Raw genomic sequence first — 72,089 nt, 5'->3', positions numbered from 1 at the left:
TTTCTTATTGCACATAGCAGTATGACACTCTGCTCTCTTCTTAATTAACCAATATGCCCTAATGTTCTGTGGTAGTTAATTAACATACCTGTTTGCCCAACAGCTGACTAGGGTCTTTATAATTTGAAAATCAATGGGATTTAGGTTTCTAAGGGTTAGATTCACAAAGGCATGTAGACACCTAACGCCAGTTGGCTAAGTCCAAGGCTTAGGTGCCTCCGGCATTCACATAACCCCCGTGCAGCTGCCACCAAACCCTGTAGGTGGCTAAACTCACTTGTCACCTAAGTTTTTGCAGTAAAAGCTTACTGTGGCCTCACTCCAGGCTTCTGGATGCCTAAGCCCCAATGCAATGCAGGACCTGGAAGAACGTGGATGTTCTTCTACTTAACTCATATCATAGAATCATAGAATCATAGAATATCAGGGTTGGAAGGGACCTCAGGAGGTCATCTAGTCCAACCCCCTGGTTGGGGGTTGAATATGAGAATATGAGAGGTCCAAACTGGTAGGCATATGCTGAGCGTACCTAAGCCACATAAAGCAGCTAGTAACAGCAACCCTGGCTTGTAGCCCAGTGGTTAGGGAACTCAGGCACAATGTGGGGGACTTACAGTTCCAGTCTTCCCTCTGTCTGAGGCAGAGAGGGATTTATCAATTTTCAGGTGAGTGTCCTAACCTGTAGCCTATGGAATATTCTGATGGGGGGCTTTTGCAATCTCTCCAGTTGAAGCCGTTACACTTTGGATTAAATGCTTAAAGCATCACTGGGCCAGAGAGGATATGTCTACACTACATTTTAAATCCAGGTCTGCGCAACCTGTGCCTGTGAACTCAGTGTTTCCAAGGCCATGCTCAAGCACCTAGAGTGCTTTGCAAATGTGAGTTTACAATTATTGGACTGGGGTCTCAAAGCAGTGCTAATGCATCCATACTGCCCTACACAGACCTTCTGACATGGATCTGTGTCTTGAGCTGCATCTGCATAGCAAAGTGACAGGGCCTGAACCTGAGTCACAGTAGAGATGTTCAAGCTTCAGAATCCAAGCTCCAACTTCAGGCCCAATGTCCATACAGCTATTTTTTAGCATAGTAGCACAAGCCCAACCCTATATACCCCAGCTGGGAGACTCTCAGCCACAGGCTCTGTCAGTATTCCCAGTGGGACTCAATCTTGTACCCACCCACCCCTGCAGATCCTAGGAACAGGGTCCTGAGTGCTTGCTGAATCAAGTCAGAAAAAAATGTGTGTGGATGAGGTTGGGCTCAAAGCTGAGTGTGAGTCCAGGCTTACAATGTGGGGGTGGGGGGGAGGAGAAGGATCACACATACGTGTAAGAATGATTCTGTAGCTTAGTCATTAGCACAGTCACCCCAACTGTAGCATAGATTCATAGATTCATAGATACTAAGGTCAGAAGGGACCATTATGATCATCTAGTCCGTCCTCCTGCACAACGCAGGCCACAGAATCTCACCCACCCACTCCTGTGAAAAACCTCATCTATGTCTGAGCTATTGAAGTCCTCAAATCGTGGTTTAAAGACTTCAAGGAGCAGAGAATCCTCCAGCAAGTGACCCGTGCCCCATGCTACAGAGGAAGGCGAAAAACCTCCAGGGCCTCTTCCAATCTGCCCTGGAGGAAAATTCCTTCCCGGCCCCAAATATGGCGATCAGCTAAACCCTGAGCATATGGGCAAGATTCACCAGCCAGATACTACAGAAAATTCTTTCCTGGGTAACTCAGATCCCACCCCATCTAACATCCCATCACAGGCCATTAGGCCTATTTACCATGAATATTTAAAGATCAATTAATTACCAAAATCATGTTATCCCATCATACCATCTCCTCCATAAACTTATCGAGTTTAATCTTAAAGCCAAATAGATCTTTTGCCCCCACTGCTTCTCTTTGAAGGCGATTCTAAAACTTCACTCTTCTGATGGTTAGAAACCTTCGTCTAATTTCAAGTCTAAACTTCCTGGTGGCCAGTTTATATCTATTTGTTCTTGTGTCCACATTGGTACTGAGCTTAAATAATTCCTCTCGCTCTCCAGTATTTATCCCTCTGATATATTTAGAAAGAGCAATCATATCTCCCCTCAACCTTCTTTTAGTTAGGCTAAACAAGCAGACCCAAGAGCTAGGCCCGTCCTACTCCAGTGACTCCTCAATTATCCAAAGTTGAACAGCTTCAACAGGAGAGACGGAGGGACCCCTGAATCAGAATATCCCATAGCCATGTGGTTAGAGCATTCACCTGAGAAGTGGCGGATCCCTGTTTAAATCACTTCTCCTCAAGTGGAGAGGAAGTTAAAGGGGGGTGGGAGGTGTCTCTCACATCCCAGCTGAGTAACCTGATCATCGGACTAAAAGTTATGAGAGAAGTCCTCCCCTCTCACCCTTGCAAGAAAGACCTTAGGCACCTTCCCAGAGACAGCTTGCAGCTGAGGATCCCAAGCAGAGAGAGGTACCCCCCCGCAACATATATGTAGGCAACAAATTCCCTGAGAGGGACGAGGCTTAGCACACACCCTTCTCCTCAGCATCTCCCATTGGCTAGCTTAGGCGGGGAGCAAGCAGCTTTTGTGAATCCTATTGTTAGGCACCTGTCTCCCTCCATTCATTGTATAGGAAGGCTGAGTGCCTCACTCAGGCTTTGGAAATCCCAGTGATTTTCTCAGAGCCTAGAAGTTAGGCATGGTGACTCTCAGCAACGGAATAACTAAGTCCCTGTGTAAATCTAGCCCCTAAAAGGTTAATCACTTTTAAAAATGGGATTTAGGCTCCCAGTCACTTTTGAAAAATTTACTCTTAGTTTAAATATATCAGATGGGGAGTATAATATATTATGCGACACAAAGGGTATGTCTTCACTGCACAGTTAACCAAGGCTCTTATCTGGGTTTTAGCCCAGCCATTTAATCCACACAGAAAAAAATCTGACTCAATTTTGAGGTGCTTGAAATCAAGGATATTTTTACATGACTTCAGATATAGATTAGATTTTAGGTGTTGCTTTCAGTGGGGCTAAAACCTGCACATTTTCTAGCGAGGATGCAGGCAAAAATCACCCAAGGGTTTATGGTGTGCCAATGACTTATCACAATGTTTCCATAAGAACAGACTATGTCTTTATCATATGGCTTAGGACTGGGAAAGAATCCTAGAGCATCTCATCATAAAGAATTATGGACTAGGATAATCTGGGTGTTTAGATCTAGAACCGAGCAGCATTTTTAAGGGAACTGTTTCATCACTAAAAAATGTGGTTTCAATCAACCCATTAGTATCCAATTTGCCTAATAGCTTCAACCAAACCCACCAAAAATCGAAATGTATTGGAAATGGTGAATTGAAAAAGTTTTGAAACATTTCTGAAACATTTTGATTTTATGAGCAGAGTTACAAAATGGTGGCAGCGGGTGCTGGTAGAGCTGTCCCTATAATTTTTGCCCAGTGGTTAGAGTGCTCTCCTGACATATGGGAGACATGGGTTTAATTTCCCCCTCTGTCTGATGTGGACTAGGAATTTGAACTTGAGCATCTCACACTATAAGAGAGTGCCCTAGCCACGGGGCTATGGGATAGTCTGCTGTGGGATTATCTCATTCCTTCCTTTTAAAACTGTTCCATTTTGTATAAATAAACAGTTACTGGAGCAAAGACATGAATGTGGGTCTCCTATGCCCTAGGCCAGGGGTGGGCAAATACAGCCCACGGGCCGGATCCAGCCTCTCAGGGCTTTGGATCTGGCCTGCGGGATTGCCCACCATGGTGCCACAGGCCCCACGCCTGCACCACGTCCCTGCCGGGGACAGGGAGAGTTCTATGTGTTGCCCTTGCCTCCAGGCACCACCCCCCGCAGCTCCCATTGGCCGGAAATGGGGAACCACGGCCAATGAGAGCTTCGAGAGAGGTACCTGGAGGGGTGACCGGGGCAGCGCGCAGAGCCCTGTGCCCTCCCCTCCCACAAGGGCCGCACAGGGACATGGTTCCAGCCACTTCCTGGAGCGGAGCAGCATGGGGCTGGGGCAGGCATGCAGGGAACCTGCCCTGGCCCCGGTGCGCACCACTGCCACCCCAGAGCTACTTTATGTAAGTGGCGACAGACTGAAGCCCGAACCCCTCCTGCACCCCTCCCCCCAACTCCCTGCCCTAAGTTCCCTGCCTGCACCTCACACCCCTCCTGCACCCCAGCTCCCTGCCCTGAGCTCCCTCCCACAGTCTGTTCCCCTCCTGTACCCCAACCCCCTTCCCTGAGCCCCCTCATGCACCCCGCAGCCTTCCTCTGCCCCAGTACCTTGCCCTGAGCCCATTCCTGCACACCGCACCCCCTCCCACACCCCACACTCCCTCCCACACCCCAACCCCCTGCTCCAGCCCTGTATACAATTTCCCCAACCAGATGTGGCCCTGGGCTCAAAAAGTTTGCCCACCTCTGCCCTAACTGCCAAACTATAGAGTCATTCTCACTTTCTTTCTCTGGCCCAGCAACTATTCATCGTCATTCATCACAGCAATACATGCAGGAAGTCCACTTTAACTTAAATCTGTTTACATCCTCCAGTTAGTTGCTTTTTTGCTCGATCTTATTCATCTGGCCCATCAACATGTACATCATACCAAAGCAGCTCCCATTGGCTGGGAACAGCGAACCGGGGCCAATGGGAGCTGCAGGGGGCCGTGCCTGCAGACAGTCAATGTAAACAAAATGTCTCGCGGCCGGCCAGTGGATTACCCTGATGGGATGCGTGCCGAAGGTTGCCGACCCCTGTCTTATACTATGGTCTGGTGAACATCAGCTGCCTTGTGCTGACCTAGCTGTGCATGTGTCTACACTTAAATTTGTCTCTCAACGAAGTAAGTGCATCTTACAGCTATGCAGTTACACAGTACAAGCACCCACAGTCCCCGAACAGTGTTGAGCAATGGTCATATTGAGGTTAAGGCAGCACAAGTGTAGACACTGCATTACATATGTCCATCCTAACAGTCCTCCAGCTGCTGTTCCACAATGCCCAACACTGACCGCTCCAGTCACAACTGTGAATTCCACTGCCCAGGGGCCACGGAAACTGGAAGCCACCACCATCACTCCTTTAAAGCCCTGCAAATTTTTGAAATGTCTTTTTCTAATTGTCTCCATGGTTGTGTGCAGCTGCCCAGATGACCATGCCTGCTGCATGCTCCAACTTGGAGCAGAGAGGAGATATTGGATCTCCTGGGCTTGTGCAGAGAAAAGGCTGTGCAAACACAGCTAAGGGCCAGACATAGGAACATGGACATCTATGAACAGATTGCCCAGGGGATGTAGGAGGAATATGACAGGGTCTAGCACAGGGGTTCTCAAACTGGGGATTGGGACCCCTCGGGGGTCGCGAGGTTATTACGTGGGGGGTCACGAGATGTCAGCCTCCACCCCAAACCCCGCTTTGCCTCCAACATTTATAATGGTGTTAAATATATAAAAAACTGTTTTTAATTTATAAGGCGGGGGGTCGCACTCAGAGGCCTACTATGTGAAAGGGGTCACCGGTACAAAAGTTTGAGAACCGCTGGTCTAGCAGCAGTGCTGAGTGAAAGTGAAGGAGCTGCATCAGGCATTTAAAAAGACCATGGAGGCCAACAGATCACAGACCAGCCACTTTTACAAAGAACTCCATGCCATACTTGTTCAGTACTCCGCCCCAACCCACCCCTCATGCCACTGTGGATACCTCTGAGGAGCCTGAGTCACAGTGAGTGACTGGGGGCTCCAGCTGTGCCATGAGCCAGGACCTGCTTGGGACTCCACCACACTCCAGTCAGTCCCAGTAGTTGAACACGAGTGAGGCAGATGCAGAGGAAGGAACCTTGGATAAGTGTGTAATTATATTTCCCATTACAATAATGAATTGGTGGTGCCCCCAATTTAATAGGACACAGCTATTAATTCATTAATTTCCTTGTACTAGAAGAGGGAGCGGTACAACAAAAAGAAGTAGCATTGTTATCTGCTTTTCATTGCCCTGTAGAGTTAGGCAAGGGAAAGGGGCATGCAGAGCAGTTTGTCTATGTATGCAGGGCTCTCCCTTGACTCCTCCTGAGAGATCTCAATGAAACTTTAATGGAGGTACTCTGCAATTCTCTCCCAAAGGTTTCTAGGGATGGCAGCTGTTTTTCTTTCTCTGCAGTCGGACACTTTCCAACATCAATGATAACTTTGGCAGGCACCATCACAGCACACAGACGAGCAGCATACGGCCCCAGGTGGCTTCAGGATGCCAGCAGCAGCTGTGCTCTCTCTGCCTTTGTTACCCTCAGGAGTGAGGTATCAACTTAAATCACCACTGCCCGTGGAAATTGGTGCCACTATTCAGTGCTATTGCCCTATACTCTTAGTTCCATGCAACTGAGCAATTCTCTCCTCATTTCCCTTACCCCTGGCAAGCCATACTCACCATGGCTGGGCTGTGAGTGCCACCATGCACAGCACTCCCAAGAAGAAGTGTCAACAGTCATGTCTTGTTTAAAACTTTAGGGAAGCAAGGGAAGAGAGTTCTGAATCTTAACTTTCATTGTCAGTTGTCACTATATTGACAATGGTTCCCCTGTGTGTTTTATCTGCTTCCTTTGAGGCCTTGAGGGGTTCCCCTTCCACAGCTATGGAACGCCTGAGCCAGATAAAGAGGAGAAAGAAAAGGATCCGGGATGACATGTTCAGTGAAATCCTGCAAACCAGAGCTGCATCAGACCATAACCAAAGGGCCGGGAGGATGAACACTGCAGACAGCCTGGAGAAGGAAAGAGTGGAGAGGAGAAAGACCCAGGTCGCATAGGTGACATGTAGGGGGAGCATGTGGGGTCAAGTGCACCCCCCACCATATTTCTGCTTGGACTGCTGGGGTGGGTGGAGGGAGAGGGGTTCCCTTCTCCCACTGCGCCTTCCCTCCGGCATACTCGGTCCCTGTATCTGGCAGCCGGGCCTGGGTGGGGAGCAGAAGGTCTGGGACCAGCCATTTCTCACGCCGGCCACTCCGATAGTTATTCTGTGCAGTGCGGCAGTTGCCTATGAGAGAGCCTGGCTGGGGCGGCGGTCCACCCAACCCCCACTGCTCCCTGTCTGGGCCCAACTGCTGGGGACAGTGTCCAAGCAAGCCGAAAACATGCCAGTGGAAAGGGGGCTCCAGCTCGCTTGGCCCCTATGCCCGGCATCAGGAGACACGAGTCATCTATGCTCAGGAGTCCCAGCAGGAAAAGGAGGGATCAAGACATATGCATCAAGACATAAAAGGGCTTCTCCAGCAGCAAACACAGATAAAGCAGACTCTTGTGGACCTACATGTTCAGCAATCATGGGCTCATCTCCTTTTATATTCCATGGAGAACTCCATTACAGCACCTCCCTAGACCCCTCTCAATATTCCATGTGGTATCAGGGGCTGCATTCCTACTCCTAATACTACACTCTGGGGCACATTAAGGACAACCACAGCTTCATGTACACTGACCCGCGAAAGCCACGGTTGCTGTATGTGTAGGTAAAATACACATGAATGTTCTTTGCCGGAAATGATCATGCCCTCTGCTGATTCGTTTCTTCTTGCAGCTCTGCCAGTACCGGAGGATTGTGCATCTTGTGCTTGCAATGATAATGACAATTGTGCACAGCTGTTCGGGCACCATGCTTCTGTCAGAGACGGTAGGCTGTGCTAGTTCATGGGATATTTAAAAAAGACACAACATTATGGGATAGAGATGACATTTGGGGATGGAGACAGTTGCGTGCTGGAAAATTGACCACTTGCTCACAATCAAACCAATGTGACTCATTTCTGCCCTACCATGCAGTTCTAAAACTTCCTAAAAGACAGTGCACTGGATGGGGGAGGGTTGCACACTAGGATACTTACCCATGGTACACTGTATTGTGTACAGACACAAGCACTTCTGGTGAATACACACAGTATCAATGCAAAGAGCCAGGTATGCACAACAAATACACTAACTGTGGCAGATTTATGCTGACATAACTTGAGTCATCCAAAGTTTGTGGTTTACAGGTAGCCTTAGATTGTAAGCTCCTTGGGGCAGTGACTGGCTTTTTGTTCTGTTTTCACAGCGCTTAGTAGAATGGGGTCCTGGCCCAAAACTAGGGCTCGTAGGTGCTATGATAATAATAATTAATAATAATTAATACATAGTTAAAGTATGTGCAACTCAGGGGATAAATGTTGTCATTTCTTCCAGGTTTCTACTGCTTTTGATTAATACTTCTATAATCAACCCAATGTACAACCAAGTTTCAGAGATGTCCCCTATACTTTAAATGGGAATGTGACAGTCTGACTATGGTTATCAGTCAATTAATATTCCATAGCTGAGGGATGTGAGTTTTTGATTTAGTTCCATCTGGCTGGGGGAGTTTTGCTGCTTTCCCTCCAAAACAATGACTCTGCAGAAACCAATCAACTTGATAGGTTAGGAAGAAGAGACTTGCAGAATGACTTGTGAAATGCTAAAATGCTTGGAAATTGAAAAACTCCCACTGAGGTGAATATAGCTCAGGCATCAAGGATTTTGGTAAGAGAGGTGACCTTGCCAAATAGGATAATGATCTCTAATACTGGGGACTTTGAAAGACTGTTGCCTGTGTAAGCAGGAGAGAATTTATCTGGACATAGCATGAGGTTGGGACTCTCCCAGGAGAGGTCAGAGCCACTAGGACTTGCTCTTTGAACATGTAGATTTTGTTTTCATTTCTCTAACCATACTGAGAGCGCCTTATCTAGTTTAGCCTCTGGGAAGCATCAGTCTAGATCTGTTAAGCAAATTGTTTCTTTTATTTTAAATTCATTTTATCTCTGTTATTATGTCTCGTCTTGATGTCTTGTGTTAAGTAATTGTACTTGTGGGTGCATGTTTCACGGAGTAAAGAACAATGCAATCTCAAAGGAGAGATGCTAAAGGGTAAAGAGTTTATGGGACCTAAACCACCTGCTCAGTCTCAGTCAAAGGGCATAAAGAGAGTTGTCTGCTCCCAGTGAGCTGTGTTGCCAAGGCTATGTCAGGTAACACATTAGGGGTGATGCCAACACAAACAAGGAGAAGATGTTAGTCAAAGCCTGGCTGAGTTACAGAGAAACACAATTAGAATCAGTAATATTTCTAGAAAGTGAATTTTTGTTTAACGCGTCCATTGTAAATGGTTTCACATCAGAATGGTTATATAATTATTAGACAACAGAAGGAGAAATCCTACAGATGCACTAAAATCAGTAAAATGGTTGAGAATGGGAAATTACTTGACACATATACATGATATTATTTTACCGAAAATTCCTGTAGAGTTTGTAAACCAACATACAGAATTCTATAGCAAGGATAGAATTTTCTAATAAGCTCTACTATAGAAAAAATGGATAGCAAACTGATCATTCTCATTTAAATTGTGCAGCTCTTTAGCATGATTTTGATTGAACTATATCGATTTCATTCCTATTACCTTTGATAGAACTCTTCAAAAGGGCAGCAACCAAACCTACTGAGGCTCGCATTTTTGGGACTGTCATTCCATTCTCCCCTAGGAGAGAATAACTCTCTACCCAGTGTTAATAGAGAGTAGAAGTAATATGAGCAATTTTGCATCCACAGTGAATTGGCTTTTCAACTTGACATTTTCACATGGGTTTGCTCCAGGCTAAAAAACACTCTATGCAAGAGAAAATTGCTTTTCAAGAAAATGTCCGTGTCTTGGCACTTCTACTAAGATGTTTCAAAATAAAAATTGAAAAGCAAGCAGGCGCTGAATGCTCCTAGTTACTAATTTGCCTCTCCTCCTTTCATTCCTACAGTAGTATTTCCAGTTCCTAATAGTTTACTGGTGGCTTCACAAATAGCGCAGCTGGTGTTCTTCTCTATCAGGGTCCCTAATTCTCCAGGGACATGTATAACACAGTAGAGATCTTAGATGCCTATAGAGATACTTGAGCTTTGATGGAAGTAGCCGACAGTGTTGCAAGGTAACATTTTTGGTTGATATTTTATGTTTTAGTTTGAACTACATCACTTACTGAAAAAACTGTTTCCTATCAATTCAATGGTTAAATATTTAACTCATTAATTCAGGGGAAAATTTCAAATGGACAGATACATACATATATACAAACAATCCCTGACTTGCACATGTGTGTCAAGGTATATAGATATGTATTTTCAGTCCTTTAGGGCTTGAAATATCCTATTTAAGTCTTATTTTTACTATAAAACCTTCCAGATGCCAAGTTCAATAACATTTTTAAATAAAGGTTAGAACTCTGAGATGCATGGCTCCCAAGGTGGATATCAAGGCCACAGATATGTGTGTTTACTGCTTCACAAACATTTGGCACAATCTACATAATAACTATAACAACAATAACCATAATAGTACTGAGTGGAGAAAACATTGTTCCATGTTTGCTGGAAGCCTATTGTTTGCAGTCTAAATGGAGAAGCAGGAGACAATAGTATTGATGACCTAACCAATAACTGTTCTCATGATCAGAAATCCTATAATCAAAATCCTATAATCAGTGGTTTGAGCATTAGCCTGCTAAACCCAGGGTTGTGAGTTCAATCCTTGAGGGGGCCATTTAGGAATCTGGGACAAAAATTGGGGATTTGTCCTGCTTTGAGCAGGGGGTTGGACTAGATGACCTTCTAAGGTCCCTTCTAACACTGATATTCTATGATTCTATGAAAACACTGCAGCATTAGGCCCTGATCTTGCAAACATTTCTCAAATACCTGCAGGTGAACAGTGCATGACGAATCCATAGAGAAAAAGTATTCAAAAATATTTATCCAAATAAATTCAAATGAAAAATAAGTTTGAGAAACAATGTTTTGTATACATATCCTATGAGTGAAAAAAGAAGCTAACTTTAAAGGATAATTTATTAATTGTCAATGATTCTCTCAAATGTAACCTACAGGAAATTATGTGTAACACAGATTTCCAAAGAAACCTTCCAGTGTCCTCATGAGGGGATATTACTTGTCAGTGGTTTCCACCATAACAAGAGTAAATACATTTTTAATGGCAACACTGTCTCTCCTGCCATAGCTGATCATCTATGGTTTTGCATTTTTTGTATGACATCTAGCTCTTTCCTAAAGAGTGACCTTTCATAACCGATACCTCATCTAAAGACATTTATCACCACCATTAAAATTTAATTCCTTGAAGAGGCTGACATGCAACATTCTGAAGTCAACCAGGCAGAGCCCATTATTTCACCCATTGGTCTCTACCTCCCTATCAGTATTATTATTCAATGTTTATATAGCCTTTACACCTCACTTTAAACAAAGAAACTAACCAATCCTCACAACAGCTCTGTGACATAGCTAAGCGAGCAATATTATTCCATATTAGATGTGGAAACTGTCAGAGATTTTTCCCCCCTCTAAAGACATATAACAAATCAGGGCAGAGTGTGGATTAACACTCAAGAGTTCCTAATCCCCACGCCACCAGCAGCTAGCTGACAGATAAGGGAGAACCCACCTCTGCTCTGGACATCTAGCTACACTGAACATGCACAATCAGGTCCTAAAACCTCACTTTGAAGAGACAGATTGCAGACCATCCACCACTACTGGTGAAGAGAGATTTTCTTTTGGCATTGAGATTACCCTGTAATAAATCAAGAGATTTGCATGCAGACAGTCCATGGCCAACAGTCACAGATGCTAATTTCTGGTCCCAATAACACCAAGAGGGCATTGAGGGCATTCAGCATCTTGCAGTTAATGGCTAACAATTTGTGGGATTGAGCCATTAATCTGTAGCTATTGTCACAGGAGGCTATTTAAATATAATTATTTTGGCCCAGATCTGCAAAGATACTTAAGTGCCTAAACGCCAAACTAAGGCATGGTCTAAACATAAACTTAGGTAGACCAAACTACATCGCTCAGGGCTGTGAAAAAGTTTTCTCCCTGGGCACTCTAGATAGATTGACCTAAAAATCCAGTATACATGCAACTTAGATGCCACCTCTCAGAGAGGTGGATCACCTACATCAGTGGAAATCCCCCTTCTATTTAAATATCCTTTTTTGCGGAGTGAGTCCTACCTCAATCCTGCAGAAATACCTTAGGTGCCTAAGTCACTTGACTCCAGGCAGCTGGTTCCCATTTCTGGATCGCTAAGCAGAAATAGGCATGTCCCAGACTTAAGTGCCTATCTGTAAGAGCACAAGATCATCAGGATCTCCCATTGTCTACCTGAGGCAGCACTGTGCCTAGTGTGCTGGCTTTTGTGGATTGCAGTCTGAGGTGCCTCTCTCTCCCCATTCATTGTACAGGGAGACTAAGTGCCTAACTCAGCTTTGTGGATAGTAGTGTTGTTCCTGTGATTTTCTAGGCACCTAAAAGTGAGGTCCTGTGACACTCAGTGTGGCAACTCCTACGTCCTTTTGTGGAGCCCACCCTCAGTTACTATAGATGTCATATTTGTTTTATTAACCTGTCTGAAAATAATCTTTACTTATAATGCATCTGTGTATCAGACTGGCCAAATTATATGGTATGAGAGGTAGTGAATGGATCACAAATCAATCAGTTGACAGTTTTCTGTAGGGTAGTTTTCTTATCCTCGTTATTTCAGAAGTGTTTAAAAGATTAAATAGTTGGGATTTCTTTTCCTCAGGAAACAGCCAAGATTTTTTACTTCAGGCTTTCTGAACAGATGAATCTAACCAACAAGTTGCTGGAACTTCCTCTGGTTTTTTTAATATTTGGATAAATCAGTCACTTGTATTTTTTCTCAAATAAAAGCATTCATCTGTGAAAGGCAATGACCTCGGCCAGCACTGTGCATTCACCTCTTGATCTGAGCTATCATGATAATGCCCATGCGAACATTCTGTTTTACCAATCTTTTTTCAAGCCAGTCTCCTTTGTATCCTCGGGCACTGGAGGAGTCTGTGGCTGTTCTTCCCTATCCATCTCGGAGGGAGGCCACCCCTCTCCCCCCCACTACCACTTATCTATAAAGGCAAGGCTCAATGGGGAATTAGCAGTCTCAGAGCTCTAGCACTCAGGGTGGGGCAGAGCAATAGGCTGTTTAGGGGGCTCTGGGCCTCCGGCAGGTGGATCAATAAGCAGTCTATAGGGCTATGGGCTTCTTGGCAGGACAGAACAATAAGCAGTCTATAGAGCTTTAGCCTTCTGGGTGGGAAAGAGCAATACACAATCTTTTGCCTGGCCTCCTGGCTCAGGCAGACAGTGGATAAAAGCAGGCCTCCTTGCCTAAGGTAGGTAGGTGGCCACCCCTGCGGTGGGTCGGCTGCAGGGGAAAGGAGCACTCAGACCCACTCTATTCTACCAGGTCCCTAACAATGGCAGATAGTTCTGCCACTGGGTTAGTGGGTATCCCACCGAAACAGGCTGACCTGAATTCTGGCAATACAACTGAACTATTGTCTGGTGTCCCTGGACTACTGCCTACTACCCCTTTGGAGTGTACCTCTGTCTCCTGAAATTCCTCTGTCTCCCAGGGATACATGGCCAGCAGTAGTCCAGTAGCAACTCAGGGTACTGGTCTTTCAGCAGTCCTGGCACCTCCTCAGGGTCCTCAGCATGGCAGAGCTGTGTCTCAGGTGTAGGGTTCAGCAGCGGGCAAGAGATGTCTGCTTCCTTCTCTGACTCTCACACAGCTGAGCTGCATGTCCCACCTTTCAAACTTCCTGTCCCACCCCTATGCTTATGGTGGGGTGGGCATTACATGCCAACTAGTTGTGGGGAGCAATACCTTCCTGTCAGTCTCAGAGGGAGGCCATGACCCCTGGCTACAGGCATATTTGATTGACTCAAATTAATTATGAAATCCGATATATATATATATATATATATATATATAAAAACCTCTGCTTTGCCTGTCAGGAAAGACTTTGTTTATCATGCAAGAGTTGAAAACACACATGTGACTTAATCCAATAAATGTGACTATAGATTTACACTTGACACTGAGGTACAGGTACAAGCACATTGAAAGATGGCATCTTCAGTAGTTCCGGTCTGTTTTAATTTGGTTTTCATTTGAATATAAGAAAGCTTCTTCCTTGTGTTAATCCTATCAAATAGGACTCACTCTATGAGTCCTTCCCCTTCAAAGTGCTCTGTTCAGTGACCTATCCTGTATCATACCACATGCCAGCATGTCTTCCGCTATGTTATCCCACCACTTCTTCTTGGGTTGGTCTTTCGGTCTTTTTCCTTCAATCTTGATCTGCTGGACTCTCTTACTCACATAGTTGTGTCAGTCTGTGCGTCACATGACCAAACCATCAGATCCTGTGCTCCCTCTTTTTTTTTTTTTTTTTAACTTTGAGTATGTCTCTAACGTACCCATTTCTCACATGGTCTTTCTTGTTTACACCACTCATCCACCTCAACATTCCCATTTCTGTGGAACAGATCATTTGCTCATGTTTCTTCTTTGTTCCCCAACGCTCAGTGCAGTATATTAATACTGGGTGGGCAACTGTCTTGTAGACCTTCCCTTTTAATTTTACTGGTATCTTCCTGTCACATACTACATCACTTATCTCTCTCCATTTGAGCCAGGCATTTTATTATCTTAGCTCTAATGTCATCCTCCATTTCCCCAAATTCTGGAACCCAGGTACCTGAACCATGAATTCAAGAAATCTGTTACCAAAATTTGAAGAAGCTTGTTCTTCTGAACCATTGCATATTTATGCTGAGGTCTGTTAAACACTGTTAAATCACATTTCCAGCAGTGACTGCCTCTTATTAGTGGGTGAAACAAACAATTTTTATGTTTTACATAGTGAAGCTGATCCCAGTGTGTAGATACAGATTCAGAGTTTGTGAAGTGTTTTGGGACAATTTGGAAGAAGTTAGACAGTAGACTAGACAGTAGAAGTTAGGCAGTAGACTAGATCCTCAGCTAGTGTAAAGGGGCACATCCCATTTTGCATGGTGGAACCTTTTGTCAGACAGAAAACACTAGGGAGCAAGGATAAAACTGAAGCCGGGGGACTGCTCAGTATTGGAAAAAGAGACAGTTGGATTCTGTTGTTTCTTTACACCATCTGATAATTCGCCTCTGAAATCCCTATACAATTTGGGTGTCACTTCCCAAGAAATCTCCGATGTGTACTTAAACCTTCTGGCTTCACTGACTGGCCAGGGTGAACTGGACATTAAAACTCCACCCTGCCCCTTTCTCCCCCAACATACCTCTGTTCCCTGGTATGTATTAGTAAATAGTAACTATACCCCCCTGTGACACTTCAGGGAGAACTTCTAACAGAATTAGGCTAAGAACTAGCTTCCTTCCCAAAATAATGCACCTGGCTGAGTGGAGCCAGGGTAGGAATTGAACAAAATAGTGGGAAAATCACTCATTTTTGCCAAGATGAAGGGGGTTTACAAGAAAAGGGCAAGACTAATGTGCTCTTATGTTTCTATTCAGGGGAATAAGGAGCCCAAAGTGACCTTCATTCCCCTGCACATGCTACTGACTGCCATTCTGTGCATGGGACAGGGTAGGGGAGAGCATGCTCTGCAGGACCATGTTTTTTTTCTGCCCCCTGTGCAGGTGGGTGGGATGGGGAGGAATGGAGCCTGGGCTTCACACCCCAAATGTACTGTCCATTGCATATGAGCTAGCTCAAGTAGAAAGGTAATCTGTGCCTGGTAAAGGGATGGTGCAGATTACTTCACCCACCCCCAAAAAAGGAGAATCCAAGAATCGATTTGTGAATCCGTGGGACGCTCTGGGGTATTGCAGCTATGTGCCACCTAACCCTCACACAGGGCAAGATATAAACTCTCAATCTAGTCCAAAGTGAGGCAGGAGTCCAGTTCCATTTTCAGACTCAGGTTTGCCATGACAGTCAGTCACTACCACCAGGAATTTAAAATGGAAGCCAGCAGATAATTTGATTGGCAGGAAGTGATAAACTATACTTCCTATATGGTGTGCTTGGTTGTCCCAGAAACTGGACAACAGGATTCTTAGTATGGATTTTATCTATAGATAAATATAGATAAAGAATTTAGAAATTGGCCCTGCAGTGCAGAATTTGTGGGCAGGGGAGATTGACAAAGGTTCAAAATAGATTAGTTTATGAAAAGGCCAAACGTGGCATTATCTGGACAAATATCAATGGAAAAATATTTTGAAAAAGCCTCTTTTCTCTCATCATCAGGATCTGAGCTTAATGACTATCACACTGAACACTTCCCACTTTCAACGTAATGTAAACACATGAATTAATTCTTACATCTGTGAGCTATACACGTAAGTATTACCTGTGTTTTAAAGGCAGAAAACTCAGATGTCAAGAGTTTAAACTCCTATTTGCAAGGTTCCCAATGCCTGCTACGAATGACTTGCCAAAGGGTCCACACCAAGTCAGAGTCAAGACCAAAATTCATTCATCCCAGGTTTCTAGTCTCAGTTAATTCTGTTCTACCACCATTTCGCAGGAAATAAATATACTAAGGTCATGATCTTTCTCTTCTCTAGATGGTTGCAATGTTTTTGGAATGTTAACATGATGCTCTCTTTTTTTCATTCCTTTCCTCACTCAACCCCCTCTCCACCTCTTTCCATTTCCTTGAGTGCAATTCTGCAGCTTGCAATGATGAGTGTCACAAGAATTAAAGTATTGCCAACCCCAAACTTTAAGAAATCACCAACCGACCCCCAAGACCTCAAGAGATTGGCTTAAAAAGCAAGACATACTTAAAAAAATGTGAGTGCTTTTTATTTGCCTTGTTAGCTGAACCGTTAGGTTATATTTGGGTCATGTTTTCAACCAGGACAGCTTCTAAATTACTTTAAAAAAATGAAAGCAGAGGTTTTCACAGGAATGAGGGTTTTAAGAAAAATACCTATTATTGCAAGATTTGCAACAAAATCACAAGAGTTGGCAAAACTGGAGTAGTTTAATAATAGCTTCTAAATACTGTAATATTGAAGCGTTTTCCAAAAATTTTCAGACTGCTTCTTACTAAACAGTATTTTATTTTTGTTGATATGTATCAATTATATTGTAGCATCAGGGGTATCCGCTTGAATGAGGCACGACCACATTGTCCAAAAAAAGCCAAACTTTTAATGAAGCCAGAACTCACAACTACTGTTCTCTCTAAGCTGTGCGCATGTGCATGCGCACACAGATCCTAAACCCCACACACACGGCAAAACAACAAGTGCACAAAAATTTGCACAGAAGCACAGCAATTTGCACAGAAGAAATTTTTTGCTCACACGGCCTGTCAAAAATTAGAGGGAACATTGCTCACAACATCTCCTAGGGCTGGAGCCCAATGGCACCACCTACCAAAAGAACACTGTGTTTCAATGCCATGCTTTCAAACCACACCCACCTGCAACCTAGCTAATGGGGTAGAGGAAGCCATTAAACTATTACAGCTATCATCAATCCTTGCAATGCAGTGGCACTAAATAATACAAAATGATAACTTTCTTCTCACTGTCACTTAAATATTTATTTGTGTCCTAAAATAGTTGGGGTATTGCTCTTAAATTATTTTTATTTCTTTATCATTTAGAGCACATATGGATGACAATAAGGAGACATTAATCTGGTGAGGTCATGGTCAGCTAATACAGGGGCAAAAGTAATTACCAAGATTTTCAGAAGTGACTACTGATTTTATATGCCTCCATTTTTGGGTGCCCAACTTGAGACATTTCAAAAGTTGGGTGCTTAATTTGAGACACACTGATTTTTCAGAAAGTGTTGGACATTGTACCTCTGAACAGGCAGTCCCTTTGAGGCCTCGACACCCAAAAATGGAGGCACCCAAAATCAGCAATCCGACTTGAAAATCTTGGCCATTAATTTTCATGAGAGTTCTCCTGAAAGACGTTTGCAAATAAAGTTTTTTAAAAATATTGTATATATGGCATTTACATGGATCTGAATTGGCATCCTGGAATCCAAGCCAAGCAACGGGCAGCCTGCATTTGTAATGCCATGAAAACAGAGCAGGAATCAAGTTGTGACTCCTGCTTCCCCTTTGCTCCATGAGGGAAATAAGCTGCACCATCCAGTTTCCTAGCACAGATTACTTCTCCCTCTGCACTGTCTCAAGTGTGCTGGCTCAGTCCACACCTGCCAGCATGGAAGGGGAAGTTGTGGTCTTATGGCAGCTGATTTTCACATCTTCTACTGCCAAGACTGTTCCTTATTTTACTGTGGAGGAATGTAGCCAGGGGCATGATCTGGCCCTCAGGAAATACAATAAATTGTACTCTAGGACATAATTTAAAATGTGGTTGATTTGTATTCCAAGACTTCATTGTGTATAAGGTACATATTTCTTACTGTAGGCTGTTCACTCTCAATAATTTACAGATATGGACCAATAAACATAAAATATTATTATGAGGCAGTGGAAATAAGATCTACACTCTCTAGCCAATAATGTATTTTAGAATGAAAAACTATGAAATAAAGCCAGATGGTGAACCCCTTGCTCATGCAGGTAAGCATTTACTTGTTCATGGAATGAGTAACTACCCATCAATGTGAACAGGGTGTTGCCAATCTGGCCCTAAGTGTTTTATGCATTTTTATACAATTAATCGAAGATTAGCATCTAATGATTCAATAGATGTCTTTCCCACAGCAGTTGACACTCACTTGCCCAAAAGGGCTTGATTAATTTGTGTTGTAAAATAATACATTGTGATCCCACCTGAGGCAAATTACTTTTCACACAGCAGCGACAGCGTGTCTTTCTTCCACCTGAGTAATTTACGTTAAATGTTACAGTCACTGGTAACAAACAGTGCTTGTAAATTAAAGCTGTAGAATAACAGACACGTGAAAAGAAGCAGGTTTCAAATTGAGAATTATTTCTCATGGATCAAAATTAAATTCATAGATCAAATTCACTGTGCAAGCACAAGGCTTCTAAAGAGAGCAAAATATGAAGAAAACCCTGGTGTAAGATCCTTGTTGCCTTTTGTTTTTCTTTTGCCAGATTTTTCTGATTTGAGCCCTGATATGAACACTGATAGTCTGCGGCTTGACTGAGAGCTTGATGGCTGGAAGGGCTGGCTGGCTCCCTTTCGCACTGGGCAAGACCTCCTCCCACTCCTTGACTCCTCCATTTCTTTCTCACCTCACATCTACCAGATCCTGTCATTCTACCTTCTGCAATGTCACTGATAATTTTAAAACCAACATTTTTTTAAAGATATGTTGTAGTTCAAATAGGAATTATTTAATGGAAGCCCTGTGCCCTGTGTTATGTAGGAGACCAGAACAGATGTTCACAATGGTCCCTTCTCGCTTTATAAATCTATGGGCTTGTCCACACCTAAAATGACACAGCAGCGCAGCTGTAGTGCTCAGTGAAGACACTACCTATGCTGGTCAGATTATTCCGGTGGCGTAGGTACTCCATCTCCATGAGAGGAGGTAGATAGGTCAACAGGACTTCTTCTGTTGACCTAGTGCTGTTTATGCTGAGGCTTAAGTAGATTTAAATGCGTTCCTCAGGGTGGTGGATTTTTCACACCCCAAGTGACCTAGTTATGCCAACCTAATTTGCTAGTGTAGACCAGACCTATGAATCTCCAAAATATACCCCTTGATATGCCCATAACATCATGACCTGTCACCTTTCATGGTGTAAATTCTGTCCTCTCTGACCTCCCATCTCTCCTCTCTCCAGTAAATACAGCAACTCAAATAATCTTCCTTGCCTGCCACTCTGATTGTGTTACCCTCTGCTTTAATCTCTACACTGGTTTCCAGAATCCTTCTGCAGCTAGTTCACACTTCTTGCCCTGAACTTCAAGGCTCTACACCATGCCCCACCCTTGTTTTCACTACACCCCTGCTCATGCAGCATGCACTTCCTTCTTTTTTCATCAAAAAAGGGGCCCCTGAGAAGATAAGTTGCTCAGGCTTTTGCTTCAGCCCTGGGTGGCAGGGCTCACAGCCCCAGCCTTCAGCCCCATGCGGCGGGACTTTGGCTTTCTGCCCTAGGCCTCCAGCAAGTCTAACTCTGGCCCTGCTTAGAGGACCCCCTGAAACCTGCTCGTGGCTGGACCCCTGGTTGAGAACCACTGGTGTTGACCTGCCCTATGACGGCAGCAGCCTTTTTGATGCAGTGTGCTTGGCCAGCGCCTCCTATTTCAAGAGCCTTCTGACTATTTACATCTTGTAGTTAGCCTTCTACTGCTAATGAGCCTCTTCAACTCTTTCTTCCATTCTTTTCTTAATATAGTGGGATGGTAACAACTATTGTAGTTAAGGCTGAAAACAGTTTCTGTAATAAAACCCTATTCAGCAGTATCAGCTAGTTCTAACCTTGTGAAATATGCAGCAATTGGGGCTGAAATTTTCTATGCTTGGTCAAAAGTATTTTTTGCTGGAAGTTTACGCAAACGTGGTTCAGAAAAGAGTGTAAACAAACAAGCAAACCAAACCCACCAAAACTTTTATCCTGATAATTGCAGGTATGCAACTTTGATCTGAACAGCTCTACAACCAAATCTGTGGAAGTCTAGCAACTGAAATTTGTCATAGACATAAACCTCACTGATCAATAGTGCTCAGCCCTGTTTGAGGAAAAATTAGTTTTCTTTTATTAAAGGCCTGAGACCTTGACAATTGTGTACTACACATGCACATTACAATATATTTTTTTCTTATTCAGGGTGAATTTAACCCACAGGGATATATCTAGCCACAGATGCACTTAGAAAGGTAGAGGGTAAAATCCCAGGCCCAGTGAAGTCAATGGTGGTTTTGCATTTGTTAGATGTGCACTTTTGAACAATTATTATTGAGTGCCATTTATGTGGAATTAGGTGAGAGAGTTTATGTACAGACAGGTAGTGGTGAGTAGTATTTGGATTTTAAAATGTCCAGATATTGTTTATTGATATCTTATTAGTTGCACAAAGTGGAGGTGGAGGCTTTGTTAAAACTAAAAGAGTGGTGAATGACTCTGCTAGGTTATTTTATATTTACAGTATGTGTGACCTTTATTTCTACAGTGCTATGGTGTGCAATCCTAGAGCTATAAGACACATGCCAAAGCTCAACACATCTGAATTAAGAACATAGGACTGGAAGGGACCTCCTGGGTCATCAAGTCCAGTCCCCTGATGTCTCAGGCAACCACATTATATAATCACATTCATAATCTGTCAAGCTCCATCTTAATGTTTATAATGTTTTTCCTCACCCATTCCTTTGTGCATTCATTGTTTAATTCAGGAACTGCTACTGCTTAAATCAATGGCAAAATGTTTGGCACAGCCCAGCATTGGGGGTGGCATGATAAGTACCAAACAGAGCACAGGAGACATTCTGCCTTGCAGTGCAGCTTTCCCTGACCTATTTCTATTTCCTCTGGGGGAGTTGTGCTCTTTTTAGCCTGTATCTCAGCAGCAGCCTTTGTGTTTCCCTGAGCCAAAGGCTGCAAATGGGGTCAATCCTTTATGTGCCTGAGCAAGAGTCATAGAATCATAGAATATTCGGGTTGGAAGAGACCTCAAGAGGTCATCTAGTCCAACCACCTGCTCAAAGCAGAACCAACCCCAACTAAATTATCCCAGCCAGGGCTTTGTCAAGCCAGGCCTTAAAAACCTCTGAGGATGGAGATTCCACCACCTCCCTAGGTAACCCATTCCAGTGCTTCACCACCCTTTTAGTGAAATAGTGTTTCCTAAAACCCAACTTAGACCTCCCCCACTGCAACTTGAGACCATTGCTTCTTGTTCTGTCATCTGCGACCACTGAGAACAGCCTAGCTCCATCCTCTTTGGAACCCCCCTTCAGGTAGTTGAAGGCTGCTATCAAATCTCCCCTCACTCTTCTCTTCTGTAGACTAAATAACCCTATTTCCCTCGGCCCCTCCTCGTAAATCTCCTATTAATACAGCCCAATACGCCATTAGCCTTCTTGGCAACAAGGGCACACTGCTGACTCATATCCAACTTCTCATCCACTGTAATCCCCAGGTCCTTTTCTGCAAAACTGCTGCTTAGCCAGTCGGTCCCCAGCCTGTAGTGGTGCATGGGATTTTTCCTTCCTAAGTGTAGGACTCTGCACTTGTCCTTGTTGAACCACTGAGTAAGGAAGGAGTCTCTTTATCTGCTCCCATGGTCTAACAAGAATCTGTTCTAAATGGGAGCAGGATAGGCCAAAAGGGCCTGATTCTGACACCAATTTATTTTGAATTGTACACTACTCTGTGAGTAATCCCTTTAAAATTAAGGGTAAGGTACTGCTCAATGTGAGTAAGGGTGGTAGAATCAGGCCATTAGACCATTTGTATTTTGGGGCAAGGATCTTTTCTTCTTGCATTTGTTTATTAAATGCTACACCTACTTTCTGTATGTTAGGAATAAACAAATACAACAACAGCGATAATTATATTAATCTCATTTTCAATACTCCTTGCCAACCAGTCCACATCATGCAACTGTGACAGGATGGCCTGCCCTTAAGGGAAGTAGTGCCTAGTGGTCAACCCATCCCACCACCTACCATGGCTGTTTAAGGATTTTGAAAGGCTCAGTAAAGATATGCCAGGACCCATGGAGGGATAGGTCTAGAGAAGAAGTGGTACCAGGAGTAAGCAGTGGTTGAGAGAAAGATAGGCACTGTTTCCTTAAAGTCCTGGGACCAGAAGTCTGGCAGATTGGGTGGGGCAAGGCTCCTTTCTTCCCCACCCAGTTGGGGGATGAACTGGAAGAAAGAGGACAGCATAAAGGCTGCCTCCTCCCTCCCAGGGAGGGCAAACAGTGACACTGTTAGGTAGAGGCTGTCTACTGATTCCTCCAGATTGGAAGTCAAATTAGGGTGTTCAGCAGAAAGGAGCTGGCAAAAGCTTTGCAGATGGCTATTCCAAGGCAAAAGGCCTGAGACACAAACACCAGCACTAGTAGGAGGGATGAGGGGGAACTTCTGTAAGGAGGAGGGAGATATTGACTGTTCTAAAGGAGAGACAAAGGGACTGCTGGCCATACAGCCTCGTTGCTACAGAGAAGGGCTGGGAGCGGTCTTTGAGAAAGCACCATCATAGCTGGCTAAGGAGAAGCTATGAGGAACCACAGATCCAGGCAGGAATAGCCATGTTTAGAGACCTGGTAAAAGTAGGAGCAACTCAGGGAAATTGCAGAGGGATTGAAAAAACAGTCCTTATTTGCCTTATTTCCTTCGGCTGGATCTCAAAGGAGAGGGTGGGCCTGGGTTCCCCTGCTTCTCTCCCCCAGACCAAGAGTGGATGCATGGTGTTAAAAAGAGTTCCAGATAGATGATAGAAGGCAGACTTGGAGTTCATCAGATTTTGAGGCTCCTATTTTTGGACTTCTTTTGTTCCCCCTTTTGTTCTGGAATGGATTGAGTAGTGAACTGGCTGGAGGGCTAGACCACAGAAAATGACAGATTGCTGTGGAAACAGAATGGTTAAAGGGGATGCTAAATTAAGAAAACCCGCAACACCACACCGACACATAAGGGGGTGCCCAGGAGGTGAGACGCTCATCTACACCTACCTGTCATTGAGTTACAAACTACATTAATTAATATTACCCACAGTGGCTTTACAACCTTAAAACATGTCTCTCATGTTCAGTGGGGTGATGTAAACAGAATCTATTTACAAAGGAGCTACATTCTGGTCTGACAGTTTTGTCCTTGATATACCAGGCAGATCGAGGAACAATCTATAAAGAATTTTCACAGCATCACTGTACAATTACTTTGTCATCTCAGATAACAGTAATAACCAAAGAAAGATACAGAAACTCTCCACATTCATTACAACTCTTTCTCTCTAAGGTACCCTACCTTGTCATAAAATTGCAGGAAAGTGTGTTTCTACGCAACAATGACACTTTAGAAAAAATATGAGGGTGAGGGTGAATAAGTGCCAATCTGTCTGGTTTTTAATGTTTTATTTAATTTTTCTGTATTAATTAATTTTCAAAAAAATAGCATGAATGCCCTAAGCAGCTTTGTCTTTAATTGAAAACACGGCAATACAAGAACTATTCCATTACCAAAACCAGTAGCACATCTGCTGTTCCCTCCCATCACACACACCAGCCATTGGTCAGCAAACGTATCACTAATCACAATCTCCTACTCACTCACATTCCACAGTGACTGTTAGGGGCTTATTCCTTCACCCACTCATGTCCCTGGTCCTTCTCGCATGAACAGAGAGCAACAATACCTGAAGTCCGAAGGTGCAAACAATTCGATGTTTATTGGGGTGAACTTCCAGCAAGCAATGATTCCAGTTTCCTTCCTTAGTGTCCCCCTTCCCAGCTCTGACACCACAGAGCCTTGCCTGTGTCCCTGTTCCCATTCCCCATCCCTTAGCAAAACATGATTCTAATTCCCCCACCCCCCATTCCCTGTTCCCATTCCCCGCCTTGCTTCCTGATTGACTGCACACTATATAGTAAAACTTGAGTTCTGCTTAGCTACACCTTAACCAATTAATTTACTGAAATTTAACTAACCAATCCTACAATATTGTAACATGACTATCTAACCAATTATATCCCACCACCTTAATTGGTTTACACCTAAGGTGACCAGATGTCCCGATTTTATAGGGACAGTCCTGATTTTGGGGTCTTTTTCTTATATAGGCTCCTATTACCCCCCACCCCCGTCCCCATTTTTCACACTTGCTGCCTGGTCACCCTATTTACACCCAACAACATTAATTATACAGCAGACAGAAACACTAACAGATCCAGACAGAGATTATACAGACAAACAATAGGGAAATGGGGACTACAGTGATAGAACAACAAAGAAATGAGGATTTCACATCCCATCTATTGATAAGTGAGTTATTTCCAGACAGGATGCTATCAAACTAAGTTTCCTTTTACATCTTCTAGGCACTTCCCTTTCTCTGGAGGTGACAGGCATTATCAGGACAGGATTGTATTCCTAACAACCCAATAGCACCTTCTTTCAATGTGCCTAGTTTGGAATGTGAGGGTGTGACTGGTCGCTTCCCAGCTTATGGCTGCCTCTGTTGCGTAGCCAAAGACCTTAGCCTAAGAACAGGGCCTCTGACAGCTTGAGGGAGTGTGCACCACACTTAACCCCAACAGAAAATAAAAACAAGGCTCACTCAAAGGGTACGTGTACACTACACACCACTGGCAGCTCAGCTTTTCCCTGTTGCCTCCCTGCTGCCAGAGCCTTTCTCCACTGCTGCAATCTTTCCCTGCAGTGGGGAAGGGCTCCAGCAGTGGGACACTACATTGCTAAAAATAGGAGTGTAGACAGGGCTTGCGTGACTAGAGAGCCATGTAGGCTATGTACTCACACACATACCCACAGCCTTCAAGTATGTCTTTATGCACCCAAGCCATGGCTCAACATCTACAACGCTATTTTTAGCTGTACTGGGGGGACTATGTGTATATGTACACAACTCTGAAAGAAGGGTGCAGCTACTTTCCAAGATGGGAGAGTGTGGGAAGCCAAGCTGCTCGGTTACTGAACTCAGCACTTGCTCCACCTCACATTACTTCCACGGAGCCACAAGCAGCTACTCTGTGCCGAGTCTGAACAGCCCTCAAATCATATGCTGGGGGAGGGGAAATGGGCCATACCCTCTGCCTTTGGGCCTCTCTCAGCAAAGGATTTTCTCACTGAAACTGGGACTGGGATGAGCTGGGCACAATCAGATTATGATGAGAGGCGTGGGGTACAAATGCGTCTTCCCAGCCATCTCTCTCTCACCCCCTAGTGTGCCCTTGATTTCTTCTAGGGGGTGGAAAAAATTGTTCCTCCCTTCCTCTGCTATTTCTTCCAGCTCTCCAGACAGGAGGTTCCCTCTGCCTCTTCTCCCACCTCCCAACCGCCACAGATTCTTTGGGGGACATAAGCATCCCTCTCCTCCCCAGGCCTTTTATTGTCTGGGTCTTTGAAGGAACAGCAATAAGAATCCTTCCCTTCTCTCCATGCAGATGCAGTAGCCTCATTTATCCTTTCCCCCTGGGATGATGTAGGCATCTACCTGGGTGGGGCTTTAATCTGTGAACAGGAAGAGAAAGGAGATAGTTGGTTGGCAGCCCTAAATGTCAAGTGTAGATCAGTTTTAAAAAACCCAAAAGGAGTGCAGATCTACTTTAAAATACGTAATGGACCTGATTTTCAAAAAGGCTCAGTATCCAATGACTTCCATACAGGCACTTACATCAAGTGGCCCAATGGAATATGCTGGATGCTAAAAATGTGGCCACTTGATTTTGGTGCCTAAATGGGCGGGGAGCTGTTTTGAAAATCTGGCTCCAGTTGTGGGTGCTGAGCACTCTGGAAAGTCTGATCCTATAATAATCCTCAAAGGAAATTCTCCATATTTGCTGGCTCCTGGATAATTCTTCAAGGAAAATAAAGTGTAATTACATCCTATAAAATAAAGTGTTTTCATTTTACAGACTTTCATAATATAAGGGAAGGAGAACAACACCCCCCGCAACTTAACAGTGCCAACGTACTAAAGCATAATTATCTCAAGTACTTCTACTAACAACACAAGGCAGAGAGACACTCCACATTTATTACAAGGTGTTTTTTTCTTACAATAATCTCTCTAGTGTAAAACGAATAGTGCCATTAGCTAGTACATGAGCATCTCAAGTATTTCTTTGTTGCCTGATAAAAACAAACAAAATGCTTACAAAAAACAGGCATGGGGATACTTGGTATTCATTAGGGCTCTTATAACTCCCTGTCAGGTAATGATAACATTCCTTTGCTGTGTTATGTATACTGCTTCTTCAGAGTTAAGTCAATGGGATCTAGTAATTAAGAGATTTTAAAGGAAATTCAGAGTTTTCATCAGCATTACTTTCAATTTAGATTACAACAAAGATGGAAAGACCTGATAAGTTATTTCCCCCCATCCTTGACAATGTAAATTTGCTCCACATCTTCCTACTGTAGTAAAATGGTCAGCAATGGATTAGCTGGATTACCCACAGTATTAGAGGGTGGAGCTAGGGTCCATCTCTTTGTACTTCCTGTTTTGTCAGTCAGAGGTTTTTCCCAACTCAGTTGTGATGCACTTGAACAAAGCAGCAAGTTCCTAGCCTGAAGTCCAGTGAGTAGAGAGTTTAATTTTTATTGCATTGATCAATCCCTTACAAAAAAATATAATATAGTCTTGCTTGCTTAATCTAGTCCATCTTTACAATTGATGAGGATTCCATCATTTCCCTAAGGAAACTGTTCTATCATCTACCAAATATTCCATTTCAATTTTTGTTCCCCTAAGATTTGCACAACTTTTCCCACACTTAGGAAGGCTTCCTTGATTTATCCCTTTACTTCTAGTTATACCTCTTTATACCACCATGCACAATTCCTCTTACTCCTTGGTGTTTACATTGGGACATGTCATAAATATGAAGGGAAGGGTAAACCCCTTTAAAATCCCTCCAGGCCAGAGGAAAACTCCTCTCACCTGTAAAGGGTTAAGAAGCTAAAGGTAACCTCGCTGGCACCTGACCAAAATGACCAATGAGGAGACAAGATACTTTCAAAAGCTGGGAGGAGGGAGAGAAACAAAGGGTCTCTGTCTGTCTATATGCTGCTTTTGTCGGGGATAGACCAGGAATGGAGTCTTAGAACTTTTAGTAAGTAATCTAGCTAGGTATGTGTTAGATTATGATTTCTTTAAATGGCTGAGAAAAGAATTGTGCTGAATAGAATAACTATTTCTGTCTGTGTATCTTTTTTGTAACTTAAGGTTTTGCCTAGAGGGATTCTCTATGTTTTGAATCTAATTACCCTGTAAGGTATCTACCATCCTGATTTTACAGAGGGGACTTCTTTACTTCTATTTACTCCTATTTCTATTAAAAGTCTTCTTGTAAGAAAACTGAATGCTTTTTCATTGTTTTCAGATCCAAGGGTTTGGGTCTTTGGTCACCTATGCACATTGGTGAGGTTTTTTATCCAACATTTCCCAGGAAAGGGGGGGTGCAAGTGTTGGGAGGATTGTTTATTGTTCTTAAGATCCAAGGGTCTGGGCCTGTAGTCACCTAGGCAAATTGGTGAGGCTTTTTACCAAACCTTGTCCAGGAAGTGGGGTGCAAGGTTTTGGGAAGTATTTGGGGGGAAAGACGTTTCCAAACAGCTCTTCCCCAGTAACCAGTATTTGTTTGGTGGTGGTAGCGGCCAATCCAAGGACAAAGGGTGGAATATTTTGTACCTTGGGGAAGTTTTGACCTAAGCTGGTAAAGATAAGCTTAGGAGGTTTTTATGCAGGTCCCCACATCTGTACCCTAGCGTTCAGAGTGGGGGAGGAACCTTGACAGGACACATGCTTATAGATAGCTATATCTCTTTTAGATTTGTTTATTCAAGCAGTGGATAGTTAGTGATTTACTGGTATGTCAATCCTTCTATATACTTAAGAGTATAAGTCCACAAGAAACTAAAATAATGATTTTATAGCGGGTTAGAAGCACAGTCAACATAACCAGTTCCACATAACATAGTTCAATTTGGATCCAGACAGCAGCTTCTCACAATCATGGTTATGCATCCATTTCAAGCACCCTGCCTCACCAGGTTTGTTCCTGGACTTTCTCGGCACCTATCCCATAGTCCTTCAGCACCTGCCCCCTCTCTGGCTAGGGTTATGGGATTTTTTTACAAAGGTTCCATAATTGTCTGCCACAATGACCACATGATATAGCCACTCATCTGGCTGTGTCCTCTAGCTTCTTGAATTTTGTTCTTGAAATCATGGATAAAGCTAGACAGAAATGGTAACCGTCTAGAGCACTTTGAGATGGTACATGTGACAATGGTGAAGAACCAGATAAAGAGCGGCATTCTTCTACTACTGAAGAAGGAACTTTGTTAGAGTAAGGAAACCAGAATTTTCTTTAAAACCACTCTGCCTCTCCTACTCTGCCTCCCTGCAGAATCTCTCTAGATGCTTCTTTAAACCCCCCCACTTGATTTCTTGCTGCAGATTTAAGGAAAGAGTGCATGTGCTCTCACAGTTCCTCTGCCCTCTGTTTCTTTATAAAACATCTATAAAAACAAAATACTATTCAAGTATAAATTAGAGATCCAGAATATGTCTTCAGCTTTCATCCAGATCTGCTCCTCTTCTGGCCTTGGGGAGGATTTTGTCCAGCTGATTCACTTAGATTATCAGGTTCCAAAGGTGTAGACTTTTGTTCAGTAGTTTTAGGCCTGCCTCCCTCCACTAAGGCTATGGTACAATTGCTAGTAGGAGCACATGGCTATTCAGCTGAGTTTTTGACCCCTTGAAATGTCACCTGTTTCTTCTGTACTGAATACGTAGAACAGTCTAATCCATGTAGAGCTTCAGTAACAATGGCTCATGTTGCCCAATGTTTTTCTTTGTCCATTTTTCTCATGACTGGGTATCTTGGTTTAAGTTTGGATAAGTTTGAGGCCGTATTCCAATCACAAAAGAAGAGAAAGGCTTGCTAGAGTTAGGCATCTCTCAGTCTCATTTCCTTTAAACAGGGCAACTTTGGGTGAATATTTAACTATAAAGTTGGCAGTGTTGTTCCGATCTCTAAATCCATATATTGCTAAACTGGGTTTACTCTAGTGAATTACACAAGGGCTGCCAATCCAAATAAATAATTTGGAATTTTCTTACCTTGTTGAATTCTTTTAATAGGCTGTATTGCTCTCTCCATCAGTGCATAAAAGTGTGTGTTAAATCATCTATCCTATTGTTTCTCAACTTTTCCAGGTTGGCAAGTCCTTAATCAAAGTAAAAAAAAAACTTTGTGACACCTTTACATTTACTATGAAAATAAACGTAAAAAATGTATCAAAGAAAACAATTCAAAGTCTGTGTAATTCATTTGTGTGTTTCAAGATGTAGAAGGGTAAAGATGGTCAGAGTGGGAGGCGAGATTTCCTTTGCTGCAGATTATAATGAATTTTTCAAAGTTTTGCAGTCTCCCTGTGCTAGGGTCATGACACATCAGTTGAGAAACATTGATCTGTCCTTTTTTTAATGCTACACTGAGAGTTAATGGCTAGACCTGCATAATGTTGGGCATAGCTGTACCAGACTGGGAGAAGCCCTGGGTACTTTCTTGGTTTCCTTTTTCACCAGGGTGGAAGTTATTGCAGCCATTTACAGAGTGAAACTTACTTTGCCCCTTTGCACCAACTCAGTTCCACACATCACCATATTGGGTGAAGCCATAGTTCCAACCACTCCCCACCCCTCTGCTCTCACACCCCACCCACTTGTTTGGGGTGGGGAAAGAATAGTGGTCATGCCAAACTTGTTCTATCCTCTACTCCCCTGCAGCTGAGGTGGCGATCAAGCTGGCTACACAGCGGGCTGGGCTGATAACGGCCCCTTAATCCCATGTATGGCCATGTTAAGGCAAGTGACAATCTTGCTCTGTATTTAGAATGAAAATATTCATTAAGCACTCTGGGTGAAATCCTGGCTGCATTGAAGTCAGTGGGAGTTTTGCCATTGGTTTCAATGGAGCCAGGATTTCATCCTCTGTCTGGCTTCATTTTAGTACACGTGCATCATGTTAAATCCTTTTCACTTGACAAATTTTCGGCCTCACATGCTGGCTAACGTATCAGTTTGGTTGGCACGTATACCACAAGCAGCGCATATTAAGTGTTCTTAGCAAATTTGTTGAGGGAAGGCAAACTGCAAACGCTAAAACAATCCTCTATCTAACCAAAATGAAAGTGTGTTTAGTTTAAAATATATTTTTGAGGTAAAAAAGTGCAAATGATTGCCTGAATCTACTAACTTCCAGTATATTTGAACTCATAATGTAAAATGTGCCAAGTCACATTTTAAGGTTTTATGGTGAATGGATTTTAAATGCTTCAGAAATGTGTTTTAGAATGAAAGTGCCAACACAGCCTGACCTTCAGAAACATGAATGTTGTTAATATAATATATATATATTACTGAAAACTATGCTCTGATGGTGAAATTGAAGTAATCCATGGATTGATTTCTACAAAGCACCCTTGCTGTCACTGTCTGATCTAGTCATTATGGATGTGATCTTGCGACAGACTGAAAAATATTAGGACAATGTACTTATTTTTTAATTACTTACTTAGGCTTTTGATGGCATTTGGAATCAGGAGAGGGGGTAAGCCTATTTCAGTTCCAAATACTGTCACTGCAAAAGTCCTGAAGCATAATCAAGGCGTTTCAGAACAGCTGCTCAAAGATATGTCAACAGGATCATTATGAAAAAAAAGGGTATCTGCAAAGTTGTGTCTTTGTCATTATTTCTTTGTTTCTATTTCCAGTTCTCTTCCCTTCTGTCTTATTTTTGAAGTACAGAAATGTGTTAATGCACTGCGACCCCACAAAAATAACAACCTGACTACTTGGAAAATCACAGACCTGAAATCTATAAGCATTCCTGGTGAGGAAGCAATTCTTGACAACTGTACTAACAAAATATTCTGTGTACCCAGTGCTTCGCTCTAGCCCTGCAAGGCAACCTCCTTCCTGGGTATTATATCACCATTTATTGTATATCTTTTTTTCTCACTACCAAATCACTACTGCACCATCTGGGTCACTTTTTTACCCATCTTCAAACAAAATCTTTTGTCACAATAGTTTTTTTCTCTCAAAAAGCTTTGCTGCTTCCGATTTTTCCTGTCTTTGGCTTTCACTCTCCAGCTGAAGGAGGAGGAGAAGAATTGAAGGCGAATAAAGAGAAACAATTGTTCCTGCAAGTGGCATCCCAATAGGTAAGGTGAGTGGATGTGTCGTGCAACACAAGGCCTGGTGAAAATGAACCTATCAAGGACAGATTATACAGGCTCTTCTTGTGAAGGAAGCAATAAACAGCATAGATTAAGAGGAATTTCAACAGGTAGGGGGAGATTTTCAAAAGCATGTAATGGACTGAGAAGCACACATGCTTTTTGTAAATCTCTCTCCCAAAGCAACAGAAAGAACATTGCTGTGATCCTCCCTTGTCTTAAGACTTAGGAATTCAACTCCATTAAAATTAGATTCTTAGGAAGTAATGGAGTAGAATCTAATTTTTCAGCTCTCAGCATCTAACTAATTTTGGTTAACCCTAAACGATAGCCAGGTGATACCTCCTCTTCCTCCCACCATGTGTAGAGAGAACTCCATCCTTGGGAGCAGCTCTAGAAGCACCTAAGGCAGGGACTGTTGCTCAGGGGCGGGGGGGAGGAGCAGGAATTAAGGGAGTAGGATGGGGGCCCATGCACGGCCACTCCTTTTAGCCTACCACATGCATATTCACGCCAACACAGCATATTCTTTTATTACTGCATCCTCGCCGCCTGCTAACCCCCTGGACCTAGAACTATTCTGGGGAGACCCCCCTATTATGAAGCTACTAAGACCCAGGTGATGCTTCCTCCTTCCTTCCCACTGTGTGACTTGAGGGGGGAAAAACTGCATAAAATAACCACTCAGAGGCTCCAGCTGGTAGGAGAAGCTGTGGAAGCAGCCAAAGCATGGACCTTTGAACATCCAGAGGCTTTCCATGGTTTGCCCAGACTTTCTTTACCCTGTGCTGATTGGTTATTTTGTGCCAGTCCTCCCCTGTCTACTTCCTCACAGTCCATTCATCTCAGCTTTGTTCCATACACCTGCCCTTCTTTCCCGATTCTGCCCTGTCTTGTCCCCCTATGGTATTCAGATGGACTACATGGGCCCAAATGTTAAAGGTGTTAACAAGACATTCTCCAACATTAAACAGTGTTAAACAAAATTTGAGGTCTGGTATACAGAGATTTCAGCCTGCTTAGTACCATGGCAAACACCCCATTAAAAATCCTTTTAAATTTTTTCACTGTTAGTAAATATGAATCTTTTATTCTTTTTATACTAAACTCTCATGCTTTCATGCTTTCTTAACCAAACATCCCAGAATATTTTCTATTAGCTAAACAAAGGTGCTGGCTAAACACTAATGTTAATACATGTCTTTGTCCTAGTAGGCCTGCACTTAATTAGCCTCTCTGTTTTTACTCTGAACTTTAGCTGACCCTCGTGTGTTATCTATAGGCTGAATTTTAGCTGGAGCTTATGTGTTATTAAATAATGGATTTTGTGTCTTTTTTTCTTTACTCTAAACTCTTGACCCTTAAGGAAATGTCCAGAAAGGAACTACTTGTAACTGATATGTGGCAGGTGTTGCTGTGATTAATAAAATAATAATCTATCAAAGGCTTCTTTAACTTATCAGGAATTACTCTAATAGATTATTTCTGTCATAATGGCTTGGTTATAGATATCTTTTGTAATTGATAAAATTGTGGATGGCTGAACAGATGTCTTTAGCTTATCAATTAGGTAAACCACAAAAAGAAGTCCAGAGAGAATAGCTCATTGTCTTTTTTCTGTAAACACACAGTATATAAAGAGATGCCTTATATTATAGATGTATGTTGCAATGGACAAAATGGTGTAATTGCTAAGGGAGGCTTATAAACATTCTGTAATTGATAAATGTAGTAATTAAAGAAATAGACAAGAAATATGTAGTATAGCAGGTGTGTTCATTAATCAATGTGTCAGCAAAACATTAATGTATGGATTAATGTCTAAGCATTAAGAATTAATTGTGGTCACAGATGGTCCTAGTAGTTATATATTATTGATTATTGATTCAAAATAAGACCAAGCATAAGCAAGAATTTTTCTTTGTTTTCAATAGTAAAGAAGAAATGAGTTTTAGGACTTAGACATGAATGCAGCTAGGCAGCCTCACTTCTCCAGTCTCAGATTGGGTATGTATATTTCCTTTTCTGTATCCTATATAGTGCAGCATTAAGTTTTCCTTGATTGTCTTACTTAAATAAAATTTCCACTGAGTTAGTTATCTGACATCATCAAAGACTTACTAAATCTGAACACGCAACATATTAAAGATGCAGAAAAAAGAGAAAACCAGTTAAAACATTTGAAGTGTAAAGCATTAAATAAGCATTTTATTTTAACAACATCCCTTGTTCCCTTTCCCTTTAGCTGGAGAGAGTTTTTTAGAAGGAGAAAAAAAAGTCTTGTTTGGCAGTCTCTTATATGGTAATAACTGTCCTTTTGGGGTAAAAGAGAAGAAATTGGTAGAAATGGGGTGGTGCTGTGGTTGCTGTTGTTAAACTTTGATCCTGTTTCCTAGGAGACAAAATAAGACAAACGCACACAAAAGGAGAGAAAGAAGAATAGCAAAGAGAGAAAATGCAGCTTCTGCCTCTGGTGTTGACTTTCACTTGTAATCTCACTGCTGGAGAAACACAGGCATAGCACATGACCTTATCAGCCACTCCCAGACCTGGCAAAACAGCATCAGGCTGTTAATGGCTTTTAGTTGCCTCTTTCTGGTCACAGGTTTACAGAAGTGTTGCAAACTATATAGTCTTGGCTGGCTAAGCCAGACTCTTATCAGACCAACAGAAAAGGGGGGGGGGGGAGAGAGAGAGAGAGAGAGAGATGGGAAAGAGAAGGGATAAGGTAGAGAAGAAAAAAGACCCGGGGGGGAGCAAGTGAAGTTTCACATCGGAGGTGGCATTCGGGATGTAGCCAAACTGGTGGAGGTGGTGATGTCATCTGGCTTTTTCTCTTTGGCTCAGCCTGCTTAGGACATCTCTCAGGATTGGGATAATGAAGGTCTGGGGTCCCAGGAGATGGTGGGGGTGAGAGCTATGATGGTGAAGCTCACTTCAATAGTCAATTTTTCCCCAGAGTCTCTCTTTAAGGACCCCAAAAGGGAATGGTTGTCAGGATAGCCTATCCCCTCTTATTTTTTCCACCAATTGGGCCTGGTTTCCGACATACCAGTATTGGTTCACTGATTTCTGGTTCCACACTTTTCTTGTTTACCAAGCATGATCTTAACACAGTTATTGAGTTATATCAGTAGTCCCTTTCGTTTGGACTAATTCAGTCTGTCTCCATTGTGCTCCTTTTCCCATCAACCTACACGTACTTCTTACAGCTGAGTTCACAAGTAGGGTACATTTGTAGGCCCAATTATCACAACTCCTTAACCCCTTCCCTTCAATGTCTGCTCTCCCTTCACTTTTCTTTCCATTTAGCCAATCCCCTCCTCAGAAGGCCCACCAAAAAAAAAAAAAAAAATCATGGAACTAACATGAAGTTTGCTGCCATCCCAGTGTTCAAGTTGCTTGTGAGTTCTAGGCCTCCCCACACCCTGTGTCTGTCTTGTCTATTTAGATTTTAAGCTCTTCAGAACAGGGAGTGTTTGTCACTCTGTGTTTGGACCCCATTCTTGGTTGACCTTCAAGCACTACTGTAATAAACATGATTATATTAATCTTGTCTCTCTCGTCCTTCAGAAATGCGAGGCGGAGGAAGGCTGAGCAGGAGGCAGAGGTTATATCATAGTAGAGTAGCCAGGAGCCAGTTGAATAAAAAATGAGGAAAGATGTACACGTAGTATTTGGTTAGTAAAGGAGGTTCTGGAACATAATTAAATGCTAGAAGGGACATGGAGTTGTTCTCAGATAACTGGTGAACATTCTGAAATGTCTTTACTTGGAGTATATCTAAACTGTCTGTGTAAGCAGGCTATCGCTGCAGTGGCCTTTCCTCAAAAGTCCCTCTATTCTCTTTACGTGGACAAAAATTACTTGGATTGTCCGGGAGAAAATGGCATTTATTAATGTACAAAAATGCTAATTTTTCACTTTGTTTTGGATGCACTATGTTGTTTTCCTCTGAGCAAAGTCCATAGAATAAAATATGCAAATGAAGCACAAATTTTAATGAATGCAGCCTGACACTCTTTGTAGAGGGAAGCAGTTTTAAAGGAGTAGGAGGAAAATTTAGATTTAGTTATGGTGCTTTGTCTGAAAGGACAGAAAAGCAGATACCCATTTAAAAAAATGCTGTTTCTCTCTTTTTAAACAAAGCAGTGGTATATTTTATACCTTAGGAAAACAACATAATGGAAAAAAATTGTCAGATGTAATAATATTTTTTTCCTGAAGACTGAGATGTTTTTCCATTTCCTACCTTCTGTGGGTGAAAGTCACACTGTCCCAACCCATGCTGAACAAAACCTGAGATGTCAGAATTTGTGTGGGGCACTCCACAAGGGATAAATGGCTGGGGTTCAGATATCACACCTGCAGGCAGGTTGCAAGGCTTCAACTCAAATTCCCTGTCACTTCTCTTCCAGCCTCTCGGTTGGAACAGTGGCCAGGGGATGTCTGAGTCCCAGTTCAAGTATTTTGTACCACTAGAGCCAAATAGAGAGGGATGTCCAGGGCAAGGAGTATTTGATTCACATCAGCGCATAGCCTATTTGGGACAGCACAGACAGCACTTTCATTAGTGCACAAAGATTAAAAGACCTCACTGCTGGAGGGGCATTATTTGGCTTAAGTGGTGCACTTTGGTGAATTTAGCCCTATGTGCAGCAGGCTGACTATGGACAAAGAATGTGTGTGTGGTGGTGGGAAACACAGTCTGGTGTCTGTTTCTCTGTTACTGAAAATGCAGCATAGGGTGAGATCCTCTGAAAGTTTCACATGTTAAAGGAGGTCACACTCATATCTATATTCCCTCCCCCCCACGCCCAACAAGCAGCAATTCTCCTATCTTATTCTTAAAAGGGAATACAGTGCTCAGGAAAGAAAGGGCAACTTTCTGTTTCACAGAACAGGTACACAAGTCAACAGTAGCCCTCACCACTGCATCTCATTCTTTCTCTGGAGGGACCATCTTTAGCGGTGAGAGGACTCTGCCCATTCATTAGATAGTCATAACTTTTGGTCACTGTCTCCCTAGGCCAGATTCAGACTGGTTACCTGGGTTGTTGAGTAGAGTTGATTGGAATTTTTTTCTTAAACAAAAAGGGGTTCCATGTTTTTCAACCAGCTCTGGTAGTGAGGCAGACAGAATGCCTCCAGAAGTGCTCTGAGAACTTTCAGGTGCCAGTGCTCCACTGGGTGGGTAGAGTACACTTTTCCCTCCATCTTATATTCCTTTCTGAGCTGCTCTACAACAAGAGGAATGTCTCCCTGCATTTTCTCTCCCTTCACACCCCAATCAACAGCAGTGACATAATGCCCATCTGTTTGCAACTCCACCCCAAAGATACAATGTCAGTGTTTAATATGGAGATATACCTATCTCATAGAGCTGGAAGGGACCTTGAAAGGTCATTGAGTCCAGTCCCCTGCCTTCACAGCAGGATCAAGTACCATCCCTTATTTTTGCCCCAGATCCCTACATGACCCCCTCAAGGATTGAACTCACAACCCTGGATTTAGGAGGCCAATGCTCAAACCACTGAGCTATCCCTTATGCTTATAAAAAAAGCACACAATATTTTTATAAAGGAAAAGGCAATACGCCACATATTATTGAGAATACAGCAGTTAGCATATGCTTTTCACACACACACACACCATGCACACAGTCCCACCAGTCCATGTTATAGTTACCAGTTCAGAGTCTGGATCAATCTAGTGGTAAGCCAGATTGGTTGCAGAGGGGAGCCGGGCTCTGTCGGTCATGATCTGAGGCTCCTGGAGCTTTTGGCAAGACGAACCCAAAGTTCCATGGCAAAGCACCCTGTCTTTATCGTCCTTTCTCTTTGTTGAAGTCTATGGATTTTGCTGTGCCATTTTATGACCAGATACTCCTCAATTGGTGTTATCTTTTGATGGCTTCTTCATATTAACATTCCAAAACATCTCTGGGAGGGTCATCCTTTCCTGGTTTCAATTTAATCAATTATCTTGTGTTTAAGGGTGCTAGCCTCTGCCTCAGGGTTGTCAGTCTGCCCTTTCTTGATCATGGATAAGTGGTGATGGTTCTCTGGCATCGTTAAGTCTCTTCACTCCTCCTCCCTTGACCATCTGGCTTTAACGATGGCCTTCATACCTTATCTTTTCCTGATACATACATTCCTCAAACACACAAACAGTTCTTTACAGAGACCTTCAAAGGTATACAAAGAGCAGTGTTTTATGTTAACAAGAAAGGCATTGTAAATTAAACCTTACTTGTAACTATCTTTCCCTTCATTGTTGCCTGGACCTTCAAAATTCCTCGAATCTAATTATCAGAGACACAGACAAGATCCTGTCTTTTACTTACAAGGCATAAAAAAAAGAAGAAAATGGCCAATACTAATATCAACTATCCTATTAATTTATTCTAATAACTTAAGCCTTACTACAAAATATGCACTGTATATAACAAAACACAATCAATTATCTAGCAGAGTACCCATGGTACAATATCAGTGCTTCACTTATTTTCAAGGGGGCTTCCTGAGCTTTCCAAATGAGCACCCTCCTTTTCTATCATTTCAAAGCCACCTCATCTGTTATCACCGTGGACCATAAACGGAGAGCAATTTAAAAGGTAGCATAGCCGGCCCTAGTAGATAGCGCATGAGACTGGGACTCGGAGACATGTATTCTATTTCTGGCTTTGCCACTGACCTGCTGTGTGATCTTGGGCAAGTGACTTCACCTCGCTGTGCCACAGTTTCCCCTCTGACTGACTGGTCTATTTAGACAGTAAGCTCATAAGGGCAGGGTCGCTTTCTCACAATGTGCATATACAGTGCCTAGCACAATGGAGCCGTGATCTCAGTTGAAGTCTCTAGGTGCTACTTCAGTACAAATTAATAATTGCGAGCACTTTTTTTCTGAGTTTGGTGCTTCACAAAGGCAACTTTTCTCTCACTACTTTGATGGTATCTAGTTATTTCAAAGTGATCCTTTTTTAAAATACACAGTTGTACTTCTGAGCCTCAACCACTTTCCGCTTAAACGGGACTTTGGTTTGACCAAGGCCTCTTGTTTTCCTCTAAGACTGGCTTTGCACTGACTTTCATTTTCTGTGAGATTTCCCGATCCCATCCTTTCCGCCATCAGTTAAAATAAGCTCTTTCCCACAGCAGCACATCTTCTTCACTAGGTAATTAGGCACCAGAATGAAGATACATTCAATGGGGTCAATAATGTATTCTCAGTGTAAGGGCAAGGGAGGGAGGATTTGAATCTTGGTGAAGCTGCTAATTTGTATTCAGTTTTCAAAACTGTAAATGCACCAAGTCAGTAAGTTACATTAGCGAAAGAAACCATAAGATATTAAGCAAGGAATTACTTCCTTTTCTATCACTGAATAACACAAAATGAGCCAGGTATTCAGTTATCAGCTTCCCAACTGGTAATAGGACTATTATGCAGAACGGCGCAAAGAGCATTTACATAGCTGTTGAACAAGTACTGCCACCTATTTGTGAACAATGTATGTCGCTCAGTCCTCTTATGGGTCTATCTACAACTTTAATTTCCAATCAGAAGCTTGCCATTTCAATTTACAACCCACCAAAATGTGCTTTTGACATCCTCAGAACCAAAAATCTTTTGTCACGTAATACACCGGAATGTATTTACAGGACAGTTTGCTCAGATTACACTGTTTTGGGGGTGCAAATTACATTACACTAATGTATTGTATGGTGCGTATATAACAGAAATATGACAGCACTAGTATTCTTTTTTAAATAGATTGTAGACATGTTTTCTTACACACTCTATGGCTAAGGACAGAACTTTGTGTGTTTAACATTTTAAACAAATCTATTTACATAAAAAGGCTGAGTGCTGTTTGTACAGCCCTTCTTTTGAATCAATCCTTTTAAGTTTCTGTCCTATTACACAAGGATATATTTTTCTGAAAATTATGCAGCCACATTTATTTTTGGTGGCAAAAAGCCATTATTCACTTCTTTTGTTTGGTTCTCTTTTGGCAGCAATGATTTGATACATGTTATAGGGTGGTTATTATTTGTATTATTGTAAAACCTAATAGCATGGCCTCTGTGCAAGGAACTGTACAAATACAGAGTAGGAAACAGTCCTGACCCTAAAGAGCTTAGAATCTTAATAGACAAGACACCCATAGTGTGGGGGAATGGGGTTTAACACACACACAGAGGGCTCATCTTCACTACTGGGGAGATCGACGCTGCTGCAATCAATGCAGCAGGTGTCGATTTAGCAGGTCCAGTGAATGACCCGCTAAATTGATGGCAGAGCGCTCTCAGGTCGACCCCAGTACTCCAGCTCCCTGAGAAGATTAAGATAAGTCTACCAAAGAGCGTCTTCCGTCGATGCAATGCAGTGAAGACACCCAGGTAAGTCGACCTACGCTACGTTGACTCCAGTTAATTATTCATATAGCTGGAGTAGCGTAACTTAGGTCGACTTACCCTGGTAGTGAAGACAATCCCAGAGTTCAGAATCTCAGTCAAACATGTATTTTAGGTCCAAGATGGTTGTCAAATGAATACAATCCTAGTAATTTAATCAGCTTTTTAATTACACAATTTAAATTTAATCTCCTCTTTGTGAAAGGCATACAAACTGATTAACAATAATATAAAAATATAAAATGTGACCTCCCTTATTTTATTGGTAAGATTCTTCTGGCTTTTTAAAACTTTGACATAACTATTACCATATAACAAATATGAAATTAAAAGTTGATTGACACATTTTCATTAGAGATGTATTTGAAATGCTCCAACTTTTGTGATTTTACAGATATTCCATGTCAGATTTTTGTTACACATATTCACTACATTTTAAAAATGAATATTTTACTACAGTTTTTCAAGAGAGAAGATAATGCTAGTAGATTTTTTAAATGTTTAAATACAATTCATATTTTGCCAGAAATTCCCATATTTAAAAAGAAAATCCTGCCCTTTTGTGAGCATGCTGGGCTGGGCTTCCACTGACTTTTGAATAAGTTTGTATATATAACCTCAGCATAGTTGCATGGGTGTCAGTGAAGACATAATTTGGCCTAGTGTTTGTAAATAAATACACAAGTTAGAGAGACAATATGATTTGTATATCAGTTGTAGAACTGAGTAATGTTAATAATCATCTGACTCTATATGGAACCACTTGACTTCAATGACATTACTTGTATGAATGAGGAACAGTAAAGAAGAGTAAAATACTTCACTGAGGAAAAATTTCAGGACTGAGCCCATATTTATTTGTGGGGAATTTTGTTTTTGTTTTTTAAATCAGAATTATTTGTAAACTCTGGAAAGGATTCTGAGCCAGTGTAACTTACCATAGCTCTATTGTCTTAATGGATCAATGACTGATCAGCTGAATATCTGCCCCATTATGTCGTTAATCCTCGCAACAGCCCAATGAGGTACAGGATTCATCATGATGGAGAAACTGAGGCATAGAGGTTAAGGCAAACATTTTCACATGCTTATTCTAATTTGATGTACCCAACAGAGATTCCAAAATTAGTGGATGCCTGTGAAAATGTGACTGTCAGCAATTTGCCCAATGCCAGAGTCAGATCAGGAAACAGAACTTTGGACATCCTGGTTTCAAGACCTGGCCCTGATTCAGGAAAGTCTTTCAACATGTGGTTAATCCATCCCATTTCGAGACAGCGCTTGAGTACAACTTAAAATGAAGCATGTGGTTAAGAGCTGTTCCTGCATGAGAGCCCCAAGCTTTAAACCACAGCTCAAACACCGCATTATACCTCTCTTTCTCTCCCACTGAACTCAACACATATATTGGAACATCACTAATACCTTGATTGCTTGACACACCTTGAAAACATCCTGTACAGAAATATGAATTACCTGGGTCACTGAATGTTTGCCCTGATAGGATTATTTTAATATTATTGTAACTGAGTTACTGTGCCGGCTGGGTCTGTGTGTGATCCACAGGCAGCCCCTTAAGGAAATGCCCTGCCGTGTCTCAGGCAGTAACTCAGAGAGTGAGCACTGGTCTACACTACAGAGTTAAGCTGCCCTGTGCTGGCCTACATTGATGTAGCTATACAAGTCCCTACACTAAAATTTCACTCCCATGATGTAACTCACCCACTACACCAACTTAATAACTCCACTTCCAAGAGCAGTGCTTAGTCAATGTCATTGGACGCACACTGCTGTCAAAAGGAGTAAAGTGTAGACAGTGCAAGCGATTGAATTGCTTCATTGGCTATATGCTGACTCAAGTTAGGCTGACTTAGTTTTGTAGTGTAGACATGCCCTAAATTGGAGTGTGGGTTTCCTGTTTCTGGAGGAAGGGAAAACTACACCAGCAACAGGAAAGGTGGAGCCTCTGTGCCCTCTCCCAGTAATAGGTAGATATGATTCTGTTGTTAAACCGAGCTCATTTCAGGATAATTATTCTATGGCCTCTACGTGGCTGTGCTAACCCAACAGTAAGAAGATTACCATGTCACATAACATTATAATTTATTTTACTAGCTCTTAATATGTGTTGCTTTTCACATATGCAACTTATTACAACTTTGTACTTTATCTTTTCTGTGACAGAAATAAACTAAAGTACAAAACTCTGGGATATGGCAAGAAGCACTAACAACATATATATCTTGGTAAAATTCAGCTGCTTGCATTCAGACCAAAAATAAAAACCAAGACTTTTTTTTTTCGTACAAGCTGTAAAAAATGTCTCAAAGTACCTCGCATCTGTTAATATAACCCCCACAGAGATAATCTAGTAGCTGGAGAATCATTATCATCATTTCCAACATCCCAAGGTAATTCAGTTTGGCAGTGGCACTCTTATTTTTTCATGGACTGAATTCAAGTTGATGGAGTCAGTCATGCTCTGAATAAGGACTGCAATAAGGAAACCTGCACATGTGTCAGTCAAAGATGTAATTCTTCTGTGGCATTTGGATCAATGCATTGGTTTCTGCTTGATTTGGGTAATAAGCAATATTTCCATATCCCTTTCATGAACAGTGCTACAAAATAAGAAAAAAGGTCACTTCTTTCCCCCTTTCTTCCAGCAACAAAGATGAAATAATGCAGTTTTTGCCCTTAACCCTGGATAAAAATAAACATTTTTTAAAAAGTTGTTTACCCCAAAATGGAGACCATGAAGATGGCCATCCTGAAATTAACTTTCCTATTTAAAACTAAAACCTTGAGTTCAGATTTTCCATTGCACATACCCAGAGCACCTTTCTAAGATAATACTCACATTATTATAAAATACTTTTCCCTTACCCATTATCGAGCTTGCTTCATTTTTGTCCCTTTAATGTCTCTCCTTTTATCTCCTCCTATCTAAGCCCTGTCTTGCAAGCTCACCATGCACATAACTTGCATAAATTTCAAGAGAACTTCTGTGTGCAAATGTTTTATATATATACAAGCCCTCTGTCATCTGTGTTATCTATTCACCTTGTGCATCTGTGATTTATAATGTATACCAATAGTATTTAAAGAATATAGAATACACATTCCTACTACAATTTCTGTGCCAAGATGTGAAGTAAACAAATACTGTATCACAGAACACGGATATTCAGTCTACACTGTGCTTTAAGTAGGTAAAGATCTAAAACCTATTTCAGAATCCCATAATTACCACCATTAGTCTCAGCAAAGAATGTACAACAAGACCAACAACACAGCAGAATAAAAAGCATAGATACCAAAACCTCACTTATTGATTGTTGTTTTAAGTGCAATATTTCCATATTATCAAACTCTAAATTACTTTTATTTTCCAGTACTTTATATAATCCATGTTTGACAAACATAATGGACACAATCAGGGCAGCATTTGGTCCTCATCGAAGGCAAATCACCTCCCCAATTTAGTTTGAAAAGACATTTTTGGATTATTCATGCAAAAATGTTTGTGTTAAATGTCTGCATTTTGTGGTGAGTATGACAATGAAGATACAGTTGAGAAACAATGGAGAAAATTTTGTTGTAGGTTGAACATAAAAAAGCAAAGCTTTAGCCCAGAGGGATTTTTTTTATCTCAAATGTATGTGTTTGAAAATATGAAGTTATAAAATGATAGTGCTATCTCTCAAGCTTATCTATAGCAGTGTTACTGTGCCAAAATAGTTCCTTTTCATTTTTACACAGCATAACAATCACAGAAATATATGTAAACTAAAGTCAAACACTGAACCATGGCAAATGGATGCAGCTCAGAAGCTTGTTATCACTCAACAATCTTCTTGGATCTCTCTCCATTTTTTTATCTATGCATGTTTTTATAAGTGTTGATTACCATAGTGTTTTAGAACCTCCAAAAGGGTTACGCAACAGACAGCATCAGATCTAATTTTTCTCCAGACCTATGTTTTTTGTTTTATCTCCATCTCTACAGTCTGGGCTTGTCCCTCTCTGCCTGCTGGCTTCCACTGTTTGTGTCTTTGTCTCTGTGTTTATTAAATAAAACTTCAAAACCAACACCAAAAATTACAGTCACAATTGCGACCAATCTCAAAAGCAAACATCTGAAACCTTTTCATTCCAGAATCTTTGTGATGAAAACTAAAAGGTCAATTTGATATCATAGGCCCTCATACCGACTGCCATTTTGACTAACTCATCTGTTTTTTCTCAGTGATTGCTAGCACTACGTTTGTACAAAGAGCAGGAGTTAGAGTTTCAGGTGAATTGTTCTGCACCTGAAAGCAAGCTGAAGAGTGGCTTTTCCAGAGATAGTATAAAACTACTACATTAACAACTGTCAGAGTCTCAAGGAAAATATGCGGCAAATGTCTGTTCTTCCTTATTGAGGGAGATGCCAAATCCTCTGGTGACTGGAAAAGTCCAAAAGCCAATTGGCTTTAAGTCTGGCCACACAAGAGTGGAACTCTCAGTTCTGAGGCCATATGCAGACATCTGATGAGCAGAATAGTAGAAAGCGTTCCGTGATTTCCTCTAATCCCCAGGCTTCCTGGCAACAGCCTTTATCTACTCTGTGCTTCCCTCATAGGTTAACTCTGATGTAAAGTTTACCATAAATACCCACCACTGTATACCCCTGTACTTAAGGGGAAAACTATTGCCCAAGATACAATGGTGCCCCACAGAGACAATCTTGTGGACAATTCAAAACTGCTAAATGGCGTTCTGAAAAATATTCCTTAAAGCCCCTCTGACACAGCACTATCCTAAACTGTGAGCCAGTGTGCTAGAATGCTGTTACCTGAATTTGTCCATGGGAGATACAACCTGCTCTTGCAGGAAAAAAATAAATACTTTTTTAGGGGCTGCATCACATTTTTCCCACTAGTTAGCACTTTTCTTCTTCTGTGACATTTCCCAGCAATACTGGAAAATAAGTGGCCATATCCTACCCTCAACTGCATGAACCCTATGAAAAATAAAAACACCTTCAAGAAAGCTTCAGGGCATCCTGTCTCCAAATCCCTTTCTCTAGGTTACATTTATTGCCCGAGAGCCTCTGAAAAAATAATCCTGTCAATTTGACCAACAATTTTGCAGGAGGAGGACAAACATAGGCCACATAAATGCAAACAAGTAATAGGAATGTTTTAATTAACATCAACCTTTCTGCCAACATCAGGGTCTATCTCTTCCACCTCAACACCTTCTTCTGCTTCAATTTAGCTACCGAATCACCGCTGAAGGTTAGTCCCAAGCAATCTATAACCCCAGGATGGCTTGTTACAATATATGACTCCTCTGGAAGAACAAAAGAGCACCATGAAATCCTCACCCACAAAGCCTTGTTCTTCTTCATGTTAATCACTGCTGTAGTTGAAGCAGAATAATTGTTTAAGGTATCAAAAAATACATTCCTATCTTCCTGTACTGTCCACCAGCACTGTGAAATCATCTACGTGGGTGACGACTTTCCTTGGCAGAGTGGAGTTTCTCTTTCCTCTACTCTGCCCATTTAAAATCTGAAATCTCCTGTTATCAAACACTGCCCACAGTAAAAGGTCCAAAGAAAAACAATTTAACAATATACTCAATGAACAGTCTTGCCTTTCTCCCCTCTACCCATTTACAGAAGGGATGCACACTGCATGAACTTACAGGATCCGTAGCCAGATAATAAACAGTGAGGGAATATCATATTGAGAAAACCATAGGTAAGGCAGGTTTACTCTATCACAAGTGTGGGCCTGATGCAAGGCCAAATCTAACCTTCCCATTCAACCCATCCCCCATGTTCAAATACTTCCTGCAAATTACACAAAATGTCTGCCACTGTGTGACTTTGAGCTGCATTAGACTGACTGGGATGCAGTATTGGGATGCATCTGAAGAAGCGGGTTTTTTTACCCATGAAAGCTTATGCCCAAATAAATCTGTTATTCTTTAAGGTGCCACGGGATTCCTCAATACTTTATTTGCTATTTTCTCCATCTCTTGGCGAGAATGAAAGCCAACATTTTGTGATCCATGTTTAAAAGGGCAACAGCATCCAGTTCCTGATATCTTCCGAATCCCCTTTTTTGGCAAATAAATAAATTAAATAAATAAATAAATAAATCCTTCATAAAAGGAAGATCCCAATGTGCTGCTAGTCAAGGCATCGCTGAAAGCACAGGAGAGCACACAGAGAGGAGATCCATACACCTCTGATAAAATTCTGCTATCAAACTGTGTGACCCTGGGGAAGTTCCCTGCTTCAGTGAAAAGATTGCTGCACAAACCTCCATCTCCTCTGTTGGCTTCATAAATAAGATCTGTTCATCGTCTACCAATGTTGGTTCCCCTGCGATACTATTCAAAAACAGTTGCTGCTGGAAAGCAGGAATAGTTTGACCCTGAAAGAGTTCACTAAAATATTCCTGAACTATTGGGCCAACAGGGTCCATGTGTACCTGCCCAGTGCCAGGATTCTTTAACGAATGTTCCAAAAAGGAACATAAAAAGGTCACCAGGCTTCACTTGTTCAATTCCCACCATTCCATCTGGGATCCATAAATTTCCCAAGCTATTTCTCATTCCATAAGGATGCCTTCCACCTTTTTAACTGCAACTGAATTATTGAGTAAACAAGTATTTAGTTTCCAATAACCCCAGCCAAAAGTCACTCTCATACTGCCTAAGTTCAGCTCAGGCCCAGCAGTGGTCAGAAAATTCTACAGGCAGCACTAAGCACCTCCAAATACTGAAGTAGTTTTCACATACACCCTATCTAAGTGACTACCCAATTCCCCTCTAAAAATGTAAGCCCTTCTCCTTTCTTAAACAAGGATGCCCCAGAACCATCCTCTAACCATGCAGCATCACTGGTTTATAAGTAAATTTAATCAGTTTGTAACAGAAATCAACTGTCTTTGTCTCACGTCCCCCATCCAAGGTCCAAAGTGCCCCCTTTTATACTTCTAGGCTAGTGAATTGTAATAATCCCCTATTATTCCTTTGTGCAGCTCACCACCCTTCCATAGTGTAGATAATTTAGATAGAGCTATTTTGTAGAAATATGAACCTAAGTCAATACTGAAGTCTTTTTATAGAATCATTGCATTCAGCCAGATTGAAATTTGCATAAGTATATTTGATCTAGCAGTTTCACTTAGAGTTCTTCACTTCTTCTCTTGAACTGGTTGTATCATGATGTTTTGTGCTGTTAAATCTTTGCAAACATCCCTCCCAGTAGTGGATTAATTTCTGTTGTCTTTTTACATACAAGCCTGATCCTACTCTGGGTCTAATCCAAAGTCTATTGAAGAGAACGGGAGTCTTTCCTCTGACTTCAATGGGCTTTGGATCATGCCCACTTCAGTGTATAGGGATAGGGTAGTATCTCCTCTAAATATGTTGTGAGCCTTCTAATGGTGCTCACCGTCTTCTGTGGTTGAGAAGCAGCCAGAAATCAGAGGAGCATGATGTGTGTGGATAGGCCAGGCACGTTTGTGTATAATTAGTAAACACAGTTATTTGGGTCCCAGTTGTGTCTCTGTGATTTCTTCATGTTGTTGTTGTTGTGTAAAGAGCAAAAGACAGAACACTCAGACAATTTTGTCTGGTTAAAGACATCAGGATCTGGCTTTGGGATCCATCAGGATAAAATCTCTATGTAAATGTGAGATATAACTAGCCTGTAAAAAAGCTCTTTGGCTCCTCTTTAGAGAAAATTAATTTCAATTTAGATTATCTTTTGCAAATAATAAGATTAGTTAAACTGTTTAGCTAAGCATCTGTATACAGTTCCCAGCAGTCAGCTTCTTTCACACTGTGTAAATTTGCCAAGCAGAAATCTATATTCCTGATGCCAGGGAAGCACTTACTTGTTTTACTTTCAAATGGGTTTTCAGTTTGGGATTTTCATAATAAATATATTTCCTCCACAAATAAAGTGTGGGTTAAGACTAAAATCCTTTCTTCAAACATGAACTAAGGGCTTCTGAATAATGCAATTCATTTTGTTTGCTGATAAAGATGGAAACTATTTTTTTTATAATTCTGCAAGTGTCACAACTAATACTAATTTGAAAATTGACACTTCTTTCAGCCATACAATCCAAGTCAACATACATTTATTAAATAAATAGAAGCCCCAGTCATAGATAAGGACCCCATTGTGCTAGGCACTGTACACATACTAAACCAAAAAGCCGTCCCCACCACAAAGATTTATACAATTTATGTATAAGGTAAGAGACAAGGATGGTTAGCACAAGGAAACAATAAGACTATTGATGGGCTATAGGCGTTGCAGGGCAAAAGTCTCTGGAATAATTTTGGGTTTCTCTTTTGAGAAACATGCTTGCAAGAGACAGCTACACTGCTTCAATTTACTGGATTAGTGAACAAATAACCAATGGGGGGGGGGGGGAGGGGGAAGCTTGACTAAAAGGCAAGTCAAACAATATAACCAGGAAGTATCAACTGTGCTTGTGCTACAGCTAGGAAATTCCTGACTTTGTGTATGACTTCCCCCTTAGCTCTGCTTTTTCAGAGCTCTTGACCACTCTTTCTCTCATCAGCCATAGCTTCAGTAAGATAGAGGAAAAGCAAACTAAGGCACCAGATGTTGCACAGTCCTACAACATTTTCCCTTTGCTCATGAACAGTCACCTGAAGAAAGACTCTGAGCTGAAAGAGAGACTTACTCCATATATTCAACAAATACTAACAACAACAATGTACAATTAAACAAGATTTTAAACTTGCAGCATCCTATGTAGTTTGTTCCTAAATAAGACTATAGGTCCTTATAGATATTATCCTCCTTCTTTGTAAAATCATCTTATGTATATTCAAAATTAAAAGAGATCAGGCAGGGTTAGTATATAAAATAATTTCATTCGCTACTGCCTGATAATGAATATCACTCAATAAATGCATATTTGGCCCAGTAGAGTAACTTTTCCAAGACTGAAACATCCCAAATCATTTGTACTTGTTTATTAACGTGAGGGACCATGGAATATTTGCTGGTCAATATGATAACATATTGTGCTCCCATAATTCAGTGACTGCTTGGTTTTCTGTCTAATTTATTTTCGGTTGTGTTAGGAAACAGACCTAGCAAATAAACTGTGGAGCCTAAAGAGAGATCTGCTTCCATGATCCTAAGTATCTGATCTCCAAAGTTAGCCAGTTTGAGAATAAAGCCTCTATACACATAAGCCCTCCACCATAGTGGTGAGCATTCTGCAAAGAGGGGTTGGTCTTGCAAGGTAATGTGTACTCTGACTTGACCCACCAAAGTATTTAAGCATGTGCTTAACTTGAAACATGTAAGTAGATCCATTGACTCACTGTTATGTAAAGTTATGTACATGTGTAAGTCTTTGTAGTATCAGGATCTTAAACTGGAGAAACCCAGGGCTCCCAAACATTTGGGGACCACAAAATTATTGATCTCTTTAACCAGGTTCTTTTACCTCCAGTGATGAAAGTTCTTATTGAATCAATGAGCTTCTTAAAATAACTACGAGGCAATTCTGATAGAGAGGTTGTTGGTAATTTAAAGAGAATGAGGGAATAGGCATTACATTTATTAATACAATTTATTAAATTTATTAATAGCTGTTATTAAGATCTTTCCATCCTTTAAGGTATCTTTATGTTTTTTTCAAGAAGAAATACAATTATTAAAGTAAAAGGAATTACATGATTTAGGGCTACAGATCCCTAATTTGCCTTAATAAAGTTTGGCCAATAAATGAAATGGCCCTGCAGCCTGAGCCCGAGTTACCTAGCATGGGCCAGCTGAGGGTGTAGACATACCCATAATTTCTTAGCCATTTTACTGTTTGCTGATGGTCTCAGTCACAAATGCATAAGTTTTTGCTATGTCTGTCTTCTGTCGTGGTGTCTCAGCATACCTTTCTATTACCCTGCAATCTTAAAAGTCAAAGATTAGAAAGAAATATGAGGACATGTTACATGTATAATGCTGTTGTGTTTTTCTATTTTCCAACTATGACACCCTGTATAGCTCAGTGGTTTGAGCATTGGCCTGCTAAACCCAGGGTTGTGAGTTCAATCCCTTGAGGGGGCCATTTAGGGATCTGGGGCAAAAATTGGGGATTGGTCCTGCTTTGAGCAGGGGGGTTGACTAAATGATCTCCTGAGGTCCCTTTCAACCCTGATATCGTATGATTCTTGTAGATCTGATTCCGAAGGCAAAGGAATCCAATGATGCATGAAAAAACAAAGGTCAGAGGGGACTTATCTGTTTTTTTAAGAACAAAAGGGGAAGATCATTGTTGTCCTCAGTTTTGTACAAAAGCTTAATCCATCAAATAAAATGTTCTGAGTAGTTTGAGTAGTGTTTGAAATAAGTGCTTCCACTCAACCTGATCAAGAAACGTTCTTAGCATCCAACAAGATTGCTAATTGTGGTTGAACCTTCAACTGAACTGAGTGAAGTGCATTTAACATGCCATCCTCCTGACATTATGTCCACGACAGCCTCCAATGAGCGCAATCTGATCTCTCTATATCTAAAGACTAAGACACTATTTTAACTATTCTTTAGAATCAGAGTTTAGATGGGAGATGAGCCTATGTCTGCTTCATATGTTAAATAGTCTTTTTCTTTGAGTCTCACAGTGATTTTGGCATCATATATTGACTCAGTGATATTGGCTTTATAAGTTGACAATAAAGTCAGATCATAAAAAAAAAAAAAAAAAACTATGGTGGAAGAGGAGGTCTGTTCCACATTTTTCAAAATGAAATTAATTAGGTCTCCATATGGGATTATCAAAGGATTATAAATACTAAATCCCAAAATTTCAGTGGAATTCGAGCACTTGACTCTCTCAGGCTCCTTTGAAAATACCAGTCTCACTGCTTTGTTACTATTTCATGATCTAGCAGCCAATAAAAGTTCATCTAGCATGGTGTTTTCCTTAACAGAGCTCTCCTGGGGACAACATAGCCAAGCTGAGACTAGTTTAAAGAAACCGCATTACAGAATCAGGGTTTTCTTTTTTATTTTTGTTGTTCTAAGTGACATTGGTATGGATGGGATGGCAGAATTCTGACTGAATACATTTGGGGGTATGCATGGGTCCACTGGAAGTGTTAATTTGGGTAACATTATCTTGTGATAGTTATTTTTTCCTCTAGGAGCCATGCTAGGCCCCTATCCCTTTAATTTGCCATTTTACAGTAGAAACGGCACATCATGTGGATTGTATTTTCCATTTCATTACCCTCACAAGGTCATTCTCCCTGTAATTTTGATAATTTCCTACAGATTTTTTAAAAATCTAAACAATGCTCATACAGTCCTTCAAGCTGAGTGATTTTTTAAAAGGTGCATTAGCTAGGAATTCTCAGGCTTTTTTGCTGATCTGATGTTACAGAGGTAGCTTTTCCCTCAACACTGCTTTGTCTACATTGCACAACACAGGATAAAGCATCACTGGGGGAATCCTGCTGTACTGGGAATTCCCATATGGCTATTTAAGCCAGTAGTACAACCTCTTTGCTCCAGCCCCCTTTGTTTAAGCAAGCAATACAACCCCTTTGTTCTAGTGGGGCTTAATAGGGAGCCCCAACATTCTATTGCTCCTCCCTCCTGGTGAACTGTTGGCCATTTCTATGTGCAAAAATTGCATTTCTTGAACTATATCTGTGTAGTTAAAATGGGATAAGCCCCCCCCACCCCAGTTTGAACACAGTTATACCAATAAAAACATGCGTACATATTCCTAAATGGAGTTTGGAGGGAGCCATACTATTCCAAGGCACTTTTATATCAGCGTAATTGCACCCACACTAGAGGTTGTACTGGTATAATCATTTTAGTTAAAAACAATCATACCCCTAACCAAAATATTTGTACCAATACAAAATCTAGGTGTAGACCAGGCTTTAAATACTTTTGTATAATTATGGTGCTTAGGGGTAATGTAAGATAATACAGTTATTACAGTCTTACTCGGATATTATGATGATATATTTAAAGTCTTGAGCCCACTTTCTTCCCTGGAGGATCTGCCAGTGTAGAAGAATCCTCCAGTGGTATAGAGCTGGCATTCTGGATCCCAGACTGGGCTGAGAGGGGATGTGGCCAGTCATTCCTATGCCCTGATGATCCTGAGCTGCTGGATCAGCTTTGTGGGGCTGTTGACAGCTGATGCAATTTAGAACAGCTTTCAGGAGTACCAGACCAACACAATAATACAAATAATAAATAAATAACAAGAAACCACCTTTGCATACCCCCTCATGAGCTGTGTTGTGCACTCAGCCATGGCCAGAGTCTTTATTCTATATAGTTGCCTACTAAAGCTTGATGCCAAGAGTCAATGGTTATTCAATGACCATTGACTCTTGGCATCAAGCTTTAGTAGGCAACTATATAGAATAAAGACTCTGGCCATGGCTGAGTGCACAACACAGCTCATGAGGGGCTGTGCCAGGGGAGGGTTGGGGCATGAGGTGATGGTAGAAGGGGGCTAGCATCATAGTAGTGTGGCTGCATTACCATCTGTCATAAATATAAAGGGAAGGGTAACCACCTTTCTGTATACAGTGCTATAAAATCCCTCCTGGCCAGAGGCAAAACCCTTTCACCTGTAAAGGGTTAAGAAGCTAAGGTAACCTTGCTGGCACCTGACCCAAAATGACCAATGAGGGGACAAGATACTTTCAAATCTGGAGGGGGAGGGGAACAAAGGGTTCTATCTATCTGTGTGATGCTTTGCTGGGAACAGATCAGAAATGCTAGCCTTCCAACTCCTGTTAAATTAGTAAGTAATCTAGCTAGAAAATGTGTTAGATTTTCTTTTGTTTAATGGCTAGTAAAATAAGCAGTGCTGGAGGGAATGTATATTCCTGTTTTTGTGTCTTTTTGTAACTTAAGGTTTCGCCTAGAGGGATTCTCTATGTTTTGAATCTGATTACCCTGTAAGGTATTTACCATCCTGATTTTACAGAGGTAATTCTTTTACCTTTTCTTTAATTAAAATTCTTCTTTTAAGAACCAGATTGCTTTTTCATTGTTCTTAAGATCCAAGGGTTTGGGTCTGTGTTCACCTATATTAATTGGTGAGGATTATTATCAAGCTTTCCCCAGGAAAGGGGGTGTAGGGCTTGGGGGAATATTTTTGGGGAAGACATCTCCAAGTGGTCTCTTTCCCTGTTCTTTGTTTAAGACACTTGGTGGGGGCAGCATACTGTTCAAGGACAAGGCAAACTTTGTACCTTGGGGAAGTTTTAACCTAAGCTGGTAAGAATAAGCTTAGGGGGTCTTTCATGCAGGTCCCCACATCTGTACCCTAGAATTCAGAGTGGAGAAGGAACCTTTACACCATCAAAGAAAAATAAAGAGAGAATCGACATGAAATGTTGGAGAATGTTAACCTCACCCTATCCAGGGAGTTGATTAATGTTCCAATTATTTGAACACAGCATGTTTGTTCTAGGGTTCTTCTTCCTGCTGTTGAATAGCTTTCATGAAGGCTTCTAGCTCTTTGGGGGAATTTAAAATCTTCCTTGTTCACTTATGAAGGATAAGGGCTGGAGACTAAAATGCCGGCTGAATACACAGCTTCCTGAGAGTCTTTTCACAGCCATTTTCATGCCCTCATTGTCTTCATTGTTTCTCTACTTAGGTCAAGATGGATGGCAAAAGATGTCCCAAAGTACCCATCAGTTTTTTTTGTCTTCTACAGAGCTGCAGAATTTGTCTTTCAGGGTATTTTAGTAGCTTGAAAATAGCTCCGAGCTTTTCTAGAATATTAGAACACAAGAATGGCCGTACTGGGTCAGACTAATGGTCCATCAGGCCCAGTATCCTGTCTTCCAGCACTGGCCAATGCCAGGTGCCTCAGAGGTAGTGAACATAATAGGCAATCATCAAGTGATCCATCTGCTCCCAGCTTCCGGCAATCAAGGGCAAGAGATATCCAGAGCATCCCTGAACATTTTGGCTAATAGCCACTGACAGACCTATCCTCCAGGAATTTATTTAATTCTTTTTGAACGCTGTTATAGTTTTGGCCTTCACAACATCCACTGGCAACAGGTTCTGCAAGTTGACTATGTGCTGTGTGAAGAAGTACTTCCTTTTGTTTGTTTTAAACTTGCTGTCTATTAATTTCATCAGGTGACCCCTGGTTTTTATGTGAAGGAGTAAATAACACTTCCTTATTCACTTTCTCCACACCGGTCACAATTTTATAGACCTCTATCGTATACCCTCTTAGTCTTCTGTTTTCCAAGCTGAAAAATCCCAGTCTTTTTAATCTCACCTCATATGGAAGCTGTTCCATACCCTTAATCAATTTTGTTGCCCTTCTCTGTACTTTTTCCAGAGGTGGAATGCCTTCTGACATACATTTTTCCTAGAGATAGTAAATTAATTCCTTGACATTGCAGGGGCCTCTAGCATTAGTGCACCTTTATCCCTCCTGGTGTGTGCCTGTGGCACACAGTAATTTAGTCTTCAAAGGACTACAGTACTTTGGTCTGATTCTGGTTGCTAGGCTTGGTGAGGGATTGGATGGGTACTCTTTAGTGGCTTGTGACATCCATGAGGTCAGACTGATTATCATTTCTGGCCTTAAACTCTATGATAGTATTTCTTAAAATGAGAGACTGGAAGTTAAATCTAGAGTGCGCGACTAAATCCAGCCTGATGTAGGTGAAGGCTGCTCCACTGCTAGGGCTGAAATTTATCATGTGTTTTTGGGATGATATTTACATCTGGCTGCTGAAGCTACTCCACACTATGAGGTAGTTAAAAACTATTTCTAACTAATCTTTCAACTAAAAATAATGTTTTGAGCCTTTGCAAATTAACAGTGTATGGTCAAAGCAAGAAAAAACATAAAAGTAATGGGCCAAATGGATTCCTGGCATGCAGTAGATTACATGTTTCATCAGAAAAAATGTTGTCCCATAATTTCTTTGAAATCTTACTTTAGTGAACACAGTAATCACTCTTAGGATGCAAGATAATTATTAAGTACTGATGTTTATTTTGATGTTTTCTTTGCAATTATTAGTTTCAAATTATTGGTTCTCCTCTGGGTGCAGTACTCTAAATGAAAGGGAAGATTCAGAGAAATACCTGGGCAATAAAGCACTTGCTTAAGAGGCTGAACAGAAGTTTATTGCAACAGAATTATTGAAAGAGCTTTTGACTATAAATTTTCCTAAGGCTCTTTATCTGTCCTGAGGCAAAGATGTTCTTTCTGTTCACAGCTCTTCCAAAATGTGTTTCTTCAGTCTTCTCTGACTGTCCAACAGTTTAACCAATAAAGGGGGAAAGTGCCCAGTCATATTGTTGTCCCGCACATACTCTCACTTGCTCCTATGTCTCATTCCCTCTTTTTTTCTTCTTCTTCTCTGATTTGTACCAGCTGTCAATGGTACTTTGGAGCTATCCTGGAGGTGATTGTGAGCAGTTCTCTGTGAATGTTTGATATTGCAGTCACTGTTAGTTGGTTGTCATTGGTGAGACATATCATGTTATTTCTCGTGCACGCCACAGGTTGGGAACCCCTGCTGTATATGAACCCTGGAGAGTGTACCCTGATCTATAGATTATGTATTAATTATATTGATTACTTAAGAATTCCCAGTTATCACTTTGAGGGTTGATAGGTTCTTGTCCCAAGATCAGGCCAAGTATTATTTACATTATTATACAGTTGGGAACCCCCCATGTGCACAGCTACAACACTCATGCTATAGGAACTTTTCTATATTTACAAATAGTTTATTAATACATTTAGCACAGTCACAGACAACCTAACTCAGTAAGGTAGATAGAGATACTACAAAATGTACATCTGTTGATCCCTATATTCATACCATCCCTTGCAGAACAACCTGAAATGTTAGCCATCATCTTTCTCATCACCATCCCCTTCCCCCTCATCAGCAGTGGCCATCATTCTGGCACCTCCCAAGGCCTACATCTCCTCCTACTACTGCCCCTAGGCTGGGATGCAACTTTTATAATATGATATGCTGATGCCACTATGCGTGATGCATATTCATTAGGTTTTTCCCCCTTTTCCTTATTTGTATATCCTCCTTACTAATGTTGGAGTGCCCTTCTTCAATAGGTTAGTATATCAATTACCTCAACTTACTATTATATGCGTCAAATCGTTACAATGGCCCTCTTGTAGTTAGGTATCTGTGGATGTAGCTGATGTACCTGTTATGTACATCAATTCATTGCCATCACATTCTTGTGGTTGGATCATGTACCTGAGGTCAGAAATTCTCCTTAAATAGTCTATTTTCAGCTCCCCAATACTTGGGGTTTCCGTTGGGCCATTTATCTGTTCAAAGTTAATCTGTTAGGAGTTTGTAGGCCTCAAACCTTATGCTAAATTGCTGAAGCTAATGTCCAACAGCAGTGGTTCTCAACCAGGGGTATGTATACCCCTGGAAGTATGCAGAGTTCTTCTCGGGGGTACATCTACTCATCTAGATATTTGCCTAGTTTTAAAACAGGCTACATAAAAAGCACTAGCAAAGTCAGTACATACTAAAATTTCATACAACAATGACTTATATTGCTCTATATATTATATACTGAAATATAAGTACAATATTTATATTCCAATTGATTTATTTTATAATTATATGGTAAAAATGAGAAAATAAGCAATTTTGCAGTAACGGTGTGCTGTGTCTCTTTTGCAGCACAGCATGGGGAGGAGGTGACCAGCCCTCTGTGGAGAAAGAAGTGGTTCGGGACTATTTAGAAAAACTGGACGAGCACAAGTCCATGGGGCCGGATGTGTTGCATCCGAGAGTGCTACAGGAGTTGGCGGATGTGATTGCAGAGCCATTGGCCATTATCTTTGAAAACAAAAGGGCAATCGGGGGAAGTCCCGGACGACTGGAAAAAGGCTAATGTAGTGCCCATCTTTAAAAAAGGGAAGAAGGAGGATCCTGGGAACTACAGGCAAGTCAGCCTCACCTCAGTCCCTGGAAAAATCATGGAGCAGGTCCTCAAGGAATCAATTCTGAAGCACTTAGAGGAGAGGAAAGTGATCAGGAACAGTCAGCATGGATTCATCAAGGGCAAGTCATGCCTGACTAATCTAATTGCCTTCTATGACGAGATAACTGGTTCTGTGGATGAAGGGAAAGCAGTGGATGTGTTGTTCCTTGACTTTAGCAAAGCTTTTGACACTGTCTCCCACAGTATTCTTGCCAGCAAGTTAAAGAAGTATGGGCTGCATGAATGGACTATAAGGTGGATAGAAAGCTGGCTAGATTGTCGGGCTCAATGGGTAGTGATCAATGGCTCCATGTCTAGTTGGCAGTCGGTATCAAGTGGAGTGCCCCAAGGGTCGGTCCTGGGGCTGGTTTTGTTCAATATCTTCATTAATGATCTGGAGGATGGTGTGGATTGCACCCTCAGCAAGTTTGCAGATGACACTAAACTGGGAGGAGAGGTAGATACGCTGGAGGGTAGGGATAGGATACAGAGGGACCTAGTCAAATTGGAGGATTGGGCCAAAAGAAATCTGATGAGGTTCAACAAGGACAAGTGCAGAGTCCTACATTTAGGACGGAAGAATCCAATGCACCGCTACAGACTAGGGACCGAATGGCTCGGCAGCAGTTCTGCAGAAAAGGACCTTGGGGTTACAGTGGACGAGAAGCTCAATATGAGCTTGTTGCCAAGAAGGCCAATGGCATTTTGGGATGTATAAGTAGGGGAATTGTGAGCAGATCGAAGGACGTGATCGTTCCCCTCTATTTGATGCTGGTGAGGCCTCATCTGGAGTACTGTGTCCAGCTTTGGGCCCCACACTACAAGAAGGATGTGGAAAAGTTGGAAAGAGTCCAGTGGAGGGCAACAAAAATGATTAGGGGACTGGAACACATGACTTATGAGGAGAGGCTGAGGGAACTGTGGATGTTTAGTCTACGGAAAAGAAGAATGAGGGGGGATTTGATAGCTGCTTTTAACTACCTGAAAGGGGGTTCCAAAGAGGATGGCTCTAGACTGTTCTCAGTGGTAGCAGATGACAGAACAAGGAGTAATGGTCTCAAGTTGCAGTGGGGGAGATTTAGGTTGGATATTAGGAAAAACGTTTTCACTACGAGGGTGGTGAAACACTGGAATGCGTTACCTAGGGAGGTGGTGGAATCTCCTTCCCTAGAAGTTTTTAAGGTCAGGCTTGACAAAGCCCTGGGTGGGATGATTTAATTGGGGGTCGGTCCTGCTTTGAGCAGGGGGTTGAACTAGATGACCTCCTGAGGTCCCTTCCAACCCTGATGTTCTATGATTCTATTTTTATGTCTGATTTTGTAAGCAAAGTAGTTTTAAGGGAGGTGAAACTTGGGGGTACGCAAAACAAATCAGACTCCTGAAAGTAGGCTGGAAAGGTTGAAAACCACTGTTTTACAGGATACAGGCCTGTAGGTTTCTTGCATGACTGCTGATTATAATAAAAGGAGCTAAATATAATGAAGGCAAGGCAGTAAATATAGTAAAGTTTAGCTAGCCCCATGGGCTACAAGAGTCTGATTGTTAGATCATAGAGGATGTGACTATCACTAAGAGACTTGCCAGATCTGCAAATGGAAATAATATTAGCATATGCTGTGTCACTGCTGTATGCATTTCATTACTATTAGGATATTTTAAATATGATAAAGAGAATGAAGCCCCGCTTTCTTACGAGTTACTGTCCTGATCTTTAACTACTAGGAAAAGAACAATACTATAATTAGACTATAATTAGATAACTATAATTAGATAATTGTATTTATGACAACTTGAATTTCAACTTTTATATTAGCAACACATACTTTAGTCTTTCTTTACATTTAGAATTTTTATACAGTTCATTGCATCAACATTGCTCAAGGTCAAGTGTTCCCTGGCAATTAATGACTGGTTGGAGAAGGTGAGAATTCTGGGTCATTACAGCAAGATGAGACCTGAATCAGCAAGATACTTAATCGTGTATCTAATTTAAGCACATGGTGGTCCCACTGATTACAGTGGGCTTGCTCACATGTTTAAAGTTAGGCATGTGCTTAAGTACCTTGCTGAATCAGGGCCAGAGTAGTAGAGGGCAGGGTGAGAGAGACAATAGCATTAATGAATATTTTAAGATATTCATGAACTGCTTGGTCCTATTGTAAACTCAAAAGAAGGTTTAACTTCTGAGATTAGTGATGTTTTGTTTTGATCTGCAAAAAAGCAGCTTTATTACCTGTGATGATTAAACTGTGCATTGCATGTGAAAACAGCTTTTTTTTCCCTTAAATGCCTCAATTGGTGAAGCAATGTTTCTGTGCTTTAATTAGACAGTAGAAATCTATGAAACTGCATTCATTTGGCTTTCAGCTGTTTACTTTGTGTCAGGAAAATCCATACACTTTAAAGGAGATCTCAACTATAATTAAAAGTGTTATTGAACTAAACACAATTACCAACATTTATCTCGTTATGTAATGCTGCTGGCACCAAAAGCGGAATTCAAACTGGTTTTCTTTTTGGCATTCTTGTTAGGCATTTTTTTAAAGCCTTTAATTCAATTCAGGTAATGACAATCACTGCTTCCAAGGCTTGAGAACGCTCTGCAGTCCTGAAGTTCGGACGTTCAATTTAAATGCTGAACAACATAAAACTGTAAAATTTAAGCCATCCACATTTCTTTTCTATTACATCTCAAATCGGAATTTGAGTTCCTGTATTCTCATTCAGGTTTACAAAAAATGGTGAGGGTGGCACATGACTGACTTTTTGATGTCCCAAGTGAAGACAAAAGGTGAAGCAGCATCACATGCACTAAGACTGCAATTCATCCCCACACAGAAAGCCAGTACAAGGTCAATGCCCCACTTACGCCCTATATTTAGGACTGAGGTAGGAGATGGGGAGAATAGGAGGGAAGACTTTCCTTTTATCTCTTTCAGTTATAGCAATCCTTGGTGTTATTCGTAACAATAGGTAAGAGACATTCAAGACATGGACTAATAGTGGTCTTTGAAACATGTGGTGCCAGATTCTCAAACTAGTTTATGACCCTTTTGCAACACTTAGGTGGCCCAGAAGGGCTAAAATCCAGACATAAATGCCTAGTAAAAAAAAAAATCTCTGAAGTAGAGAAACTCCCTGCTAGTGCATTTATGCTGCCATCAGTCTCTGTACTTTCTTCCCTCCCCAAATAGTAGAAGCCATGGCAGAGCTCTGTTCCACCCTAAGAATCCTCTCATGATTTAGCATCCATTAAGGATACTGCATGAGTTGCAAAAGTTAGAGCGACCTGAGAACAGCTCTAAGTTGCACTGAGGCTGGGGTTCAGAATCAAGGAGCCAGAAGCAGCTATCTGAGCCTCTCTTCCACACCAAGTGTGACTCATGCATAGGAAAAAAAATCCAGTCCATAAAGTGGGCATTTTTATGTCCAAATGCTAATATAATCTTCAATGATAGGATTCAGACATTGTTAAGATGATCATGTTTGAAAATATGGTCTGATTTTCAGAGGTGCTAATCACTTGCAACTCCCATTAACTTGAGTGGTAGCTCCAGGTTCTCAGCACCTCTGAAAATCAAACCATTGGTTTCTTATCTTCAGAAATAACAATTCAAGAAACTTAAAAAGGGGTTTGTCATTTGGGAACCATGGGATTTCTAAAAGAATTGTTACAAAACAGAAATGTCATTGAAAAATATATGGTTTGGGTTTGTCTTGCAAGAAGATAGAGTGCCTGCTTTAAATTGTAGCCATAACTCAGAAAAGATGATCTTGATGATTTAAAAACAAGCAAGAGTGCAGCAATGTTCTATGCCAGAACACAGGATTCAGAAGATGACAAACCATTTAAAATCAGTTAAAAACCCTAATCTTCCTACAAAAGAATATAAAGTCTATTAATATTGTAGCATGCAACCAAAGCTGTGGGTTTTCATGTGACATAAATGCAGCTGTTTCCACAAATATTCTCAAAACTTTTACAGACACTTAATATAATCAAATACAACACTTGCTAAAATTCAGCACATTGAAATGAAATGTCATCTCTTGGAACCTGATTCTGCCAAAACTTCCATCCATGCTCACCTTTGCCCACTACTGAGTTGTCCCTTTCAAGACAATTAAACTATAAAAGTGTGAAAAGTTCAGCATGTGTATTCGTCTTTGCAGGATTGGGCACTTTGAGGATATTCAGTAAGTGAAAAATAAGTCTAATCATCTGAAGACAGGGAAGTCTAAAGGGAAGTACAATCTCATTATAACAGTGTTAAGATTCAGGAAAGAGTGGGAGGGAAAACAAGAAAAGAGGAATCTAATTGTTTTTTCTCTAGAAGTTGCTTCCCAAGGGCAAAATGAGAGCGAGCAAGCGAGAAAGAGATTGCACATGCACTAGAGAGATATGCTCCTTGGTATATAAAAATGCAGCTTTGTTATTCTTTTATTTTCCCATCACTCAATCACTTCAACTCTTACAGTAAATGTAAATTACAGTAATGAACATTATTTGCATCAGTCTAAGCCAAGCAAAAGCAATGTGTTTGAATGTTCTCTAGCATATTAAATTTAGGAATGAAATTCCCTACTTTGATATATGGAGAGTTATGCTTCCCTAAGGAAGACATTTTTTCCATCAGGGCATCTATCATATTTAGAATACATATCCTGGGTTTTGGTAGTAGTAATTTAGGGTGGCTTTTCATAAATTTTCTTTCTTCCCCAGCATTTCATCGTTACTTATTGCATGAGAAAATATGTTTTACTACTATGTTACTGTTCACTTCACACATTTTTTGTTCTTTGCTCTGTTAATCCAAGGTGGAGATTCAGTCTAAGCCTGTTGGGGGATTGTGAATTCCTCGCACTAATTGAAGTGTTGATTAAAAACTTCTTGCTGGAAAATGAAGGCTCATTTGAGGCATGCCACACAATTTGGGTCTGTTTGGGGACCAAAAGCCTCATTAAAAGGGATCTGTATTAGCTATGCATTGGGGGGGGGGGGAATCAAAAGATAAGGAGAATAAAAAAGATAAAATCTTACACCGACTCTAGAAATTTGAAGGCATACCATATAATCATAAATCCACAAGTCTGATAAAACAAAGTAATGAGACTCAGATATTAAATAACAGAATTCTTTAGAAACTTTCAGATAAACTTTTAATTTCACAATGTTAGCTAAAATTCCTAACAGGTAAGAATTCAGGTGAGGTATCCACAGTGGATCTTTCAGTTTCTGCTTTTCCTCTCTCTCTTTGCTAATGTATTGCCATTATCTCATTCCCCTCTGCAAATAAGGCTTTGCTCTCCAACCTGGGGCCTGATCATCCTCTTGGTTGGGGTGCACTGAAGTGATTGGGAGTTGCACTGACCTAAGTGACAGGATAATCAGCCTTCGGAAGGTCTGCGTAAAGATCTCATGAAGGTCAGCAAAACTAGTGAGTACCGGGTGGGGGTGGGATGGAGTAGGGTTGTGGAAAGGTAATTCAAGGAGGACAAAGATGAGAAGAAATGGAACAAGGGAGAATAGACAACAACATGAATGGAGAGTAATGGGATGGACAACGCAGTCCAAATAGGAAAGTGGCAAATAGCAACATGAAAGGACATGTTGCTTTTCAAATAAATTGAAGGTGAGAGACAGATAAACGGAGAAGAACGTGATACATGAGATACAAAAGTAAAATGGCATGCACATGGATACAATGATTCATAGATTCCAAGGCCAGAAGGGGCTACTGAGATCATGTGTCTGACCTCTTGTATAACCAAGGCCACAGAACTTTTCCAAAGTAATTCCTTTTGAACTAGAGCGTATCTTTTTAAAAAAACTCCAAACTTTATTTTAAAATTGCCAGTGATGGAGAATCTACCTCAACCCTTGGAAAACTGTTCCAATGTTTATTGACCCTCACTGTTAAATATATGTCTTATTGCAGTCTGAATTTTTCTAGCTTCAACTTCCAGCCATAGGATCTTGTTATACCTTTGTCTGCTAGACCAAGGAGCCCGTTTTCAAACTTACCCATCTAGAATTTATAGACTGTGACCTAGTTACAGCACTAGCACTTAACCTTCTATTTGTTCAGCTAAATATCCTTGCATCTATCACTATTTGTTAATCCTTTAATCATGTTCTTGGCTCTTCTCTGAACCTCTCCAGTTTATCAACATCCTTCTTTAATTGTCAGCACCAGAACTGAACACAGTATTCCAGCTGTGGCCAGACCAGTGCCAAATACTGATGTAAAACAACCTATCTACTCCTACTTGAGACTCCCCTTTTTATGCATCCAAGGACTGATTAGCCCTTTTAGCCATAGCACTGCCCTGGGAGCTAATGTTCAGCTGATTATCTACCATGACCACCAAATCTTTTTCAGAGTCACTGCTTCCCAGGATAGAGCCCCCTCCCCCCTCTTTTAAGTAAGGCCTACATTCTTTGTGCTTAGATGTATACGTTTAATTTTTGCCATATTAAAATGCATATTCCTTGATTGCATCCTATTTACCAAGAGACCCAGATCACTGTCTCAGTGACCTGTCCACCTCATTATTTACCACTCCAATATTTGTGCCAGGTGGAAAAAGAAAGAAACAAATAAAAGCAGAGAAAACAATTACACAGGTTTTTAATGATTTAATTTCATAAGATTCATAGATTATGGTCAAAAGGGACCATTATGATCATCTAGTCTGATTTCCTGAGTAACACAGGCTGTAGAACCTTATCCAGTAATTTCTGCATTAGGCCAATAACTCCTCTTTAATATATTTTTTTTACTTTAATGTATTAGTTTTTCCTGGCATATGTCCTATGTCTCTGTGCACTTGCAGGGAGGAATGAAAAGGATAGGTATTTTGAGTGTGTTCAATATGGTCACAAAAACTTTGGATTCTACAGTCAAGTAACTGAAGGAAAATACAAACTCATAATCTACCCACTCCAGCCAATTAGTCACAAAGCCCAGTGACTTGTGTAGAAAAGTTAATTGAAAACATTTTCAAATGTTGACAGCTATACACAGATCCAAGAATAAGCAGCAGAGAGCAATAAAAAATCACGCAATCAGGTTACAGAATTTGAGTTTGTAGGCTGCTTTCCAATAGCATATCGCTGCTTCCCTATTTCTCCCAATTCTAACCTCCCTCACTAGTTAGCTCTCCCAAAATTCTAAGAATGGTCCATATAAGCTGCATGCCCTCCATTGTGGCAGGAATCATATTGTTGATAGTGTTGTCATTAGGGTAAGGATCCCTTACACTTAGTTGTACAGACTAATATTCTAATTTAGCTCTTCACTCAGATGTCAATACCTAAGGGCCAATGCAGTCACTTTCATCTTTTGTTCTTGTTATATTTTCCATGTAGAGAGAGGCAAGTCTTGGATGTGAGTGTATGTTTGAGGGTACATTTTCCCTACCTGTCACTCCCTTTCTTTGGAAATTTATAGTTGTCAGTGCAGATATGTTTTGGACAGGCTGTGGAAATCCCAGTTTGGAGCTAGGATGTGTCAGGAGAAGCTATATTTCTACATTAACTATCCTGAAGATCTCTTGGGAGATTACAACCCACTGGGCCAGTTAGGAGACACTGCACTGTATAATTTATGTTGGTATTGGTAAGGATTACCCCTTTTAATCCTTTATTTTCTGTATATCTGATTCATTTATATATTATTACTATTATATATAATATTTATGATATTAATAAAGAGTATGTTTGAATTCTAAGGCTCAGAACACTCGTTCTTAACCCTTAAGTAACCCTATTCAGGAATTTTATGTATTAGGCTATATCTAATAATCCTTGGCACCTCCATGTTTATAGAATTCCAGATATTCTTTGAAACCGTTCCTATATATATATAGTCATAAATATAAAGGGAAGGGTATCAACCTTTATGTATGCAGTAACATAAAATCCATCCTGGCCAGAGGTACAGAATCACTTTACCTGTAAGGGGTTAAGAAGCTCAAATAACCTGGTTGACACCTGACCAAAAGGACCAATAAGGAAAGAAGATACTTTCAAATCTGCTGTGGGGAGAGGTTTTGTTTGTGCTCTTTTTGTTTGTTCCCTCTCTGGACAGAGAGAGAGACCAAACAGGTAAACCATCTCCTGAAAAGATACCTGAAATTATTCAAAATGTGTTAGATTATCTTTTGTTTTAGCTTGTGAATTTTCCCTATGCTAAGAGGGAATTTTATTCCTGTTTTTTTGTAACTTTGAAGCTGAGCCTAGAGGGGTATCCTCTGTGTTTTAAGTCTTTTTATTTATCCTGTAAAGTTACCTTCCATCCTGATTTTGCAGGTGTGATTCTTTTACTTTTTTTGAAATAAAATTCTTCTTTTAAGAAGCTGATTGATGTTCAGTGTCCTAAAAATGCAAGAGTTTGGTCTGTGCTCACTTTGTAACCAATTGGTTAGTATATTATTCTCAAGCCTCCCTAGGAAAGGGGGTGAAGAGGCTTGGGGGAATATTTTGGGGAAACAGGGACTCCAAGTGGCCCCTTTTCCTGGATTTTTGTCTAAATTACTTGGTGATGGCAGAAATACCGTCCAAGGACAAGGAAAGGATTTCTGCCTTGGGGAAGTTTTAACCTAAGCTGGAAGAAATAAGTTTAGGGGGTCTTTCATGCGGGTCCCCACATCTGTACCAGTTCAGAGTGGGGAGGGAACCCTGACATATATACACCAGACCCTTGCTAGAATGTGCATCTATATAACGCAAATTCGGATATAATGCAGTCACGGTCATGGATCCCAAATGTAAGTACAGTACAATTTTTTGAGTTTTAAGTGACCTTGGTGTTCATTACCTTATCATTCATGCAAGATTGTTGAAGGAAAGACACATATACTGTATCACAGTCTGTTGAGGAATTCGACTTCAAGGGGAGGATTTACAGGGGAGGAAGTTGGAAGAACAGACGTGGAGTGGATGCAGAAGCTGTCTTAGAAACTCTTCGGGCTCAGGGTAACTGTTCTGCCACAAAATATCGAGTCCATGATTGTGTACGTTACCGAGTTAGCCGGCTATAAAGCATCGACGTCATATTTCTATGAGATTTTCGCCTGGGCAGAATTCTCCAAGGTTTGTACAAGTTTTTTGTTCTACCATCATCACCATGCATTTGCAAAGATTGCATCGCTGAAATAATTTAGTCAAGTCCCTAAGATGATTTCTGTAGGCCTAGAACACCATACAAATGTAATGTAATAAAAAATTATTTATCTTTAGAAAGATGTCAAAAATGTCAGGCAAAAGGAAGGCTTACTCGGTGCAGGAGAAATTGGATGCTATCAAACGACTTAGAAATGGTGAAACCCAGGCAAAGATTAGCCGCAATATTGCCATTAACGAGTCCACCTTTCGTGGATGGCTAAAGAATGTTGACAAGCTCAGAACTTACATGAATAACCTGGATGAAGAGCATGACCTTCAAAGAAAACGAGCCCATTTAGCGAATGATGCCAGTCTTGATTCTGCGGTATACACGTGGTTTGTGCAACAACAGCAGAAAGGCATTCCGATCTCCGGTCCGCTTATAGCCATGCAAGTGGAAAAAATTGATCGGGAACTTAATGGTGAATTCGGCAATTTTAAGGCAAGTTCGGGTTGGCTATGGTGATTTTAGAAAAGACACGAAATCTCTCAGTTTCGGGAGAAAAACGCTCTGCTGACGCTGACGCCGCGCAATTGTACCCTGCGAAGATGAGGGAAATTTTACAGGCAGAGGGTTACTTGGAGGAACAGGTTTACAATGCAGATGAAACAGGAATTTTTTATAAAATGTTGCCTGATAAAACCCTGGCTGTCAGAACAGATGAACGTAAGAAAGAAGGATATAAACAGGCAAAAGATCGCCTTACTTTATTGTTTTGTGTGAGTGCAACAGGCAAGCATAAATTAAAACCATTGGGCATTAAAAAGTCTCGCATGCCTCGGTGCTTTCATCACGTAAATGTGAATTGCCTGTCGTTTTCGTACAAGAACTCCAAAAATTCCTGGATGACAAGTTAGATTTTTGAACAATGGTTCTTCACCGAATTTGTCCCTTCTGTGTGAAAGCATTTGCGGGCAAAACACTTAGAAGAAAAGGCTGTTCTTTTGCTAGACAACTGTCCAGTGCATCCTCTGGCTGAAAAACTCAGAATCCGTGATGGTAAAATATGGGTCGAATACATACCTAAAAAACAACTTCCAAAATCCAGCGCTTGATCAAGGTGTTATCGCCATTTTTAAGCAGCACTATTGATGGAACTTGGTATGATAAATGATAGAAAGCAAGTTGTCTGTCACCGATTTTCTGAAGAAGTTGAGTATAAAAGACTTCTTTTACACTGGCGGCGATTCCTGGAATTTATTCCTGGAAACAATAAGCCACTGTTGGATGGGATGTTGAGAGAGTCGTTTGGCCACCCACTCCTGGAAGAAAATGAAGAAAGCAGATCACAGTCTGAAGAGGAATTCGACTTTGAGGGATTTACAAAGGAAGAAGTTGGAAGAACAGACATGGAGTGGATGCAGGAGCTGTCCCAGCAACTGTCCGGGCTCGGGGTAATTGTTCTGCCACAAAATATTGAGTCCTGGATAAGAGGCGATGATAAAGCAGAAGAATTTTGTTCCATTGCTGAAAGTCTAACAGATGACCAAATTCTTCAGGCAGTATGACCGAACAACATTCCACGAGCTAAAGAATTGGCCTTCGCCGTGGAAGAAGAAGAGGAAGTAGACATCATTCCAAAGTCAACTGCGACCGTAGCCGGCTTATAGACTGCTTTGAGATGGTTTGAGATGCAAGACATTGAGCCTATAAAAAGTATGCGGCTATGTAGTCTGTTGCAGTTTGCTAAGCGGAAGCAGCACAGCAGCAAGAAGCAAAAGGAACTCACCGACTTTTTTAAGAAAAACTAGACTAATTTATTGTAATGTCTACTTTCAATCTCTAATAAAGCAACACTTTTTTTTCTCATTCATTGTTTCCTTCAAGTAGGAGTTTATTTTCTAAGGTTTTCTATACTTTATGGATGTGAAGGTAATTAGCACTACAAAAATTTCTATATACATATTTATATATATACGGTGTATATAAATTTCTCTATGGCATTCCATAAGCAAAGATAGAAGTTCATGGCGCCTGAAAGCAGACAATCAAAACAAAGCACACCAAATTTAACCAAATTCATTAAAATGGCTTCCATTTCAAAACACAATTTCCACCGACGCCCGTGGTGAGTACTGTATCTTATAGACTCGGTTTTTGCGACAGTTCTGAGTTTTGATGCTATCGTTAGGCCGCTATAACCTGCAAATACACAACTACACATACCTGTACTGAAGTTTTGGTCACAAAAATACAATTTCATTTTAATACGGTCCCCGCTATAATGCAGTACTTGGTGTTATATTATTGTTGGGGGTGGGAGAGAGCTGGTTGTAGCTTTCTAGCGAGGGTCCAGTGTATGTATATAATGCTTACATAAGCATATGTAAACCTGGAAGACTGATGAGTAACGATTGTGACAGCAGATGTTTCCTATGGGAGAATCAATAGGGAATAATGATTATGGGTTGGGGGAAGACCCACTGAGAGATATTATCTTGAAGAACGTTGGTCCTCTCCGCTGTAAATAATTATGCCTTCGCACATCAATCTGGTAAACTAAGAATGTGGCAATATTAAAGAAAATCCCATCAGAACATAAGAAATGAAATAAGAACATATTGCTCTCGGAGGGTATTTTTGTCAAAGAGGGGTCTTTTTGTCTAAAAACCCTATAGAATGACAGAAGTTTTGGAACTTAGTTGGGGGATGAAACTGGATATCCTGTCAGTTACAGTGAAGAAGAGACATAGAACCAGCTCTTTACCTTATGTCAAGGGTAGTAATGTATTTATTTTTTTCTTTATTTTGTATAATGCTGTACTAATCTGACTGATAATCTTTGATTAAATTATTCCAGTTGAGCTTGCTATTCGACAACGTCGTCATTAACTTCCGACATGCAACATCGGCATTACCAATATTCACATACTATTTTAGTATTTTGTTTGCAATATTATGGATCCTTCATTCAACGCAGAATGTCATTTCTATATACAACATTCTACTATTGTGGGGGTGGGAGAGAGAGTTAATGTTGTCTTACATCCCTGTCTCTGCTTTTGCTCATTGCAGCTGGTTGTAGCTTTTTATATTCATGGCAAAGTGCGCTGTCATAAATGCATTTAGATACTTCCACACAAAGGATGCTATGTACATTAAATGATTGATTGAATAATAAAGTCTTTATCAAGGGTTCCTTTATTTTGCCTGCTAAAATTCTGAGTAAGTTCAGGTTTACATATAGGTCATGTGTAGCATAATGTGCTCTAATGATCTATAAAATGGTTCCTTGTGCAAATTTACTCATCCTGTCATGGACTGTTTTATAACTGGTAGCATATCAGAAAAACATGAACAAACCTGTTAGATAATATCCATGTTCAAATGTTCTCTTCTCACATCCACTTTATTTCACATTATTTCCCACACTCAATGGGAATCATAAGAGTTTTTTTGCCTTCCAAAGTTTTCTAAAAGTAAAAATTCAAAATACCACTGTATTCTACAGGCAGTTGCAAAAGTGCAGCAATTCTGAGCACATATCTGATTTTTAATTCTCCTAGTTCTAGGCTTATACAACATTCATCAAAACTTCTAGCTTCATGAAGAGCTATGGTTGTTTGTTTGTTTGAGCATTTCTTAATGTCTTTTCTAGACTCTATTTTGCACTCATTGACCACAGATGGAAAAATCCCAGTACCTGTGTTTGTGAATAATTTGTTATGGTAAATTTAATGTGGTGTCCTCCCTCTGCATATTCCTGCACACTGGACCCTTCATCCATCCTCCTTTATCATTTATTTGCATTACAGCAGCATCTAGATTTGGGTTCTTATTGTTCTGGGTGCTGAAGAAACAGAAAGAAAGATAGTTCCTGCCCCAAAAAGCTTAGAATCTAAGAGTACTTCTACACAGTAAAACAAACAAACAAAAAAAACCCATTATATACACCCACCCATGGCAGCAAGTCTCAGAGCCCAGGTCAAGTGAATCAGGTTTGCAGGACTCACACTACAGGGCTAAAAACAGCAGTGTAGACGTTCTTGCTCAGGCTGGAACCTGGGCTCTGAGGCCCTCCCCTCACTCTGGGTTTCAGAGCCAAGGCTCCAGCCCCAGCAGCAATGTGTAAACTGCTGTTTTTAGCATCACAGTGTGAGCCCTGTGAGCTTGAGCCAGTTGATCCAGGCTCTGAGACTTGATGATGTGGTTGTGTTTTGTTTTGTGTGCAGTCTAGCTCTACCTTAGATAGACAGGATAAAACCCAGAAATACACAGACTAAAAGATAATAGCCAAGCAATATATAGAGAACATATCAAAAGTATAGTGCATATTGTATTTCCCTCCCCAACCCTCCCTCTTATATTAAATTTCACCAAAACAGCCTATCTCCCTCCTCTGTCCACATTTCACAGTCCTCTCTTCACCACAGCCACACCACAAAAAGAGCTTCAGATCAATGTTGAGGCAGAGAGAGAGTACAAATTGCTCCACAGTGTTTAAAGGGCTGCAACCAGCTCTTCTCTTAACTGTGTGTGGAAACTCAGACAGCTCCCCGCAGGTTCTCCTCAGGGAGGAAAGGGGTGACTGATGTGGCCAGCCAGGCCCATCCTTACCCATACGCAAAGTATGCAGCTGCGAAGGGCACCAGGAAATTTGGGGCACCAAGGTGCCCTGCACAGCTGCGTGCTGCTCCAGCCCCTGCTCCGCCTTTTCCCCATGGCCCCTGCCCCTGCTCCGCCCCAGCCTCGCCCCCACTCCCCTGAGGACTCCAGAAGTGGTTGGGCTCCCTGCACTCACCAGTAAGTAGAATGACCCGGCCCCAGCCAGCTCCGCTCCCCTGGCTCCCAGCCGCACCGCCAGCGACTGCTGGGGGGCGGTCCCCTCCCCTCTCCCCCCAAGCCTGGGAGCCAGGAGAGCAGAGCAGGCTGGGGCCAGGTCACTCCACTTCTAGCAGGAAGTGGCCAGCACCCCTCCCCACCGTCCCCCACAGAGGCCTGGGGCCAGCCCCCTCCTTGCTCGCCACCATGGAGGCCTGGGCGGGGGGGCTGCGTAGAGCACCAAAATAGCTAGGGGCGGCCTTGTAGCCAGCCCCTGAAATCTCGGACAGTGGATTTCAGGTGTTTTCTCTAAGCCTCTTCCAAAGACCAATGAAATCAAAGGAAGAATTCCCTAATTGGGCTTGGATCAGCCCCTCTAATCCCCTTCCACTGCAACTATCAACCAAATGGAGTAAATCTAAACCTGACTAATTCACAGCATCTGATATCTTAAGTAATATTTTATCAGTGATACAAAGCTTCATAAACCTGTTCTCTGGCATCGACTGGTTAGCCATGTTTGACTACTAGGACAGCTGGCATGCGTGGCTGGTGTGAATAACCACTCTCTGCCCTTTCACTGATCTGGTGTCAGATTTTCATAGCATCTGAATTCTTCTATAATTTTATCTTTGCAGATAGAAAAAAGACACCGTCATGTGAAGGCAAATAAAAGGCTGCAGGAATACTGGGCTAGATCCTTAGGTGGTGTAAATCACCATAGATCCTTTGAAGTCAATGAAGTCATACCCATTAATGCTGTCTGAGGATCTGGCTCTTCATTATAGCCACAGAGATATACCCTCTATACAATGACAAAGAAACAACATTATCAAAAGGGAAACATATTGCTTAAGTTTTCCAGGGCAG

The sequence above is a fragment of the Chelonia mydas genome, chromosome 2, assembly GCF_015237465.2.
Source record: "Chelonia mydas isolate rCheMyd1 chromosome 2, rCheMyd1.pri.v2, whole genome shotgun sequence".
NCBI classification, from domain to species: Eukaryota; Metazoa; Chordata; order Testudines; family Cheloniidae; genus Chelonia; species Chelonia mydas.
Note: the sequence above shows the minus strand (reverse complement) of the source record.